Source organism: Melanotaenia boesemani, chromosome 8 (genome assembly GCF_017639745.1).
Source record: "Melanotaenia boesemani isolate fMelBoe1 chromosome 8, fMelBoe1.pri, whole genome shotgun sequence".
NCBI lineage: Eukaryota > Metazoa > Chordata > Actinopteri > Atheriniformes > Melanotaeniidae > Melanotaenia > Melanotaenia boesemani.
The window spans coordinates 20,084,848-20,154,328 of NC_055689.1; the positions used below are offsets into that span (position 1 = coordinate 20,084,848).

Sequence of the window (69,481 nt, forward strand, 5' to 3'; positions counted from 1 at the left end):
CCACACCATATTGCCCTAGATGGGAAGGTTATGTTTTCCTAACCTCGTGTTGCGAAGCACCATACAGTGTGTTAGAATTCACTCTTCAACTCCAGAAATCATCAGTAAGTTATCTGCAGTGAGAAGAGCAGCAGCACAGTGGTAAAGTTTTGACCAACCCAACAATGTGAGTTTCAGTGTAGACAGTAAAGTAAGCACTTCATGCGGTTTTTTGCACTGGTTGTACATAAGACACAGAAGCTTACCGAACAGCTTTCACAGGTATTTTATTGCAGTGGAAAATGATGACACGCTGTGACAACATGCAGAGGATGGATTTTTTTTAAAGAGGTTCACACTTGCAGCAGTTAAACAAAACACCAGTTATCTAAACAAGACATCTGACACTAAAATCAGTTAACTGAGCTGTATTTTTGAGTTATGCTGATGCTCCAGCTCCAAGTGGATTAAGTACTCCAATTGACTTGCTAAATGATGTCAAGCAGTATTGTGCAAATTCCTGTTGAACATACTGATGCAATGCTTGCAGAGCCCAAATATTTATCCATACCCTGGGTGATGGGAGGGACATAATAAAGGGTGCAAACTGACAAATGTGTTGTGTCATTATCAGCGTGACGTGTAGCACAGTGACAGCAGGAAGCAGTGTGAATTATACAGCAGGAGTACATTTAAAAATGTAAGCAGGGCTGGGATTATGCCATAGAATTCCCTGAAACATGGGTGTCAGAAGATATTTCGGTCACAATTACTGTATTTTTTTTTTTATGACTCCTCTTAGAATTTGTAAGTTGTTAACTATCAGAACACCACCGCCTTCCCTAATAAAAAAATAATAATAATAATTAGAATTTTTTCTTTCCTAAATAAATTAATAAATGTTGTTACCTAGGAAAATGTAAGATTTTCTACTGTTTTGATATAATGAAGGATGCAAAAGTAAAAGAGTACAAATATAAAAATATTTAAAATAACATGAAATATTACAAGGATACAGGAATGTAGATGTGGTTTAATTTGTTGTTGTTTAAAATCACCATTTAATCATGTTATATAATGATAAAAGCAATAATAAAAATTAATAATAATTTTCTCTAATGTTAGTTATTGAAAAATAGACTCTATTGTGTCCCTGTCAACATCATAACATTTTGGTCTCATCTTTTAATAAATTAAAGTACTACTGCTTTCATTATGACAGTTTTATTTATACGGATTGTCTGAGACAAGTTAAAGTAAACGTTGAACCCTGGAAGAATCTGGGAAAAAAAAAATAGGTCTCTGAAGTCTTAAACTGTTTTACCTGCGAGAAAACAAAAGGTTATTTTGTCTATTTTCAGAGTTTTTATTTTTAATATAAATGTTAACTAGGGCACAAAGGAAGCTAGCACCGCAGGAAAAAAAATAAAAAAACTGTCTTCTTATCTTTTTTCACACTTCCTCATCAAGCAAAGGTTAATCTTTATGTGTGGCTAAAGGACACAACAGCAAAAATATGCACCATCACTGATTATTAACGAGGAGACAACTGAATTTACAACAAGGCTACCTAATTACTAAAGTTCAAAATGTGACATTGAAAAAGGCAGATTTTGAAAAAAATTCTGGCATTCTTCTGGCTTCCCTGTCATTTTGGATTAGCATGATTTCCGAGCCTGACTCTTCTCAAGCAGAGAAGCAGCTTGTAACCCTGAGCGACAGGAAGCAGTCAGAGTGCAGCCTTTAAGAAAAAAAAGTATAAAATCTTCTGATCTCTAATGTGAAAGCTTTCCTGAATTTGGGACTAGCGGCCATCCTTCACCCAGTAATCAATTTAAAATAGTGAAGCACATCCAGCCCTCTAACCAGCACCTGAATGTTAAAAGTATCTTGGCTTTGACATTTTGAGACCAATTGAGAGAGAGAGAGCAAGAGAGGGAGAGAAAAGGAAACTCTTTTTTTTCTCTTTTTGGTTTATCAGAGCTGATATTAAAAGTAGAAATGTTGCTTTAAAATACCCAAATTGTTTCTTAGACTGCATCTGAAACTAATTCGGTTGTATTTTTCAAACTCCTGCAGTAGTGTCAGCATAAATCAGCATGACTATGCATTTCTGATCACACAGGGCAATGAGGATTTTTTTTTTTTTTTTTTTTCATATGAGAAGAAATACTTTTTTTCCCTTAAAGCTAGGTATTATTGTATTGCTGAATATTGTTGAATAGGATTTGCATGGAAATTGTGCCAACTGCAGAAAAATAGTATGATAAAAGAGAATAAAAAAAACAGGTCTACATCCATATAGACAAAAAAAGAGAAAATAAAATTTGAGAGCACAACTTAATAGAATATTTTTCATGACACAAACTGTTGCTGCAACTCTAAAAGCTGAAGTTTTACTCATTAATCCCAGCATCTCATAATATGATTACTACCTGCCACTGTAGTATTATAATGTGATTACAGTGGCAGGTTTTGGTAATGATCCTTAACTCTCAATACACATGAACATGAGCTGCTCCATATAAAAGTCAGTTCTCACCTTTTTCTCATCTTGTTTTCATTATTATTCATACGCCACATGAGGTTTGGATCTGGTTCTGCAGTCTCTGAATCGGTCCTTCATAAACACATTTACATGTTTTAACGTTTTGCTATGACTTGAGTGCAGCCAAAATATGAGCTTTTGAGGTATGAACTACTTTTTGTTGTATTAGTGGTATTGTTGGTCCTTCTTTAGTTTTATTATTTAAAACAAGAAATAAAAGAAAACAAAACAAGAGATCTTGTGGTAATAGGCAGAAATTAATTGTGATCTGAATGAAATGAAGGTGGGAACAGGCTCAGCTGGGATTAAAAACTTCAGATTTTTTTCATGCTGCTGTTAGGAGTGATTCCTGCACACTTCAGATTAAAGCAATGCAACAGTAATCAGACAGTTTTAATTCCAGATAATGCTGAACATGCACCCATTCATTTGGAGTACAGTTCATTTTTAACCACAGACATCATATGCACACATGCTGACATTTTCACCCTGTGCAGTGTGGGGTTAGGGTTAGGGAAAGTTAATACAAAGATGATGCCAGAGAAATATCATCATCATTATCATCTACAAAAGACAAAGTTTTGAGGAGAGAACAGAGACAGTGCACAAAACAGAAGTAACTCAATAACAGTAAAAAGTGATCATGTTTAAGGTGTTTATTATAATTTTTTAATCAGGAATGCAACTTCTTTTAGCTTTACATTGGATTTTGCAGAGCATCGACAGATAATTGGGCGTTTCAGGAGTTGTGATGCTGGCTGGAAATTCTCTGTTTCTGCTGGTATTACAGAGAAATTAGCTGCACTGCAGGCCTACTTTTCCCCTTATGGAAATGACCTCTATGGTGTAATTTAGGAAGCATGCAGTGAACGGCATAAATGCTCCACCCTCCCTCAAAAACCCTCCAGCAGAAGATTTTTAATACAGACTGAGCAACCCTTCTGCGCTACACTGCAATGAGGTTTCTATTCAGACACTGTCTGTGTTAATAGAGGTTTTCCTTTACTTTCCTTTACACTAAGGAAGATATTTTAGTGGTTTAGCTATAATAATACCAGCTCTGTAAATGTCTTTATTTCAGCTCAAGTGAAATTCCAAGCTACTAGAAATATATGACAACTTGTATTAACTATCATGTCACCTGCTGTCACTTTTCTAATTGGGGTAGGTTTTGATTAAAGAAAGCACAGTAGTGAATAGAAGGAATCGATACAACTCTAAGCGGAGCTTATTATTGTGTGGCTCGGTCTTTAACAGCAGATAGATCCAGCGGGGTGGCTGTTCAGCAAATAACCGTTTCCAGTCCTGATAAAGCCAAAACATCTGATATGTCTTTAGAAACCAATAGAGGCTTTATAACAGAACTTGTATAAAATGCTAGAACCCAAGTCCCCACAGATATATATATATATTTATATATACATATATAATCACTTTTCCTTCGTTTAATTTATTTGCGTCTTTATAATGTTCACAAATGGCAAGAATGCTAAACTGTTCACTCAGCCAGCAGCGATTTAGCAAATGTAAATAAGGCAAGAGGCCAATTTTCGCCACTCTGGCAACATCTCCATCAATCAAACCTTTTATTACCAGGATTAGCTGAAATGGCAAATGTGGGAATAATTTTGTTTTTGGCATTTTTCCACCACGTTTGACTTCTCTGTCTGGTTTCTTAAAGTAAATAAACACATGCTCTGCTTAATTTAACAAAGTATTTAAATTGCAAGATTTAGGTCAAGTTGAACCTGAGAAAAAAACTTCTTTTTTTTTCCTTTAGGTTTTTTCTTTCTTCTTCATTCTTTGCTGGAAATGACTCCAAACACTGGTTTGCAAATACATCCTTTGCACATCATGAGCATCACAGGCCAGTGACTTACAACTTCACAAGGTCTTTTATAACATTTCTTTGATCCTTTTTCTACACAATTTTGTTACTCATTAATGCCTCTGAATTCTCCAACAAATATTAGGATATTTCCAGCTCTAGTATGCTGCCTTTATGTTTGCCCACATTTATTTGCAAACACAAATAAACAAACCATGTAGTTAAAACAGAAGGCTTTCCCGAATTACCATGAGCTTTTATCATTGTGCTTCAGAATCAGTGTCTCTGTATTTTTCCTGTACATATGTGCTCTAAAACATAAAAGCATACATTACATCTGGGCTTTTTCTATTTGAAAATACTTCAAAAAGAATTGAGGCTCACATCACAGCAGCTCTTAGCAAAACCTCCACCAACCAACCAAAGCCCACCTCCTTTGTCTTGTGAACGTAAGACTCTATTGTAAATAGTCTTTACATGAGCCACAGGTATTCTGCAACAGTACTCTCCTCTCCTGGTGGGAGGTTGCACACACATTATCAGCTGTAATCCTCTTATTTCCTTTCTTGCTTTAAAAATTTGTTTATCCCCTCGACCCCATCAGAGGTGGTTGTATTTCTATACATGTTTTCTGGCAGCTGCTGCAAGCTCACACTTCATTTTCTGGGAGTGCCACTGAGCTCAAGGTCCATAGAAACACAAATAACACATTCCGCTGAAAGTAAAAAAATATCTTTTTCCATGTGCTGCTCGTCTGCACCATAGTCTGAATCACAAAAAAAGATCTGACTGACTGAGAATGCTTTGAAGGTTTTAGTCATACCCAAATGTGCTGTTTTTCTTCTCATGCGCCTCGTCAAGGTTTCTCCCCTGTGCGTCTGGATTGTAGATGCCGGGGAAGGGTCTGGTACAAAGAGAATTGCAGATCAACTTCAGCTTGACAATAGATGAGTACAGCTAAGTACAAAGGGCTAAACAGCGTTGCCTGCACCTAAACAGTATGAGGTACATTTCTTTTAACACACAGCATGCAGAGCAAATTGTGCATTTTAAATAATTATTCACAAAAACTGAAACTATTTTTGAAAATAATAGTATCTTGCTGTTTTATAATTGGAACATATCTTTGTTGCATGCAGAAGTCAGACACGGTTTTGAAATTATTAGGAGGCAAATAAATGACGTAAATGATTAAAATGAATCTACAGGCAGTGAATCAGAGGCACGTGGCTGTGGTTTGCAGGACAAAGCAGACAAAGCTTTCCACAATTAAGCGACACCAAGGGTGCTGCTATGATCCCCCTTGCCAAGCATGTGATGGTTCCAGTTTCTTGTAAACAGACAACCCTCTTGCGTTTTTTTCTGTATTGCACAACCGAGAAGCCTCCAATATGGAATGCTTCTGTGTGCCAAAGAACAAACACACACATATACGCAGACACACACACACACACACACACAAAAACAGCGAATAATGGGTTAAGATTAAAGACGGCAAGCAGGAATCGAAGTGCATGGGTGGACTGCTAACAAATAAAAATAAAAAAAACAGTTCTTGACACTGTTATCCTTCATCCTCCTATAGATGATCCCCATGATGATGGCCACAAGCTTAAAATGCCTGTGCGACAGATTTTTTTTTTCCTACAAATCCAGCTGTGTCAGCCTCTGCAACTAAGATGGCATACAGCACATGTACAAGGCAAAATAAATGCTTTGTTTCTCATCTGCCATCCTGAACAGTTCCAGAGGAGTTTTAGTTCTTTTTATTATTTTTGTTTTGTTTAAATCCGAATATATCATAGAAAAGCATCAAATACTTATTATTTACAATAATTTAAATGTCCTAAAAAACTTTATGTTAATGTAAAGTAAATGATAAGTAAATACTACCAACAAACTGAAATGATCCCATGTGTGGATGTGATTAGAACATTACCTTGGTGCACTTGTAACCCTCCCAGCTTCTCCAATCAGGTGCAGGCTGCTTTAATTCTGAGCAGATGTTTCTGTCACTTCAAACCTCACATGTGAAAACCCTGTGAATGAAACAGGGAGCAACAACCAGAATTTAAACAAAACAGAAAATGAGTGCAATATTTCACATTCTTGTACTTTTTTGTGTTAAAATTTAAAGTATTATTAAAGACTTCAGTTAGAGAAATTATGCAGTTAGGTAGTAACCATTACAATTCTTTAAAAAACGTTTTGAAACATCCTTTAAATTATTTTAAAATATTTTTTTAAATCAATTTTTTATTAAATTTTTTTATTTTAAATCATTTTACCCTTTTACCTTTTACCCTTGTTTTGTTAAAACGCTGAAGAAAGTGGTAATAACTTGCAGGAGCACGGGCGTAGGCCCCTGTTGGATGGATTAATATCATGAGAGGGGTCATTCTGCACAAATGGTAGTTTTGCAATTCATGCTTTGAGTGTATTTTAAGGTTTAAAATGTAGTGTAACATATAGTGCACTGAACTAAATATATTTATATATATATATATATATATATATATTACATTCCTTTTACTTTAATATCGTTCTCTGTTGATTCCTACTTTTACTTGAGGGAGAGATCTGACTTCTAAAGCTGTCACATTTTGCTGTAAACTTTTTTAAGGCTGCAGCCTCACAAACACAAAATCAAGTTCACAATACACATCACAAATTCCAGTGTGTAGGATAGGATGTCACATTTAACTCCCTGTCTTTGAGGGAAAAAAAGAAGGAAAAAAAAACTCTGTTTTTGCCTTTGAGATATTCTTTAAGCCACTGCGTAACACACATGTAAGCCATTAACAGTAGATTTTGTAGAAAACTGCAAAAACAGGAAATTTGAATAAGAGATATAAACATTAATATGACATGAAACAGTAATCACATTTCTAATCAATAATAGTGATAATACAAAACCAGTTTAAGCTCAAAATTTCTACTTTTAACAACAGCGGTTACCGCAAATATATAGCTGTGTTTCAGAGCCCCTGTCACAGATGAGATGCTGTAAAGGGAGTCTGATCCATTTCAAGCTGAATGTGCTGAATAAAGTAGTTGCTGTGGAGGGGGGAATTTAGGCCAAAGCAGTATTTCTGTTTACCTCTGTTTACCCTCTGCATGCAGTAGGAGATATTAAAAAAAAAAAAAAAAAAAAAAAACATGTGCAAAAGCTGCAAAATCCTGTTCCACCTTATGAAATCAGTGGTGGGAAATTAGCATTGTTCATGTCTTCTCTGGGCTCTGGATGCGCTGCCATCAACAAAACCAATTCCCTCGTTGCCATGCCTTAATCATTCATATAAACAGTTTTAATCAAATCTGCTAAACTTCAGTGAATTTTTCCCCTTCAGATGCCTCTCATGGCTTCTGTTTTCCATTCTTCAATTTTCCTTTTCTTGTTAGCTGTTTCCTTGCACTTATCTGTTTGTCATTTTACTCTTCCTTTGTTTTTTTAATGCCTTCCCCTACTTTCTTGTCTGTGCAGAAAATGAGTCAACTTGCTTGAATTAATTTCAAAATATTAAAAAGAATAATGAAATGGATTTGTAATCATTTCTTGTTTTTAATCATTATTTTATTTATTTATTTTACTACTCAGCAAAAGACAAAAAAAATTCAAGTAAGAAAATATTCGTTTACTGAAGACATTACCAGAAAAATGAACTGCCTATTTCACAGACATGGATTAAACTAATCCTGGTCTAATACACAGAAAAAGAGAACTTTGGTGTTCTGTCTGTCTATGAAACCAGTCGTTAATCTCATTGAATTTTAAATGCTATACTCTACACACAAAACTGGAGATCACTGAGAGCAAACTACTTAACTAGTAGAACAGGGCAACATTATAAGGGCTTTCATATTGACTTACAAGCATATTTTTCAAGGTATTACATGATGTACAATTCTCATTGACTAATTGTCTTTGAACATGCTTGAATTTACTGCGTATTTGGTTTAAACTTTCAATAAAATTCAATCAAAGACTCCTCCTATGCGATTTTTTTCCCTCATTCACAGCTTTAATTTCCTTAATATATTAATCTATTCCCTTTTATCCATTTCAGATTATATCAGACCTTTTTTGTTTCCCTGCAGTGGTCGCCTATACAGTTAAGTGTCGACGCAGTATGAGTTCCGGTTGAAGACAGAGGATTAATCGTTAAATCATAATGTCCTTGTCTGATACATTTTCTTTTACATTTAGGGCATTTAACTGCCTGCATTGAAGGAGTTACAATGAAAGCATCAACTAGTTGACAAATTGTCATGTCCCTCTCTGGCTCTGATTTCATACTAAGAATGCTTCCAGGCACAATGTCGAATGTTACAGTTGTATTAAATTATTTATTATAACATGATCTCAAATGTATTTTGATCCTTGAATGTAGCTGAGTGTGTGCACATACGTGTGTGTGTGTGTGTGTGTGTGTGTGTGTGTGTGTGTGTGTGTGTGTGTGTGTGTGTGTGCGTGTGTGCGTGTGTGTGTGTGTGTGTGTGTGTGTGTGTGTGTGTGTGTGTGTGTGTGTAAAATATTTAGGTGTACAAGTCCATTAAAATTCTAATCATAAATTACTTCAGCACAAGACATTGCAGTGAATATTACAGCATAAACATGATTGTGATTACCACTGTGCAGGATGCTGGATATGAACAATATTTGCATTGTTTTCATTCGGCAGAGCTAAACCAGTGTTTGTGCGCTCCTCTGTCCTTGACTCAAGTGTTGCCATTCTGCTGCTTGCCTGGTATTCTTTGATGTGAGAACATTGCCCCCTGCTGATTTCCGTTAGTACATTATCATAGGCCTCAATAAACCCACTGAGTGACAGTGGACGTGTGTTTTTATGTGTTCTGTTTGCTCACATGTTTCAACTTCAGATCCATCTCTTTGTGAGTTATATCTGCAGCAACATGTTTATTAAACAGTGAATATGCTGCTAAAAGAAATTATGATTTAACAAATCAAAATAGCTAAAATAAATTTGTGAAAAAATATTTCTGATAAAGTCTGAGCAGTCTTAAATAATAATAATAATAATAATAATAATAATAATAAATTAAATATTTATAAGACAGGAAAATCCTACTAATTAAGTAAGTGAATCTAGACACTGCACCATTAAAGCACCTGAAAAGCGATCTTTAAACTTTGAATTTGTCCCTGTTTCATGAAGTATAAATTACTAAAGCGCAACCATTACAATAGATGATTTGGAGAAAAGGTCCATAAGTATTTTTATTTTAGAATCTAAAAGTAATCTACTATGGTGGTGTAATCACAATTTGATTCCCTACCTTTCCTTAGCCAAACATAAGACCAGAGAATAAATACCTTGTTGCATGTAGTTTTAAATCATTGACAGCAATGAGCACAGAAAACTGGGTGAATTATCATAAAACTTGAGCTTTATTGTAAACTGCATGTTCTCTGATAAGTCATCAAGCAGGATTAATTCAATAATTAAAATAGGTGTCTTTTATATTTAGGGCATTTAACTGACAAAATGAGTCACAATAAAAGCAGCAACTAATCGACAAATATAACTTTTTTACGTTGTACTTTTTTTTTCAAACTACAAGGTTCCATGATATGTATACTAGAAGAGTTATCCAACAAAATAGCTAGAAGATCTCAGATAAATGTTAAAAACGCACGGTGAGGGAAATTGGTATTCAAACAGCAGCCCTGCTTCCAAATGATGATAAACTGCATTCATATGGTCTGCCATGTCAGATAAAAGCTTTCAGTTAGCTGTCAGTTCTATTCACTATTTTCTATTATACCACTACTATTTACACTCCCTCTTAGCACCCAGGCTTCTCTCTGCCCACAACTGTGGGAATCACCACTTGTGAGAATATGAGCAACCCTGCTGTGAAGAAAGTGCCAAACCAAAGTCAGCAACATGGGCTTGTAATGTCTGATGTTTCCTGCCTCGTGGCTGTAGATGTGGGGGAAACAGAGGTTGAAATGTCATCCTTTCAGTCCTCTGACAAGAAACAGAGACTCCAGTGAAGAGATGAAACACTTTAAGTGCTGTAATTTGAAGCTTCATACTAACGTAGTGCCACACAAGCCCCCAGCATGATGCTTGTCCTCTCACCAGGTGCTCTAAGCACAGAAGAGCAGTTATTGAATTTTGCTTTGCTACCTGTATGACACTGTAAGACTCAAAGTAAATGCAATCAAAACAATAGAGCCCCTCCCTCCCTTTTTAAAGTACTTAAATAACAGAGCATGCACATCAGTCTAGCTAAACTGTGATAATATTAGCTTTTCATGTCTGTGGGTGGCACCATGCTATTGCTGTCAATTTATTGCCTTGAGGAATTCTTATTTGAGTATAGTAAGACATCAGCAGTAGGCCTCACCAATAATCAAACCCATACTGAGATTTGAGGAGCATCTCAGGTCCGTTGTGTGTCTATAAATTCATTTAGCAAGGGGTTTTAATTGGTGTCATTATTGTTAGCATTGTACTGTGGTTTTATGGGGGCACAGGCTCATAAAAGAACATATTTCAAAGCCAAGTGCAGACCAGTGGGAGTCTGTTTTCAGTGAAAGGAGCTAAAGGCCAGTCTGCAGAGACCCTGTGTCTTGCTGTGTCAGCCAATAGCTCTCCGGTTCAACTGGATTTATAACAGACTTCACAAAGCATTTCAACCAAGGGAAAAATTAATTACTGATGTCAGTATGCAAACATGCTGCCATCAAGTTGACAAAAGTATTTCCACCCTGTAGATACAGTTTATAAATGTGGTATGTAGACTGAACTGTAGAATGAGAGGCAAGTGGAGATTATTCATTCTGTAATTTATCAAGAAAGTAAAGTTATTGGTTGGCTGTCTTAATGCAAAGATTTCCACTGCATTCAAACATTACATTTTATTTATATATGTATAGAAAAAAACAATATGTCAAATGTTGTGCACTGTTTTCTGACAAAAGAACCTGAACTGTTGAGCAGGTAGAATCCAATGCAAGGTAAACTAGTCATGTTCATGCTGTGTACAATTATGGGTCCCATCTAAATTAACTAAAGATTATGCAGAAGAATGGTGAATACACCCATACTAAAACCTTTCAAAAATGCTTTGCTGTCCTCAACTTCAAGATCACCATACATTTAAAATAAAGGAAAAACAGTGTGCAAATAAGTCTCAGTATTGTATAAACTGTTGTTTTTATTTAAAATCCTAGCATCATTACCTTTTTTAATTTAAAATGTAAATTGTGTATCCAATGGATGCTGATATTTTCTTGTTTGGTCTCATATGCTCTCTTTTTTTCTTCTTCTTCATATTCAAATAAACATCAGAAACGGTCAAATTTATATTTATGAATTATATTTGGCCAACAGATTATTTTTAATTTATTCATCTGTAAGACAAAAACGGCAGAGCAATATTTTCTTTTAAATGATTGACACTTTACTTTGTGGCAATGCATGAGCAGCTGTTCTTCAGTCTTTTCAAATACATTGTGTAATTTAATAGCTATAATTCAGAAGTAACAACTAGCAATAGATGCATACGAGGTGTATTTCAGGGGCGGGCATGGTAACGCTATGTGGAGTGCTACAATGATTTATCTTTGATCTCTTATTAAATGCCACTGGATATGTGTAGGTAGCTCGTATTAAAAAAAACAAAAAAAAACAGGAAGTTGTCGTTTTGTCATTGCACCAATCAGCTATTAGGTTACTTGGACGTCCTGGCCCTGCCCAAATAACTCAAGCAGCAAGACAAATAAATAGAGTCCCACATAATTTGATTGTAATTGAAAGGTTTTGTCGATGTATTTAAGGAATTTGGGGTACCCTTCCCAACTGAAATATTTCGGAGCAGGTAATTTGAAGGCACAGAGAGTGGACGTGAGAACAACGACAGCAGCCACTGTTAGCAGGCATTAGCAAGGTGTCAGATGCTACCATAGTTAGCTTAACAGATGTAATAACCTGGCAGATCGAAGAAAAAGTTATTTCAGAGTAGCTGTTTTGGACTTGTAATATAATGCCGATCAGTTACTAATTTTTGTATGTGTTACGTAGATATAAGCAGACAAAGGCGAATGTGTTTATGTCTGTGTGCTCCAGTGCGTTGTTGTCATTTAAGCTAGCAAGAGGACGGTAGCTTAGTTGCTACACAAACGACAACAAACCACCAAACTGGACAAAACATTGGATTTAGTCGGGTTTAAATCGGGCTCGGCGGGTTCGCTGACCCCTCAAAAGAAAATGAAAAAGAGGAAAGAGTTGAACGCCTTGATCGGACTCGGAGACAGCAAAAGAAAGAAGGCCAAAAAGGGATCTGGTCATCGGCTTCTCCGAACTGAACCGCCCGACTCGGAGTCGGACTCGAGCTCAGAAGATGACGACTTCAACAACCTCAACAGCGGAGCCAACTTTGGAAAGTAAGTCTGTTTAATATCGCGTTGAGTTGTAAAATATAACAAGCGTGCGTTCTACATCCCACTTCTATGTTATTAATTGGTCGCCTTAAGTTGGTGTTTAGATTCCAAAACAAACATGCAGTGGCAGCTTTAAATATCCTTCCATAGATCAACTCTTGCCAGTGATTAATGTTCTATTAGAAAAATAGACTTGAAGAATAGTTAATAGTTTTTATGTTAATATTCAAATATTTGTACTATAAACAAACATGGCTTAATAGACATTACACTCAATGCAATGACGTGTAAAGAGGCATTTCATTTCCAGTAATGTGCTGTCCTTCCTCATTCATTGTTTATCCAAAATGTTGAGCAAAATGATTGGGGGGGTTGTTTACAGGAAATTGATGATTGCCAAGATTTTCTCCGCGGTGTGTAGAGATGAGACAAATGAGAAATTGCACCCTGACACAATTTTGACAAGGAACAAAAAGATGCAAACCAGCACGCACACACACACAGCAAATGCTCCAGGCTGTTTGCTGACACATTCATATACCATCTCACCTGCTTATTCTCTGGAGAATTTACTTGGGGCCTGGGTGCCTGTAGCAGATGTTGCAGACGTTTGCATCCTGACATGCCACACCTCTGGAACATCTCTAACATTGCAGGACTCAGTACAGGTGCAAAAGCAGTTTGATTTGTTTTTGTTTGTTTGTTTTTTTTAATCTGAAGAAATGACCAGGCAAAAGACATACATAAAGTAGTTAGCTGAGTTTGCACATGCATAAAGCTGTCAAATCAAAATCACCTGGAGTGATGATGAAATTAAGTCTTTGCAATTTTTGCTCATGCCACATGCCCCTTTTCTCATACAGTGCAATTGCAAATTCATAATTACAGCACAAAAACAAAAAGGCCGGCTCACGCTTCCCATGAAAAAGAATTGTGGAGCAGGCAACCAGCGAGTTACTCTGTTTTCACTTGCACATGCTTTCCACTGTACATGTTTATTATTTTAAGGGTTTCCATGTCAACAAAAAAAAATTAAAAAGAAAAAAAAGTTTGATTTTCTCATCTAAACAAAGAAAATTTTTAAACACTTTAGGAAATGTTAAGAAATATTGTAGCTATTTTGAAATAATAATTTCACAGTAGTTATATCTTGAACATTCTTTGCACCAACAACATAGACTTGTGTTTAAGAAGACCCACTTTCCTATACATTAACATAAAGAAAATAATTTAAATAAATTTGTTCCTGTTTAATTTAATAAGCTCCCGCTACAGTACAACTAAAGTACATCCCATTTAATTGTTCTGAAGGATCTGTTGATACATTAAAGTGAAAAAAAATCTACTTTTAATTAGGTTTTGCTCTTCAGTATTATGCTGTGTAGCAAAGTCAGGTCATTTTTCCTCAGCTGCCGAGCACAGATTCCTTTTAAAATAGTCATTAAGGCAAATTATACAACATGAGTTTGATATGCTGGTAGTGTGCGGTGGCGCATATTTTGAAGAATGATTCCTTTTAAGTAATCCTCATAATTCCCATGACACGCAGCACTTCTGAAAATATCTTCTTCATTAATAATGAAAGAAGCTCTGCAGTTCTGATATCTTATGTTAGTGCCTTCTTTTCACAGAAGAAGCTACACACAGTGCTGCAATGTGTGCTACCCCTTATTTCTGTTCATCATACTCGCTGCTTGTGTCATGGCCTGTGCTGGACTCATCTGGATGCAGATTGCTCTGAAGGAAGATCTTGACACACTTAAAGAGAAACTGCACAGTAGTAAGTCTCATGAGTCATTACTTACCTGGTGATTGTCATAAACAACACACTGCCCTTTGGACACTTATCCAGTATATATGCCAGCTAAGCAGTCACATGTTCATATATGTTTAATATCATGTTTAACAATATTGTATTGCTTTCGTTGCAGTGGAATCCAGCCAGAAGGTGTCATCAAGTGAAATACCAAAATTAAGCGAGGACCTGAAAAACAAGGAGCAAAAACTTGATGATATTGAGAACGGAGGCAAGGGGTTGAGCAAAATCTGGTCCAACATAACAGAAATCAACCGAAAGGTGAGTTGTCATGTCTGCTCAGAGGTTTGGAACTGTCACTCAGTCATAAAGGAACTACACTTTTTATTACAATGTGTTGGAGAATATGTAGACTTTTAGTGATGTTTCAGTCCGACTGCTTGTTACTCCACACCTGAGAATTCCTGTAGAATAAATGAAACCACACTGATTTGTGATACTCCGAAGAGTAAAGACTAGCAGTCAGCATTGTCTTTATATTCATCCAAACACAAATCATGCATGTTTTAGTTTTCTTTGGTTCTACAAGCAAAGACCTCTTTTAGACCTGCAGCTCTTTAAATTCATTTGGTGATAACTAAAATTTCCTACTTTTTTCTAACAATGTTCAATGACTCAGGTAAACCTAATAACATTTGCTCATCCCTTTGAACACAGTAGTATGAATCTGAGCTGCATACAGCAAACAGTAGTGATGGGTTTTAAAATGCCCTCACTTTGCTTGCAATGCAAAAGATTAAATGACATAATTACAACTGTCCTACACAGTGGTTTCCTTGCTTTTATTTGGCACAGCTCCTAGTGTTTTTTCCACTTAACTTACATTAACAGCACAGCAATCAGAGAAAAGGGAAATAGCGCTTGCACCTAAACAACCTTTTTCATTATCATGAGATAGTTTGAATAAAACAGTGAGACCATTATCATAAGTGACCTATATGTAAATTCCCTCATATGCCACTGATGTAGCCTTCAATATTTTACTTCCCATGTCTGCCATTCACTTAGGACAGAGAGGGGAACTGAATAGATGCACAGCTCTATGGTTGAAAAATAAAAAAGAATGAATTACTTATTTTCAATAATAATATGGTTTTATCACTTGACCCTACTTGGAAACCGTAAGCGTAGCGTAAACACTAGTTAGTGTTACAAACCTAGGTTAAATGGCACCACAAATAGATAAATTAGTTTAAGTTACCACTGAGTATACCCAGTAAAGTATAGTAATGATTGAAAACTATCTTGCTGCTGACCGAATGCTTTGTTTCATGTCACTCTCACAGATCACTTTGCTGGACTCTGCTGTTAACAGTTTGAAGGTTAACTTGAAATCAGCTGCTGATCTAATCAGCCTTCCTACAACTTTTGAAGAGCTTCAGAAGGTAAAGCCCAAAGAAACTGGACTAAACAGATGCCTTGTACCAATCTTAGTAACCGATTTTGCACATGTTTTTGTTTTCCAGAGTGTTGCTACAATTGGCAGCACGTTAACGAGTGTACAACACGATGTAAAGACTATGCAGACTGCTCTTGAAAATCAGAAGAAAGATGATGACTTGAAGAAGACGATGGTAATTTTGTTTTTTGCTGTACAGTTTGAGTGATGATGAATGCATCTGTTGTGAGAGACAGCATAGTCCAAACTTGATATTTTATTTTCAAACTGTATGTTATACATTGTTTTCACAGTAAAAACTCTCAGGCTTTGTTTTTTCATAAATAATTCAGGGCCTCAAACTCTAGGATTTCAGATTAGCAGAACTGTAGGATTTTTTTTCATGAGTCAGAGTTGGAATTCACTGATGCAGCTTGTCATGTTGTGTATACATCTCCTGGTGCACAGCCAACAGTGCAGAAGGCTGCATTGTACATTTGCTTTGCTTGTTATTTATGTATTAATATAAGGAGACTGTTTTGTGCATAAAATGGCTTAATGGCATACTGTGCTAAAGTAAGTTTGTTCAATTAATTGGTGTAACCAGTGTATAATGAACTTTTCCCGCCGTTCCTAAATTTAATGGCTCTATTGCTAATTTGTTAAATTCAGAATTGAGGAAAATCTGCTTACATATGACCAGGATGACTTCGATGATGAAATGTCAGTTGATGTGTCTAATCCAGATGAGAAATTGTGGTGATCATCGCCACAGGCCGATTAATTGGTGTTAGCCCACGCATGCAAGCTTGCTTTGCAATTCTTGTCAGGCTGATGTTGAAAGAGTCATCAGGATAAGAAGGTCCTGTCATTTCTTGGACCAGTGCCTTGGGTTAGCATTCATAATACATGAAACAAGTGCCAATCTATTTTTGGAGCTTAGATGTTTCAGTTTGCAACTAAAACTAGGTCAAATATCTAACAGAACTGCAGAATTTTTTATCTGCTTTATTTTATAAAGGCACATTCTGGTGAAGGACGAAATCACCAGATGATTATATACTTGGTTTTAAACTGTAATCTTGGTCATTTTGTAGTTGATGATGAATTGCTAGCTGTCTGAGATATATATAGTCTTAACAGGTGAATAACTTTGCATACCATTTGCAGTCTCCAAGCGAGATATATATATACATATATATTTGTTTGTGTGTTTGTTTTTGTGCATGTATCTAACACTTTATATCAATCATTATATTTTCATAGGATATAACAGACCTCAGAAGAGCCATGGGAGAGGTAAACAAGACAGAGGAGCAGCACCACACATGGACTGATTATCAGATCCACATCCTCCTTTCTACTGTGGCAGATCTTCATCAAAGAGTGGCCTCACTGGAGAATGGGTCAAAGCACAGTGTGAGTAATATGTATTTTGAGTTGTTGTGTTAAATGTGGAAAGGAATAAAAAATAAATAACAAATCAAATCAATCTTTATTTATATAGCACTTTCACATATCAAGAGGTACCCAAAGTGCTGCACAGATAAAATAACAATACATAAAAACATCAAAACAATAATAAAACAAACAATAAAAGAGAAAAGATAGTAAAAAACCTGGCCTAATGATCGTACTCTCTGGAATTAAAAGCCAATGTAAAAAGATGAGTTTTTAAAAAAGATTTAAAATCATTCAAGGTTCTGGCAGGCCTCACAGAAAAAGGGAGCCCATTCCAGAGTTTAGGGGCGACTGAGGAAAAAGCTCCATCTCCCCGAGTCACGAGTCCTAGGGACTACTAACCTCATATGATAAAAATTAATGCGATTAAAATTCATATTTCTATGGTCATGTTGCGACGAAATGTCCGTTTCCGTAGGCAATTGTTTTTGTTGCTAGAATTGTGAAGAAATGGTACTGTTTGGTACACTGTAGACAGTGCAAGTGGCATAAAATGCACTATCGTGGTTGAGTCAATTTACTGCTATTTCTCTTGCCAGAGATTGTACACAGCTACCATGTGCTGGCCTGTTAGCAAACCCACTCAATGTATGTACATACATTGAAGTGTTCATGCTCAGATTCATCCCTCAGAACTCAATTCCGGCTCCTTTTCTATCCTTAAAGGTGGCAAAATCTTCATGCAAAACTAGAAGCTTTGAAGCAGTTTTCAAAGAGTGACATCCTAGTGTCTGTCCATGTTTACATATAGTCTACATTCAAGTCCAGGGTGTTCAAATGCATATTTGAATGTTAAAATTGAATACCTGATTCTTGATTCCTTCTTTTTTTTATTCTTTGATTCACAGTTGCAGAATAATGATGCAGAGGTCCCACTGGCAATCAGCACTGAACCTCCGGCAAGTGAGATGGTGAAAGAAGCTACAACAACCAAAGCACCACCTGCTGATGTGAAAGGTAGAGTGAATGATAAATCAAATTATCACAGTGGCTTTCTTTGCTCTGTGTTTCATTGTCATTTATTCTCCCATTCCATTTGACAGAGATGTCCACACCACTGACAGAGGCACACACAAGCAGACGACCTCGCTTCTTATCACCAAACCGGTCTAAGCGGAATGCTGTCCCAAAATGTCCAAAGAGGGTGTCCCTGTCTGGAGTCAGTTCCCTGAAAGGTGCCTATTACTGTATCTAACTATTTATTAAAAATGTAGTTGGGCATTTTAGGAAACACACATTATCTTTTTTCAGGAGTAATTGAGGCTGAGCTAAAGAAAAATCTCTGTTTGATGTTTGGTGTCACTTTGATAATGAGACTTAATTCCTCTTAGCCTGACAGTGAGCCATTTAATCCATATTTTTACTGATGTTTTTGCACCAGTTCGGCAAGTCTTGTGTTAATCTCATGTTAATTAAGGAGCTTTAAAGGTCCTGATAGGTGAATATTGTTATGCTTGTGACAGAACCAAGCCAGTTGGGTCCTAGCTTCATGCTAAATTATGCTAACAGGTTGCAGATGGTGGCTTTATATTTACCAGACAAATATGACAATAAAGGACCATTTGTACTAATAACAAAAAGCACAATGACGAGAGGAGTTAGAAGAATCTATTTCTCGGATACCAGAGCTGCATTTTGACGTCAGATTTTAGTCACGATTTTTGTGTAAGTCAGGATTAGTTTGATGATATGCTGAGAGCGCATCAGCAAAAAAAGTATCTTAAGGGACACCATCAATGCCAAGACTGCTTATTGTGTGGAAGACGGTTTAATTGATGCTTTAAGTTTAGGCAAATTGTGTTAATACAGTACTTATTAAGTGGTGGCATATAAATATGTTTGATTTTGAAAGGACAAGTGTTTCTTAAACCATCAGTTAGCTTATAAAAAAATGGTTTCTTCTTGTTGATGCCCCCCCAACTGTGGGCAGGAAAGCAAATTAGGATGTTATGCATAGTTATTAATAAATTCAAAAAATTTTATTTGTTTTCCAGACTTGGAAGAGATCTTCCAGCAGGCAGGTGTTGGACGTGATTCACTCGGACTTACCTACCAACAGCTGGAAAGAGTGTTTGGAACATCAACTCCCAGTGAACAGGCCATGAAGTGCTTTGACAATGACGGGGACCAGAGGTACTCCCTGATGGAGCTGAAAGATGCTGTGGGTTTGTGAGGACACCATCGCTGATATCTATAAACAGTATTGAATACCCTGCAGGGTCTTGGGGCTTCGGGTTCACAACTATTTCTGGAATTGCTGCACTTTTTGTGAACTGAATATTTATCATACTGATTGTGGAAAAAGTGGGGCTTGCATGCCCTCTACGCACTCCCCATCCCCAGGCATTCATTTAGACCTGTCAGTCACAAAGTTTTGCTTCCATTTTAACTGTAATCCATAAGAGTATCTGTATGAAATTCAGCTCTAAACCATGGAAAATTGGTGTGAAATATTCTGAATCTGATTCTTTATCCTTTATCTTTGACATGTTGTGTTCATTGTACTTCTTTTCTCTCTCTCTCTTTGACTACCTGTCTCATCTTGATGCAATGATTTTGTTTTTTGAACAGTTTTAGGCTTTCTGAGTTTTTTTGCAGATGCCCCCACCTGTCTATACAAAAACCAGGTACAACTTACCTAAACCTTATTTATAGGACTGGAGATAGACTTTTATGAATGTTTACAAATGACTACTAGAAACACAGTTTATGTCAGGCTTTAGTTGTGTTTTTAGACATTTTCCTAACTTATCTTAAACAAGTATATGTAAGAGTCAAGACTTTTGTATGTTTTTCTAAGCTAAAAGCTGAAGCTTGATTTCCCTTTGTTCTGTGTTCTTTCTCTTCACCAAGTTGTGATTTGGGTAAACCATCTGTGTATTTTTCTGTAGTTTCTTTGCTTGTTTGTTGCATTATCTTTTTTCTGATGTTTTGCAGATTTGAAGGGCTATGAACACTTATGAGTCACAAAGAATCTTGAAAATAGCTATTCTTACGACATATGTAGCAATAATGAAAAATCATAGATATCGCTTTAGAATTGCAATAGAAAAGGCACACTTGGCTCACAGAATATAACAGGTAGTATAAGATGCACTGACCATCATTCTTTACTTGATTAATTTTATTACATTTTAATGGTCTAATAATGGTGTATTTACATAACAAATGTATTAATTGTGTACATGTAAAGATGTCAACCAGTTATCTTGTGAAAGGGGTTGGATTGTAAATTTAGCTTTAGTCTTATTCAACTTTGTTCTTTAAAAACAATTCAGTTGTGCTTTGCATGTTGCTTTTAATGTAACATGAACACTTTATTTATAAATTTAACATAGTCAACTACTTGTTTTTGCAGGACAATGTTAAATTGAGCTGAAACGTAACAGCTGTGGCCACCATGACTTTTGGGTCCATGCTGCTACTGTACATGAGTGGGGATTTATGAATGTCTTTTTGTTTGAGCACCAATGAATAAAGACAGTTAAAGGTTTGATTTTCTTCTCTCTCTTGTGTATTTAAAATCATGAACTGAGAAGCCTTATATTCCTCTTTCACATGTTTTACTTGAATGCTGCAGTTATGTATAACACACAAATATAAACAAAATGTTATGAAAATCAATTTACAATTCTTGAATTGATGGCATCTTTGTCCAAAATTTCTCTTTAAGTATGATTTTGTAAGAAACCTGACCACAGTAGTCACTCATTGCTCACTTCTACAACTTAAGCCAGGGCCCCTTTAGCCCTCCAGTCCTGGGACAAGAGCCCCAGCAATTCGTCTTCATCCTCCTCTTCTTCATCAATGGTTTCCTCAGTTATCATTTGTTCATTCTTCCTAGGCAGATGCTTGCTTTTCACCACATCTCGCTTGTCTCTCAGTAGTTCAACCCTTTTGTAACATTCAATTTGTTCATCAATTTCGTCAATTTGACGTTCAAGGCGACCTTCTTCATCGTCCTCTGCCACGATGGCCTCTGATTTTGTGTTCACCTGACGTATCTCTTTTTGAAACTCTTCCCACTCCTTGTCCATTTGGTCCTTGGGTGCTTCAACGTTGCGAACTTTGGCATCTCTAACTGGATCGTCGAAGAAACCCTCAGGTAGCGCCTCGGCTGTATTGTCTTTTTTTTCAGCGCTCTTCTCCTGCACATCTGCTTTAAGGATGGATCCTGAATGGGAGATGGCAGGTGTGGATGGGATAGAGCTGTCAAAGAAGTCAGCTGGCAGCCCTACAGCCTCAACTTTCTCAGTAGTGGTATTCTCTTCATCAGCCACCTCAGTAGCTTCATCATCCTCATCGTAAACCCCAGCCAACAAACTCAGCCCTGCAGACTTTTGGGCAGAAATGGTTGCCTTATCGCCAGGTTTGTCGAAGAAATTTCCTGGCACCCCTGACGTACACTGGTCTGTAACCAAAGCTGGTTTAGCCTTTTTTACAATGACGTCCTCGTCCGGTGCTTTCCTCTTCACTGTCTGACTTTCTGGTTCCACTGGCTGACCTTTTGCTCCTTTCAGCTCAGAAACCTTTTCTTTATGCTGTTTCCCAAGAACATGAGCGGGCCACAGAAGTTCCGACTTCACCTGCACATTGCAGAGGAAACAACTGAGATGGCCGAGACTGTTGTACTTTGCAAAAGGAGATTCCACGCGCTTTTTGTCCGTATTTTGTCTTTGCCTCTCCCTCATCAGCCTTCGGAGTTCCTCTTGATTTACAACTTTCTTACCCTTCTTGGAGGTTGCCATTCTTGTTTACGACGAAGCTTGCTAGCCAGCTAGCTAGTTGCTTGCGACGCAGTAGAAATGTGTCTCATAAAGATGACATAGTTGTATTAGCTCGCGTTCAGACTGGAGGTTGAATTACTCTCGCGAGATTTGTAATCAACTAGCGCTAGCAAGAATGTTAGCTCTGCTGGTTTATTGTACCAAATCGTCCGCCCGAATTTTGCTGCAAATAGTAAATCGATATAGTTTAAAACGTGGAATTTGTTTTTAGAAACGACAGAAGAAACAACGATGTAGTCTTCCTTCACTCGTTGTTATCTTAGCTTTATGTTTATTTAGTGTGTATATGTTCTGTTATGTTTAGCATTAATTTGTTTTTATCGCCGCACCCACCACATCTTTTTATTGTGGGCCAGCACGCTAACGTTGCCCGGGCATATTTTGATTTTGAATAGGCCAGCAAGAATTATTTTATTTTAATTAACTGATAATAGATGAAAGAAACAATCGGCGCCAGTATAAAATTTTAAATTTTGTGCATTTCTGCTAATGCTGACTAGCTTCAAAATTACCACCACCGCACTTTTCAGTTTGTAGCCCAGCACGCACGGTAGTCATTATGACAGGTGAGAAGATACGTACCTTGCGGAAAGACCACAACAAAGCAAACAAAAATGAAGAAATAATGGATACCTACGATGAGACCTCCAACGGGACGATTCCTAACGGTACCAGTAACCATTATAAATCGAACAAGGCTTTCCAGAAATCTGTCAAAGCCTCGGCACTGCAACAGCAGCTTAATGCAAATAACATAAACGGTAATACGTCAGTTGTCAACGATAACAACAAAAACCCAATAATCCTGACAAATGAGGATTTGGAGTTCCCTGTTCATGAATGTGTGTTCAAAGGAGACGTACGTCGGCTCTCATCTCTCATCAGGACCCATAGCATCTGCCAAAAAGATGTCCACGGTGAGGTTATTGAGGTTACCTGATTTCTCTTGATTGTTTTAAGTGCTTTACTCCAACCACTGTGTCTGGCTGCATTTGCTAAATTATTGTAAATGTTTGTGGGCTAATGTGTTTCTTTCTCCAGGGAACACACCTCTTCATCTGGCTGTGATGCTGGGCCACAAAGGTAAAGCTAACTAGTAGTAGAAATAACTGCAGAAATAATGTATGAAATCTGTTTTTAACCTTTGGTATGCACACAATTGACAAAATATTATTGTACAGCCTATTAAATGTCAATTTTCATATTTCTATCAGCAGTACAGAAAACTGGGCTTAGCATTAGAACTCTATGGTATTGCATATCTAATTAGTGAGCTTCCCCTCCAATTTAGAATTACCTCCATTTTTCTGCTCTTCTTACCATATCTTATCAGACCTCTGCAGAGTTGGAATTAAATCATCTTCCTGCAACACATTAGTTAAGCTGAGATTGAACTACACGCATCAGTCATCATTCACAAACAGCTCATTTACTACCTCAAAGTCATGCATTAAATTCTTTAAATAGACACATTACATAGAGCTGTCAAATGATTAGAATCTTTATCAGATTAATCACAGCTTACAAATGACTAATCACCATTTGCAACTATGACTGAAATATGCCTAATTTTACTGTATTGTACCAACAGAAAAAGCAAGCCAATTCTTACAAATATTTAAAGGGGTAAAAAGTGAAATCGTTTAAGCACAAAGTTTGCTGTTGCGCGCTGCCTGTAGACCAAAACAAAGTGTGTTATGAGCCACACCTTCTACCGCTTCTCCCCACCCCCTACACACCTCATCTGTGAACAAATGTGCAAAATGCAAACACACTGAGCAAAACAATTTGTGGAGCATGTCAACATAACTTATAATGTTTATGCTGTTGTTTTTCTGTCCAGGAGAACAGCTTGCTCTCAGTCAAATTGTAGCATCTTTTGCTCTCGAAGTGCTCTCCACTTTGAAAATACCAGGCCAATGTTATTCCGGGTTAAGTCACTATCTTTATCTGACAACTTTGCCAATGACCGTAGTTTTTTTTTTTTTTTGTATGTTTGTTTGGTTTTTTTTTTCAAAGGTAATGTTGGATCCTGGTTGTCTGCAGGTGAACATTTTGTTCCCCTCTCCACCATTTCACTTTGAAAATATGAGCTGCCATTGCTCACTTGCTGTAGCTTTTTATAGAGAGGGACGGTCGAGGGCTCCAAGAAGAGACACCTCTAGTTCTTCACATAGCCATTTTTTAATTCCTTCAATCTAGAAATGATGAATTTCTGCTTATTACCCCTTTAATGTTAACTGACCTTTACAATTGTTTTCCTTTTAGTTGTAATAATCGGTTCAATGTTTAATAAAATCTGGATCTTTAATAAAAAGATCTAATTTGGCCCCCCATCAAAACTAGATCTGCTCCTGCATAGCTTAAGTATAAATCCTTTCTACCCCCTGTCAATTACTTTGTTAGAGAAGGGTCCTGCTCTGATTTGTATCTGAGAACCTGTTCATAATTTCTCTCACCACATAGCCCCTAAATAATCACACCTGTGTCTCCAACACCTGCACAGCATCACTGATTTAGAGATGACATCCCCTTGCTTCTTTTTGCACTTTCACTAGATATCTGAACCTGACCTATCTTCATAGATGTGTGCATGGCTGTCTTATGACTAGTAGATTTTACAGCTTCATGTCACTGGCAAAAAAGTAATATGAAATAAAGGCAACTAATATTTAATTTAAATAGGCTGCTGTTGTTATCAATATTTTTCATTCTTCAGCTTCACATGATAGTGACATGGGTCATTGTCAAGAGGCTGATCAGTTTTGCTTACTATTGCTAATGAGTCCAAAACAGTACTTTGGGGGTAAATATGTGCTGGTATAAACTACGAACCACTAGCTTCTCCCTCAGCTGAACGATAAACAAACATAACAAGAAAAATGATACTTGCTCCAGAAAAGCTGATTAGCTGATCACTGACAGCCAGGTGATTCGTGGAACAATAGGAGAGGGAGGAGTAGGAGAGAAGGAGGCAGTGCAGATACGGGAAGGAGTAGAGGAGTGACGACAGCAGCAATATTTGTACAGAACTATGGGAAAAGTTTTGTTGTTTGTTTTAATGCAGGAAGAGTGCGGGCATTGAAGTCTTTCACTGGAAAAAGTGTTGGGAATGAGAGTGTGTTGATTAATAATTAAATGCAATTTAATACATAAATTAGTTACCACTGTTAACAAATTATTTGTTTTACCAGCTTACAAAAAACCACCACAAAGTGCCTCAGAATCTGAATTAATTGTCATATCATGCTTAGTATTATAGGAACAGTCATGGGATTTAGGAAAATCATAGATTTATAGAATATAAAATATTTCTTTAAAACAATAGTAATAGTGGTACCTTATTACTGACTGACTTTTAGTCCTCAGTTGTGGGCCGCCTGTTATATGCTTTTAATGGCTTCTTTCTGACTGGTTAAAGCTTGCTCATGACTGTATCATGTGTTGCTCACAAGTCTATTTTAGGGCAGGGCAATATATTGAGATTTTCAAATATATCGAGACTTTATCAGGCGCAATATAGAAGGAGGGAATATCGTTTATATCGAGATATCTTGTTTTGAGTTAAAATAATCTTTTCTTTTGCATTTTGCATAGCCGTATTTTTGTTATGGTCATTGAAAAGTATTTTTAATTTACTTTGTTTTAGGAGCATTTAATTTAATATAAACATGCTTTAATTTCAGTCAGCTGTTTTAATGCACATGCGCTGCTAAGCCTTAATAAAAGTATATTTAGCACTGAAGGCTGTAAATTAGAACTGTCTCTTTGGTTACTTGACAAAAAAATATATATTGAAATATATATCTCATATCGTGATTCAGGGAAAAAATATCGAGATATAAAATTTGGTTCATATCTCCCAGCCCTAGTCTATTTAACAAACTGTCTGGCACGAATAGATCTTGATTTAGTTACTTACTTTTGTTTCTGACATTGCATGTGTGCGTGTTTGTTTTCCTTTCAGAGTGTGCCCTCCTTCTCCTGGCCCATAATGCACCTGTAAAGATAAAGAATGCACAGGGATGGAGTCCTCTTGCAGAAGCCATCAGCTACGGTGACAGGCAGATGAGTAAGTTATGTCAATCCTGTTTTCCTGAACTTTTCAAATTTGAATGTCTCTATGGTAGTCTCAGTGACAAACATACAGTAATATACTATATCCCATTGACGGGTCCTGTCAAGCTCATATTACATATGTTTCTGCTAAAAAGTTTTGTTCTTTCTCATACCGTAATGCATTTTTAGTTTCCTGTTCCATAGTTTGTTCTTTGTATTATCCTTCCACACTCCCCACCTACATATGTTTTACTGTTATATAGGAAAAAACCTTTAGATTTGATTATCAGGTTTCTGAAAATTTCAAATCATGTTTTTTTTTTTATAAAATGTTAAAGTCAAAGAAGGTAAATGCTGTTGGGGGTCATAGGATATCTGTTGAAAGGACCTTTTTATGAATCATTGAAAACATGGAAACTGCTCTCTGGTCAGCCCAACTCAAAAGCTAAAGGTAGGGATTTTCTCTGAGCATCCAGATGGGCTGGAAAACTGCCTGCGCTACAGCTTATAATATTAGGAAGCCCTGGGCTTACAGTCTGGTCATTACCCAACATAATGATGCGGCTGCTTTAAATTTGATATACAGTCAAACAAGTTATTTGACAAATAGAAGTTGCCATCTAAGGAGGACTCTGGTCCCACTGTAGTTTTGTGTTGATTCTAAATATTTACGGAAGATTAAAAAAAAAAAACAGTCAAGTAAAGAGTTAGAATCCTTACTAATCTGTTTTTATATCTGTCATAAGCTGATGCTTTCAGTTGTTGGCTTTTGGCTTAAAAGATGATGCAACAGTGAATTATCAGCATCTTCAGATTTTGCAGTCTGTGATGGAGGTTTTGAGGCCCTGTCGTTTGACAAAAGACCCTCAACCTTGTTAGTATTCATCTTGGCTATCTTTGCCTGTCGAGGGAGACTGGCTGGGAACAGAGACTGGGACCAGGAGCTTTGCTTTGAGAAGGTCACATTTCTCACATGGGGCAGCAGGGGGGTAGAGAGGGGGGCTGGGTGTGTTTGCATCATCAGTAAGGACATAGAGAATCATGCTTCAATGACACTGCAGGATGTTTAGATTTAGAGCTTATTTTAAATAATATCCACTCCACTGTTGGTAACTCTTAGAAAAAGTGAAAAATAGATTATAATATTTACATTTGTTTGAAAGTGTAACAGCCTTTAACAAAACAATCATCATCAGTCACCGCTAATTTTTGCTTTTACACCTGTGTGCATGGTGTCAGCAGCTTGCTTTCCGGCTGTCAGCACTAACCCTTATAGTCACATCCATTCTCAACCCAGTATTTGCCTGGCTGAGATAACAAGTATACACAAACATGTGCTGGCTTACTGTGCTCCATCTGGTGTCATTAATTGGTCAGTGATGAGTATCTGGTCAGATATGTGCACTCTATGAGCCAGTGGGTTATATGTTCATTACTGTTGGTGCCTGTGCAGTAATATGTGCCTTTTACATTGAAAAAAAATAAACAGTTATTCCTTGTGCTTTTTATTATAATGTGAAAAATCAGCTAATTGTAAAATTGATGTTGCCCTCTGTATATTTCATCATTCTAAACTGTTGGGGAAATAATTTAGATTTGGTTGTGTACATAGACATAAAAGATTTCCCGATCATAACATAAACATGTTTCTTTCTGACATGTTTCTGAATTACCCCAGCCTCATCTAGGCATTTAAATTCTACAGTTTTTGTTATTTATCTGCCTAAAAATATACATTTTTATATAATGAACTTATCTGCAAAAAGTTAAAATCATCCAACAATATCGGCTGTGTTGATGTATGGGTTGGGTTCTAATTGGGAAAGCAAGCTATACACTTTTATAGAGACAAATAACGAGCCAAGTGCCAGCTGAAATAGGATCACATGCCTTAAAACAGTGGATGTACTGAACAGCTTTTCTAAGCTTGTGTATATTTCTGAGGTGATTAATTTCTCTTCTCTTTTGCTAGTCACAGCAATACTGCGGAAGTTGAAGCAGCAGTCAAGGGAGAGTGTGGAGGATAAGAGGCCAAAATTACTGAAAGCCCTCAGGGAGGTGAGGATCACAGCTAGCTTCACTTACACAGATGTCACTGTCACTTCATACTCACGAACCCCTGCTGTAATTCTACATCACTTAACTTTCGGTTTGATGTATCTGGAAAAACTCTCCAGCCATTGATTTGCGCAAAAGATATCAATCTGTTCTTGTGATTGTGTATTACTTAAATACCTAATTAGAAAGCATCACAGTCTTTTGCTTTTTTTCCCTCCTGAATCAGAGGAATCCTTTAATTAAACATGTTTGTATTTGCAGCTTGGTGACTTTTATCTGGAGTTGCACTGGGACTTTCAGAGCTGGGGTAAGATTTCTTGATCTCATAAATATGTTATACCTTGTTATGGCATCGCTTTCCAAAATTGTTTAGTTTATGGTTTATCTGTCTCTTTCTTTTGTTGCTAAAAAACAACAGAAAGTGTTGTTCATTTACAATTTATCAAACTCTTTTATAGTACCGCTGCTTTCACGGATGCTGCCATCTGATGCCTGTAAAATCTACAAGCAGGGCATCAACATTAGGTAAGGTATACCTGTACCTATAAAAAAAAAAGTGAAAGTCAAAAATGGCTAATATTCAGGTCAAGAACTTCTTTTAGATTTAAAGAGTAGGTCTTAACCATTTTCACACACTCACAATCTTCTGTCCTTGATCTTGATTTAGACTTGACACTACTCTCATAGACTTCAATGATATGAAGTGTCAGCGTGGAGATCTGAGCTTCATTTTCAACGGTGATGCTGCACCCTCCCAGTCCTTTGTGGTTCTGGACAATGAAGCAAAAGTGTACCAAAGAATACACCACGAGGTAAGTGAGTGGTCTCACCAGACCTATGTCATTTATTCATTTTGTCACCAGATGTTAGATATGTTAGGTAAAGCCCAACTCGTTATTTTCCATAAGGAGTCAGAGATGGAGACTGAGGAGGAAGTGGACATTCTGATGAGCAGTGATGTCTACTCTGCAACGCTGTCAACCAAGTCCATCACTTTCTCTCGTAGTCAGATTGGCTGGCTCTTCAGAGAGGATAAAACAGTAAGGCTTGCATGAAAGTGTGATTAACATAAAAACATGAATTCATGACAAGTTTGCAGTAGATAAAGTATGAAACTGTTTTAAAGTTGGTCTTTATCGTCCCCTGATAGGATTCAACAAGGATGGCAGGGAGAGTAAAGGAGCGTTGTGTTAAATGCAGTCTGCACAGGCTCATAGTTAAAAGGCAGAAAGAACAGGAGCTCACTGATGGATTCAACAGCTTTATTGTGCAAACTTCAGAGGACACTAATGAGCACTTTAGTGTCAAAACGTTAGTCCTCTGAAGGGACAATAAAGTTATGAATCCATCAGTGATCTCCAGGTCCTTTTACGTTTTTTAAAGTTTATCATGTACTTTACAAACTATTTGATTAAAGCACATAAAATCTTAGTACATGCGGACAGCAGGTTAATAAGTGCAGATCTGTGTCTTTCTAAGAACTGATAAAAGTAGCATTACCTTGTCCACTCACTGGACTCGTAGACATTTTGTGGTGACTATAAAAATATCTTAATTCTGTTCTTCAAAAACACCAGTGGAAACCCAGCCCAATATTGTACCATAGATATTTTATTAGCACCCATCCATCCATTTTCTATATGGCTTTGTCCAATTCAGGGTTGCAGGGAAGCTGGAGCCTATCCCAGTAATTAGCAGGCGAGACACAAGGTACACCCTGGACAGGTCACCAGTCCATCACAGATTTATTAGCAGTGTGTGCATAATTTAGCCATGAACCCTGGAGAAAGTCTGCAAAAACAGCAGATAGTTTGGTCTGAACTTTTTTCTGCAGTATCTTATCAACTCATGCACTTTACAGTGGGAGCTTCTCTTCATGTTACAGTTTCTTACAACTGGATGTGCTCCAGACCAGTATTTAGCCATAGTACACATAAAGCAGAAATGTTCTGTCAGATAACCTTCTATAATCACACATGAGCTTGTTCAGTTATTTGCCAGTTATTTTTATCATAGGGATATAATGGGTGTTTTTTTTTAAGGTATGTATGCCAGTGAGCTTTGTTTTTGTCTGCAGACAGCCAGCAGAGTCTTAAAATTGTTGCTCACCCTCTCGCTGAGTCTTGGCACATTTTAGGAGGTATGTCTGGAAAACATTGTTGTAACATGGGATGACATTGTGACATCTGCTTGTTCTCCTCATAGGAGAGGGTTGGAAACTTCCTGGCTGACTTCTATGCAGTGAACGGCCTGGTGCTAGAGTCGAGGAAACGGCGAGAACATTTAAGTGAAGAGGACATCTTGAGGAACAAAGCCATCATGGAGAGCTTGAGTAAAGGAGGCAGCATCAGTGAGCAGAATTTTGAGGTGAGAAATAAATAATTCAGTGGTGGGTTTCATTTACAAGTAATTAATATTAGCAATCCTTACCATGCTGTTTATGTCACTGATTGGTGGTTTCTGGTCCCCAGCCCATGAGGAGGCAGTCCCTTACAGCTCCTTCCCCCAACACCATTTCTTGGGAAGAGTACATAACTGCAGAGCATGGAAAGTAAGAATCTTGTATTTTCTACAATTTTATCAGCCATAATTAGCTAATTTATTTAGAAGATCTGTGTAACTGCTGAGTTTAATACATCTTTATACATTTGTCTGTGTCACTTCCTACCTTCAGGCCCCCTCATCTTGGCCGAGAGCTTCTGTGTAAGGAAAGCAAAAAAAACTTCAAAGCTACTGTAGCCATGAGCCAAGATTTCCCTCTAGGCATCGAGTCGTAAGTGCATCCTGTTCGCCTTAGATCTCTTTACAAAGCTCTCTGCGCAGGTTGATCTTGGGTGAATACACTTGGGATTTTAGATAAAGGAGCAGAGATTAAATAATTCAGATCATGAAGCACAGTACATGAAAAGGCTTCAACTGTTGAATTGGGGAACCGCAGGTGAAGATAGCAAAATCAACTACTCCATCATGTGAGGACAAATTTTCATTGACTTGGCTCATCCATTTTTTAATCAATCTTTCTTGTCTACTAAACTATATTTCAGTTGTTGTTACTTAGCTTTACCCATTTATATAAACTGGCTTTTGATCCTGTTACATTAGCAAAATTAAATGAATGTATGAATAAATTAATTGTAAAACACACAACTTAAAGATTTAATTGCTTCTGCAACATATATTTGCATGTCCAAATTAGTACGCTATTTTATAGTGTTTTTATTTCAGTGAATAATAAAACTTGGCCTTTTAAACTTTAAGAGTCATCATCCAGATCCCAAAGATGCTTCGTTTACATGCATTAAAAGAAAAGTTCTTTACATTGTGAAGGCTGGAAGTAGGGTAAGGATTTATTATAGGCCATTTTTGCTTGAAACATGACTAAATATTAATTACAGCATTACCTTAATTCTGACTGAACACATTTTTTTCAATTCTCAAACCTCATTTTTGTTTCAATATATCAGCAACACGAATGTAATATTTTTATTCTAATAGTTTATTTTATTTTCAGGTGGTAAAATAACCTTTATGTAGAAGATAAAGGAGATTTGGAAAAATTAAATTTCTAAAGACATATGGAGTAGATGTGTATGTACGATTAAGGCATTATTAAATTGCGTTCTCTTTTACTGAGTGAACTTTAATGAAGACATTAACAATCCATTCTCTATCATAGTTAATGACTTTTTAATGTCAGCTTTTAAATGCAAAAGTTTGCAATAAACATTTCTTTTTTTGTAGCAGCTTACATCATTTCAAGCTGAGTTTACCATCTCCTTCCCTAATTTTATTTAAATCTGGTTTTCACTCCAGCTATATATGTAGACATTTGTCTTACAAAAGAGATGTCATGAAATTGCATCTGGCATATTGGAAGATGGCTGGACCCTTAAGATTTATATCTGTTTGAGCTGTTGCATCAAAATATAAATAATGCATCTGCTCTGCTTGATTCCAACCCAGCAGCTCATCTGTTTCCACAGCAACCCAAACACTGATGAGATGAAATAAAAACTGTAACATTGGTTTATTAATGTTCATTATTGCCTGGGAAGGCTTGTTAATCCATCATGGGACTGACCAAAAGTAAAGCACTTGCCAGAGATGTTATCGGGTAATGTCATATTATCCTTTTGCTGGCCTTTAGTGTTAAAAGAATCTGGTGTTATTTTGTTGTACATTGTAAAGTATTCTAATTTTCACACTGATTACATCTTAAAACACTGGGAAAAACATTGTTAAAGGGAAGTTATTACATCTAGTAGCAGCTGGACTAGAGTCTGAGGTTCACTCCTACGAGTGTGAGCGATGCCAGGCACACAGGATCAAAAGCATTCCCACATCAAAAGAAATCTATCTCAGAACTGTAAGTCTGCCTAACTAATTTCCAAATAGTTGAATATAGAGGCACTTTTCAATTAATGTAATTTTTCTTATTATTTTTATTCTTCTGGTACAGTTTATGAAGGGAAATAATCAAAATAAAAAACAAATACAGACAGCAGCTTAAAGCTAATTTAAGAAACTCAACAGTCAACTGGTTGCATGATGAGAGTGGTGCATCATTTGTTGCTTCATGTTCACTCGTCTATAATCCAACATTTCATTTCCTTTATTTAATACAGGCAAAAAAAAAAAAACCTTAATTCAGTAAATGAAAGGGTATTAAAAAAAAAAGCGGAGAAAGTTGAAAACTTTTTTTTTCAGACATTGGTTCCTTTGAAGCCTTACCAAGAGCCTTCATGCCTTGGAATCTCAAAATTACACTTTTTGTTTGTTTCTGGGAGTTTCCATAAGTTGAGTTACTTAAAAAAATGTAAAAAGAAAGAAAAAAAAAAAAAAGATTGCTCATTCACTTTCCTCTGCCCCCAGGTTACTTAATGTGTTGGAAGTCATAGCCCCATTCAAGCACTTCAACAAACTCAGAGAGTTTGTTCAGATGAAACTTCCACCTGGGTTTCCAGTCAAACTCGGTATGTGTCGATTTACCACTGTGTTTCTTCAAGTAGGTGAACTTCGAGAAGAAGACTGAAAAATAACACGTTTTTCTTGTTTTGTTTTTTGCCCTGCAGACATCCCCGTCTTCCCCACGATCACAGCGACTGTCACCTTTCAGGAATTCCGCTATGATGAATTTGAAGAGTCTATTTTCTTCATCCCCACTGAGTACAAGGAAGATCCCAGTCGCTTTCCAGACCTCTGACCTGTAAACACATCCGACTCAAACAGGAAACAGTCACTAATTGTGAGAGGGCAGATGCAAAACAGAGGACTCTTGTATTATCTTATCGTGTATATAGATAGTCATAAAAAAAGGGAAAGAAAAGGAGGAGGTGGGGTTAACTGATCAGTAACTGTTCACTTTGCTGATGTATCCAAAGCAAATCAGTGCAAGAAGACAGAGCGCCATCTGATATTGGCGGTCATTTTTGTGAAATGAGGGATGGCTTTCATTTTTCTCATTGTTCACAACCCAAGCAGTTAAAGCTGCTGCTCTATGCTGCTGTACTCTACTGTGAAAGCTGTCAGATGACACCGCTTGTACACCTCATCGTCACTATTTTAATATCTCTGTCGTATGTAAATAATAATTGTCTCATCTTCCTTTTACAACAAAATAATCACATATAGCTATATCTGAGCTTACTGTTCCTTTATATATTGCATACTAAATATATATACAGTATATAGATATACATCTATATATATCTATATATTTAGATATATATAGATATATATATTATATCCCAACTCAAAGGAGTAACACTGTAGCAATACATTTCCAGTACATAAGAATGTTTTTAACCAGCTGGGATAAGGTTTAGCATAAAAACACATACAGGTCATTATTAAAGCCTTTTCCCTGTGCAGGACGCTGTCTCCTGTGGTTTCAGGTTCACTTATGTTACCTCTCAGCTGTCTCCATGTTTTGTCGTGATAGTATGAATTCTGTGCTCGGTGTGAGTGAATAATTGTACTGTATTGAGGATCGTTCTGTGTATGTTTGTGTGGGGGAGAACCCAGATGGGATATCAGGTAAACTGTACTTGGTTTAATAATGCACTGATGTTTAAGGCATGCTATGGCTGTGATGGCCTCCTGGATCACATGCATCTTGAAACTGTTCTCTCAGCATTTGTTATATTACTGCAGACAGATTTTTAGATAAACTGAAAATGATAACACTAACAATTTAAAACTATTTTAGTGCTCATTAATGATCTCTGTTATGTGAGTCTGCCTATTTGTTTTTTTAAGTATACTTAATATATGAAACAAAAGATGAAACTAAGCTGTGAAGTTGGATGTTCCAAATGTTCTAGACAGGAAATTTTAGTTGTTGCTGGCTTCAGCTAATATGTACTGCAACCATACCTATTTCACATCCCTTTAAATAAAGCACCAGCATCATGTTTCAAATGATCCTTTGCTTTTATCATTATTTATCATATTTAGTTTTTTCAAGAATAGTATTTTTAAAAATAATAAATATTCCACTTCTCAAACTTTTCCTTTGGATGACAAAATGTTGATAAATTTGTCCCAGTATATCTTTTCATTAAAAAGGAAAAAAAAAAGTAAAGTAAGGCATGTACACACGTGGACAAAATTGTTGGCACCTTTCGGTTAATGAAAGAAAAACTCACAATGGTCACAGAAATAACTTGATTCTAACAAAAGTAATAATAAATAAAAATTCTATGAAATTTAACCAATGAAAGTCAGACATTGCTTTTCAACCATGCTTTAACAGAATTATTTAAAAAAAATAAACCCATGAAACAGGCCTGGACAAAAATGATGGCACCCCTAGAAAAGACTGAAAATAATGTGACCAAAGGGACGTGTTAATCCAAGGTGTGTCCACTAATCAGCATCACAGGTGTCTACAATCTTGTAATCAGTCAGTGGGCCTATATACAGGACTGTCTCAGAAAATTAGAATATTGTGAAAAAGTTCTTTATTTCCTGTAATGCAATTAAAAAACATGAAATGTCATACATTCTGGATTCATTACAAATCAACTGAAATATTGCAAGCCTTTTATTGTTTCAATATCGCTGATTATGGCCTACAGCTTAAGAAAACTCAAAAATCCCATCTCAAAATATTAGAATATTTCCTCAGACCAAGTAAAAAAAAAAAAAAATTATAACAGCAAAACAAAATCAAACACTTGAAAATGTCCATTAATGCACTCAGTACTTGGTTGGGAATCCTTTTGCATGGATTACTGCATCAATGCGGCGTGGCATGGAGGCAATCAGCCTGTGGCATTGCTGAGGTGTTATGGATGCCCAGGATGCTTCAATAGCGGCCTTTAGCCCATTTGCATTGTTGGGTCTGGTGTCTTTCATCTCCTTCTTCACAATACCCCACATATTCTCTATGGGGTTCAGGTCAGGGGAATTGGCAGGCCAATCGAGGACAGTAATGCCATGGTCAGTACACCAGTTACTGGTGGTTTTGGCACTGTGGGCAGGTGCCAGATCATGCTGGAAAATGAAATCATCATCTCCATAGAGCTTTTCAGCAGACGGAAGCATGTAGTGCTCTAAAATCTCTTGGTACACAGCTGCATTTACTCTGGACTTGATGAAACACAGTGGACCAACACCAGCAGCTGACATGGCTCCCCAAACCATCGCTGACTGTGGGAACTTCACACTGGATTTCAAGCAACCTGGATTTTGCGCCTCTCCAGCCTTTCTCCAGACTCTGGTGCCTTGACTCCCAAATGAAATACAAAACTTGCTTTCATCTGAAAAGAGGACTTTGGACCACTCTGCAACTGTCCAGTGCTTCTTTTCCATAGCCCAGGTCAGACCCTTCTTCCGCTGTCTTGAGTTCAGAAGTGGCTTGACCATGGGAATACGGCTATTGTACCCCAGTTCCCTGACACGTCTGTGAACAGTGGCTTTTGATACCTGGACTCCAGCTTCAGTCCACTGTCTTTGAAGCTCCCCCAAATTCTGGAAGCGGCTCTTCTTCACAATGCTGTTAAGGCTGCGGTCATCTCTCTTGGTTGTGCAGCATTTCCTGCCACATTTCCCCCTTCCAACAGACTTTTTGTGAATGTGCTTTGAAACTGCACTCTGTGAACAGCCTGCTCTTTGAGAAATTTCTTTTTGTGTCTTACCCTCCTGATGGAGAGTGTCAATGATGGTCCTCTGGACAGCAGTCAGATCAGCAGTCTTCCCCATACTTGTGATTTAGTTTACTGACCCAAGCTGAGTGTTTTTCAAGGCTCAGGAAACCCTTGCAGGTGTTTCGAGTTAATTAGACGATTCAAGTGATTAGTTGAATAGCCTACTAGTATACTTTTTCATGATATTCTAATATTTTGAGATAGGATATTTGGGTTTTCTTAAGCTGTAGGCCATAATCAGCGATATTGAAACAATAAAAGGCTTGCAATATTTCAGTTGATTTGTAATGAATCCAGAATGTATGACATTTCATGTTTTATAATTGCATTACAGGAATAAAGAACTTTTTCACAATATTCTAATTTTCTGACAGTCCTGTATAGAGCTACAGGTAGTCATTGTGCTGTTGTCAAACTTTACTGCAAAACAATTTTATGTACTTCAAATTAACCCACTGATTTATGATCACACCTACCATATTCTATGAACTAGCTGGATCAGCTGAAAGTTTTTGATATTGCTTATCATCTCATTTTTCTTACAATCACCTTCCCCAGTGTGAGGTAGAGTTAAAAATGAGAAAAAGAAATTCCACTCTTCAAACAGATTTTATTATATAAAAGAAATCATTGATAAAACACTTCCAGATAAGAAGCAAGATGCAACTGTTCTGTGAAGGAGAGGAAAGAGGCCTGAGAGTTACACCTCAACACTAAACAAAAATGAAAAGACAACATGAAGTGACAAAATCTGATAAACAGAAATAGGAGCCAAGCAAGCCTACTTCCAGTTTTAACCAATTGCATCAGTGGTGACAAAGAGCAAAAGAATTCTTAATGACAAAAGAAAAAAAAAAAGGCAAACAATTCTGCACTGTACATTTGCAAAGAGCAGACCTGTCTTCTGTACGATAAACTGAGAATTTTCAAACACTTCACATTTTAAATTTACCCCAATGGGAAGAAACTTTTTTAGCATGTTGACAACCAAAGTGGAGGGATAATGCTGGACAAAGCAGGGCTGATGACTCAGTCGCTGACATCCATGTCTTCTTCGTGATGATCGTCTGCACCGTTAACTTTGGCCTGCTTCAGGAGCCGCGCTGAGCCGTTACCTTCTACCGACTGAGGAGACAAAGCAGAGTCATCTGAGTCCTTCCTGTCTTCCCTCTCCTTCTCGCTGTCATATCCTTGTTCTTCCTCATCATAATCTCTGGTTATCTGTGGCAAGAAACCAATGGGTCATGTGACATTCTAAGGCATACAGCCTGGCTAACATCAGAACAGCAATCCCACAGCTGTCTAAGAATGACAAGTGTGCAGCAAATACAATAACCAACCTTCACGTCTCCCTTCTCTCCATCTGATTTCCTTTCACGCTCCCGTTCTTTGTCTTTGCTTTTCTTTTTCTTGCTGGTGGAGCGCTCGCGTTCTTCACGGCTGCGATCTTTATCACTCCTACGATCCCTGTCCCTCTCCTTTTCTCTCTTCTTTTCTTTCTTGTGTCTGCACAGGAGGGGAAAAGATGTAATATATGTGATATATTTACCTGAGGCAAGTTTTCTTTTTTTTTTTTTTTGTCATTGTGATGTATATTTGAACGAAATTGCAATAAGCCTGTTGGGATAAAACAGGGGTGCCCAAAGTCTGTCCTCGAGGGCCGCTGTCCTGCAGATTTTCTAATATTTCCTGCTTCAACACACCTGACTCAAATGAAATAGATCCAACAGTCTATTAAGTTTTGCACAATGACTCAACAATCTGAATCAGGTGGTTTTGGAGCAGGGACACATCAAAAACCTGCAGGATTGTGGCCCTTGAGGACCAGAGCTGGACGCCCCTGGGATAAAACATAATGACACACCAACCTTCGAGGAGATGGAGATGCAGAGACTTTCCTTTTAGGAGACTTTTTAGGAGATCGGCTGCTGCTGCGACTTTTCCTGTGTCTCCTGTGTAGCAGAATAAAAGAGAAAAAGGAGAAAAATAATGTTACTGCTAACTGGACAGCCACAATATACAAGACCAAATATTACAATAAATCCATCTTAAACAACAGTTTTCAATATGTTTTTATTAAGTGTTATTTTACAGTTGAAGAACTTTTCAACCTGAAGGCCTGAGCTGTACTCACCGACTCGCACTACGCGACCTTCTGGCAGTGCTGTAGCTTTTAGGTGGCGTTTTGGATCTTCTTCTCCCCACATCATCTTTCTTTCTATCTCTAGATCGAAAAAAAAAGTAATGTTTTACAAAAGGGAAAAAAGCACATATCTGACAGGCTGTCCAGCTCAGAAAGCTCAAGGTAGAGTTCCAGCACCGTTAACCCACCTGGATCTGCTTCGAGTGCGCCTGCTTCTGTCTCTGGAATGAGCCCTCCTGCGTGGGCTTCTAGAGCGCTTTCTGTTTCTCGAGCTTGATCTGCGCCTTGATCTACTCCTTGTTCGTCTGCGACTGGAAATTCAGAGCATTTAACATGTTAACACATGGAAAGAGTCTATCCATCTCAGCAGTTCTAGCGATAATATTACCTGTGTCTTGAACGGGATCTGGACCTCCTCCTTCTAGATCTGGACCGAGACCGGGAGTGCTTCTTTTTGCTCTCTTTATCTGCAGAATATCAAAGATGGATTTTTCTTAAGACTTTCAAAAGGTACCATATTACATGTTTAATAAATGTCTTTTGTTAACTTCATGAATACCTGTCAAGATAGAAATCAACATTAACCATTTCTGCTTAAGACACAAAACGTTACAGTTCTGGCCTTGGAAGTCGTGTAAATATTTCTGTACTCACGCCCAGGCTCAATAGCAGCTGAAATGAGCGACTGTGCCTCTCTGACTCTCTTCATGGCCTCCTCGATCTCTTTATTAGATGCATCAGCCTTCAAGCTTGCACTCAGGTTTAAACCAGCAGCCAAGGGATTCAGTCTGAACCAAAAAATATCAGCTTGATTATTTTTGCTGTAAAACACACCAACACCCGCTACAACCAAAAAGCATCTTTGTACAGACTTACTTCGGATCTGTCATCATCTTTAAAAGCTGATCAGCAGCCTGTAAACAGAAGACAAAACAATGGTCATATCAGTAACAACACACTTTTTAAAATATATACATCGTTAATCTCAACTGGCAAATTCTTTCTCTGCAGTTAACCCATTCTAGATAAACTAGGAGCAGTGGACTGCCAGGCCAGATTCAGGGGCCCGGGGAGCAGTTGGGGGTTAAGGGCCCACAGTGATCCACCTTAGTTGCCAACCCAGGGACTTGAACCCAGGTCCTCCATACCCAAGCCCACCTCTTTAACCACTAGACCACATTTATGTACAAAAATTATGTTCCCCAGTTATGCACATTTAAAAATAAATAAACAATTGTATTTAGTGCCACTCGTAAAACTCTTACCTGGGGGTTCATATTGGGTCCAGGGAATCCAAATGCAGCCATTGCATCCATGTTTGGACCACCAAAGGGGTTTGCTCCAAGCTGGAATGAACACATATTTTTTGTTATGGCAACATATTCATTGTCTACATTTCAGAAGTTTGCACACGGTAGTGTCGTGTCTTTAAATGCCAAATGTGATGTATACATTTTCATACTTTCTCAGAACCTTAATCAGCTGCTCATTAAGTGTAATAAGGAGACTATTTGTTCCTCATTGTTAAAAGAAATCCCGGAGGAAACCCTGGTGTTCTGTTAACATACTCGACACATATTTAGCCTGTTGTTCCGTGTGCTATTGGGTAGTTGGATAACTTGCTTTTCCAGATAATGAAAGAAAATACAGTATTTTATGTTGTACTGGAGACTGAAATCTTATATGACACAATTGCACTGAACTTATTTAGAAGTCTTCATATGCTAGCTCAGGCATGTCAAACTGGTCCAGCAAAGGGCCGTGTGGCTGCAGGTTTTTGTTCCAGCCAGCCAAGAGCACACAGTTTGACCAATCAGCTGTCTGAAGACTGAGATCAGTTGATTGAATCAGTCAAATCTGGTGTGCTGCTGCTTGGTTGGAACAAAAACCTGCAGCCACACGGCCCTTTGCTGGACCAGTTTGACATGCCTGTGCTAGCTGATGCAGTATTAACTGTCATGTTTTAAGTTTGTAATGAACAGCAAGTGTGAGGTCTTACAGCTGGATTGGAGATTGGATTCGGTGTTGGCAGAAGGCCTCCTCCGGGCAGAATTCCTGCAACAGCATTTGCTGGGGCCAACAGGGACAAAGCTTTAGCCTCATCTGGAATAGATCCTACAGGAAAATACAAAACAAGCATTAGGAGTGAATGTTTACACATATTCAATTATATACAAAACGTTTTGGAAAAGTCAGGAAAAAGTCTTCTCACTGCATTTCTTGAATTTAGGTTTAAAAAGGAAAAAGGTCACCTTACAGATCAGAGTTCCCTTAATTCAAAATACTCATTGCAGTGACATAACTATTGATGGAATAAATCACACTACTCCAATGAACACTGCCAAGAATTTATCACCTGAATGTGTTTTTTAAGTCATGAACCAAACGTTAGCAAGCACAGCTGCTTCTCCAGTTGGGTGTGCCCTCAATTTTCATTTAGATGTTTACTGAAACAAGCGACTCACGCTGGCGGCTTCGCTACTAAAAGCACACAGAGAAAAATCAAGATACAAACAACAAAGAGAATTTTAGGGATTTGGCAAGAACACTAAACAAGCTATCAGTGTCTACTTACCAAAAACACATTTCAGAGGATTAAGTGGTTATATGCTTAGAGGTAATAAAATTCAGGGTAGGTAGAGTGCTTGCTGTACAGCATTGGCATAAAATCCTTACCTCACACTGCATCAACTAACCACACCCTCACATAGGATATGATTCATATTTGTTACTAGTCCAATTTAAAATCAATAATCTTTAGCTTTAATATACAGTGCTCCCAGATTTTTTTTTTCAACAAAATAACTCAAATTTAACACCTTATAATAATCTCACTTTTAGTCCCAATGCAACTTATTCACAAAATGACATGACCTGTGTATGGACACACAACAGTGACAACATTAAAATACAAGAGCACACTGGAGAGAGAAATTACTGCAGGACACAAAACTGTTGGGATGGTATTTTCAGCAGGGCCTTGTATACAGGACTGGCTGAGCCAGGAAAAAGAACTGTAAAACACAACAACAAAAAGAAGACCACTGTTAAAGAGAATATGGTACCAACATTGTTTCATGTTGGGTGGCATCTTTTTTGTGACAAGAATAAGTTTAATATTCTGGGCATCTACTATGTCAGACATCTTATAATTATTAAAAATTGTTTCCCTTTGTTAAGTACAAACTTGAGTGATACTAATATGAAAACCAGGTTATTTATCTTATTCACCTGGGCGCTAATATTCTGTCCTTTTCCATAGTATTCTGTTACCAGAACAAAATAACTACTTTTAAAATCATTTAGTCACCCTGTGAATGAGAATATTCTTTTCACTGTCAACAAACTCCATGAAAAGACCCAAAAAATAAAACCACACCATTTCTCAGCACTTTTTGCTTAATGTTAATCATGTAAATAGAAAAGTCGTAAAAAATATTTTTATAAAAGTAGAGTTCATTCTCAAAACATCTGAGCAACTTATAATTGTCAACAATTGCTGCTGAAACTGAATAAAAGGTGCATGTGATCGGTAACATTTTTAGTCTCCAGCGCATTTAGTAATTTTTAAGCCATGGAACTTGTTGACATTTAAAAAAATATGTAAACAAATAAAATAGCTGTGAAAGAACAATGGCCAAGCAGGACTCGAGTGTTTAAACACACTGCATCATAGGACCGTTTCAATTATATCCCACATATCTGACCTATAAACTCGAAACTAAATCCCCTAGAAAAAATAAAATATATAAATAAAACAAGAGGGACAGAGAAAGACCAGGCAGAGACAGAATAGAGGACAAAGAGAGGGGTGGGGCTTGAATGCTTGCTGGCCTTTGCAAATGTCTACAATTCCCTGTTGGCAGGCAGAGGACCACTTTCAGCCATCAACGAGGGGGCTGCTTTTGCCTTCTTCACTACAAAAATCACACACACACACACATACACACACACAAATAACAGAGAAAGGTTTAACAGTAGATAGTTCAATATGGGGGGCGAAAATAATGTGCAAAGGGTTAAGTGTTCTTTTACTTTACTTCTTAGCTTTGAGGTTTCTTCAGCACCCACTGCTGTGGAATGTTTAAATCCTTGGGTAAAATAGATTTCTGTATGCTGTTCTTCATACATGCAGTGCACATTGTTATTTTAGTAAATAGCAAAAAATCTAATGGATCAAGATTTTAATCAAAATGAATTTCATTCATACAAATATATAAATATAAATAAAACGGGCTTCCACTCTATACCAAAAATCTGACTGAATTTGTCTGCTTTATTGTCACTGAGGAAATGGCCTAATCAATTTCAATCAAGCAATCTGAAAAGCGCATAAACAGATCAAGGTCAGCTGGAGTGTGAATTTAAAAAAGAAAGTGGGATGGGGGATTAATGGAACCTTTTAATTTGTTTTCAATGTCACAATTCCCGAGTCATGCCATTCAATCAAAAAAGATGCACACATGGGGCATAATAATGAGACAAACCTTCTGCAAAAGGGACCACAATCAGGGCTCTGTCCACAAACACAGTGTTGGTTAGATGCTGAGACACTCCCACAGACTCTGGTTCCTGGAACTTCACAAAGCACACCCGCGAAGTCACCGGCATTGGAGAATCACTGTTAAAAGGAGTTAAAACATGGCATTATGTGTAGCAGAGTTGAAAAAAATAATCTTGACGAAACTACGACTTAAACTAATAGAAAACACATGTATTGAAAACTATTATATATTTTTTATCTAAATAAGTCATTTCTAATTTGCAAGATCATCCAAACAATATTCTGACAGAGTGCTCTACAATGTATTATTTACAGTACAAATAAGTACGAAAAACAATAAAGCAACACTAATATGTAATCTTATTTTTGACATGCTACTGCATGAATTTTTACACTTCTCTGAAAAAATTCACAGTTGCACATACCTACCAATTTTAAGAAAAGTATGAGTGAAATGCAATATTGATACTAGCTAAGGTAGCATTAGCACGGATCGTAAAATAATGGTTAGCTACCATTTTAGTTAGCATGGGCCCATATTTCCGTAAAACAAATGTAGCCTTTTTAGAAGACAAAAAGGCGATCGCTGTTACCACTGGCTTTAACTTAATAAATTAACACCCAGTTTTTAAACTTACTCTGGTGGAAATAACTTAAGTTCTTCGATGGTTCCGAGAAAACCAAACAATGTCCTCATTTGTTCCGACGTTGTGCTCGGCGACACGTTGGTCACCTGGACCACCTTGGTGGTGTAACTCATTTTCAAGACCAATACCGTTACAATACAACAATTAAATCGTCAACTACAAATTAGAAATTACAGTAGTGGCTGCCCACTGTTCATTAGATATATCTGTCCGTAAATAATAAGCTGGATAAGCGTTAGCTTTTGACTATGACGAAAGACGACTACCGAAGCTTGCCGCCATATTGGGTATTTCCCGAACGAAGTGCGCATGCGCACAGTTGACTTGAAACTAGGGTAACAAACAGCAAGGCACTTAACAACACAGCTTTTTTGTTTGTTTGTTATACTTGATTGTGCTCGTGTGTGTTGTTTTGTTTCTTCGGGTTTCTTTTTGTTTTTGTTTTTTTTTCTCGTTTCAACCTAATTTGGTCGTTGGATGTAATAACAACACTGAGCACTGGTTCAGGATGAACGTCGCGGTTATAAGCGTGCAATAATTATATCACCAGCAGATGTCCCCCTTCTTCTCTGGTGACGTAAACAACATAGTCATGATCAACCCAAATAAGGCATATCTCTTTGACCATCACATTTTGTACTTGGTGTTGCCTAATCTCCTCAAGGGCAAAAGTATGATAAGTGGAATAAATATGTCTACTTAAGTATTTTTCTTTCCTTCCTTTTTTAAGTTTTTGCTTAAGGTTTATAACTTTTATGGCTTAAATTAATTTTACTCACTCTCATACGTTTTAAAATAGCTATCGTTTTATTTATTAAATAAATAAATAAGGAACCCACACCTCCAATAAGTATTTAAAACAGCTAAAATTATATTCAGCTGAGTCAACTATAAAATCAAAATAAAGATTATATGTCAGTTATTAAAAACATTAAGGGAAACTGCAGAGCAAAGACTTGCTGATTTCATGTTTAGACTTTATTTGTTATGGGATATTTAAAGTGTGGTATTTGTATACTTAAAATGTGCACTTATGACTTTCATGTATTTTATCTAGAAAAGTATTACATAGTAAATTTACTTTCCTTTCTGTGGAAAAGGAAAGATAATCTAATTTCCACCTTTCCTTTTCTCATGTGCTTCATTTGCATTCCATACAGGCTACGGTATGTTTAGATTGGATTAGAGTTTTCATGGGATGGATCAAATAGATGATATAGACCTGGGGTCCCAAAGCAGTTATGATATCTAAAAACATACAATAATTGTTTTGAATAATTAACACATTCCATTACTTGATACCATATAGCTGAAATGCAAGAAAAAAAGCTTGTAACTACAGTTTTATTGGGATTATTGTATCAAATGTCAGCAACATTGTTGTTGAGAGTATTTGACTTTAATTGCATGTGGGCTATTGTGTATAGCCCACGTCACAATGCTGCCTGTGATGAAAGTCTCCTAATGGTGTTTTTTCCCAGCAGAAACAATGCAGAGCCTGTTTTCAGACTAATTACAACACCTGGATTATATTGGCACAGAGACAAGCAAGTTCAAGCATTTTGAGTTTAGACCAAAGCACAATGAGCCACATTTCTTCTCATTAGTATTATATGTAACAACCATTGTACTATGTCACCTGATTATAGCAGTGGAAATTTACTATTACACTTGTAACATAATCAATATTATTCCCACCTTCTAATAAATTAAAGCATTACTTGGTGTAAAATAAAATACTATTTTGTCTAAAAACCAAGGAAAAAAATTTTAAATTATTATTTTTATACATTTTGTCTGAGTTATTCTTTTTTTTAAGCCCCTTAACCCACATAGAACCAATACTGAAAGCAGCTTTGAGAGTTGATCACACAGATACTCAATTACTCCCATTTTCATTTATGCTTTAAAACAGTTCATCATGTTGTTTTCCATCCTTAGATTTTTTTTTTATCAGTGCTGAAATCTACTTCTTTTAGTAATGAAGAACAGAAGCCTAAACAGTTAATACAGATGAAAGAAATCACATGCACCATTGCAACATTTTTACCAAGCATTGTTCTCTGCAAAACATATTCTCCTCAACAAATCCGGTTTCAGAGGGTCAGCAATTGAGTCATCTGGCAGAGGACTTTGGCACAATGAGATTCTTGTTCATGGTTTGATATGATTGGCCAGGAGAAAGATTTACAGAGAAGCGTAATGAGCGCTATAAGGCCCTGACAAATAAATACCACAAATCCAGTGGGAGATCAGAAGATTTCAGTTCAGAAGTGACCACAGGTTTTCCTAAGAGTTTGCTTTGTGTGTTGCTGCGAGAAGTAAACATGGTCAGCAGGTGAGATTCATCTGATGTGGGTTATGTTGTACTAGCAAGAAAGGCAAGGTTAGCTTTTTATGTGAAAAGTGTGTTATTTCTGTATTTTGACTAGCACACACATGCATTTAATCTGCTGATAGTTTGTCAACTTTATTTCAGCTGCCTGTACCAGTATATATGTTTGTGTCCTAACAGGTTTGAACACCCAGCTGGTGGTTACAGGAAGATTTTTGAGACCTGTGAGGAGTTGGCAGAGCCTCTGCCAGCAACTGTCACAGGTCTGTTTGAATCTCTCACACAAAAACTATTGAGGGTATTTACATGTAACCAGAGACCTTTACTTAGTTTTACTGATGTATATTATATTGTGTTTCCCACCTAATGTTTACTCTCCAGGTAGGATTCCTCCATTTCTGAAGGGAAGTCTTCTCCGTTTGGGACCTGGACTTTTTGAGGTTGGAGATGAACCCTTCTACCACCTCTTTGATGGGCAGGCCCTCATGCATAAATTTGACTTCAAGAATGGCCAGGTCACCTACTACAGGAAGTAAGACTACAAGGACAATACTTCTGTTTTGTCTCATGGGGTTATTTGCATGGTTTACAGTAGGTTACAATCAACCTGCAGAGTTTTAAAAATAATGCTAGCAAGAGATGTTTATGTTAAATTAAATGTGGTTTTACTTCTACTCTATCTACAAACAGCTGCATCAACACCTTTAAATTAAATAATAATAATAAAAAAAAAAAATTTAAAATGCAAGATATTACTTCCTGTGGAGCACTGATGCGTTTCATTCATTCAATCATTTATTAATCAGAGCTTCTTGCTGCATAAACAGGACTGTGTTTAACTATATTATTAACCTTGACACATTCCCTCTACTGTTAACTTTTGGGGATTGAATTCCACAGGATTTAGGATCATTTATCATTTTTAAAATGTTTTTTTGTGTGTGTGTGTCTGTGTGTGTTTCGAGATGAAAATGTTTTCTATCTTTCCTCCATCCAGGTTTGTCAGGACAGATGCATATGTGCGAGCGATTACAGAGAAGCGCGTGGTAATCACTGAGTTTGGCACTTTTGCATACCCAGATCCTTGCAAAAATATTTTCTCCAGGTGGGTTGCACTTGTGAAACTTTCTTTGTTGTTATCTGTAGGATTTATATTAAAAGTGCAAAATGGTGATGCTTTGTATCTACTTTAGGTTTCTCTGGATTATGTCGTTGGTCATTTGTTTATTTTCATATTGATTGACAAAATCTTTTTCTGTGTTTGTAGGTTTTTCTCCTACTTCAAGGGAGTTGAGGTCACAGACAACTGTTTGGTGAATGTCTACCCTATTGGGGAGGATTTCTATGCTGTAACAGAAACTAACTTCATCACTAAAGTGAACACTGATACGTTGGAGACACTGAAAAAGGTAAATCAACATAAAAATGGAGTTTTAAAAGTGAGAAACTGATCTAACCAGTTTAAACTACATCATGTCTCTGGAATAATTGAAGCTTTTATGTATCTATGCAGGTTGACATGTGCAACTTTGTCAACATTAACGGAGTAACAGCCCACCCTCATATTGAGAGAGATGGTACCGTATACAACATTGGAAACTGCATGGGAAAAGGTGCAACACTGGCCTACAACATTGTCAGGATCCCTCCCACACAGAAAGGTTTGAATAAGCACTATATTATATTTACATATCACCCTTACATATTATACTTACATATTAGGATCACCTAATAACATACAGACATTTCAGCCAGTACATCCTCAATCTGGATAAGTAACAGGAACAAATCTCAGAAGGATTTGAGAGTGCTACTCCTCTGTCACCATTTGTGGATAGATCCAGATGTTGCATAAACTTAAATAAAAAGTTTCTTAGAAGTGCTTTGAGTGTGCTCACTCCTAAAGTGACAAGCATCTGCCTGGCTCCCTCTTTTGGGAGCCTAAAGTATTATTCTTATAGCATCATTGTATGCAACTTATAAATTTCAGATGTCAGATTTTTTTATAAGATGACCACAAATGGGTCATGTAGAGTGGTGTACAATATGTTTTAAACAAAGAGACTTAAACTTGAGTACAGCAAAAACTAAATTTACGTGCAATGGTGTTTGCCTCTGCACATAACTTACAACATTGTCTGTATATATCATCATCATCATCATCACTCAAATCATCTTTAAAAAAAAGGCCACATTATTTAATCTTTTGCCTGACCTTAAGTCTCCTATTGGACAGTTTAAACACTGGAAAATTAAGGCATTTATCTTGTTTGGTTCTATGTATTAACACAGCACTCTTGCTGTGTTAATACTTTAACACATACTTTATATGTGCTCCTGATGGAAAAAAAACTCTAGTGGAAAAAGTGGAAAAACAAACATTGCATTGTACAACAGCTCTTGTTAAGCATCATATACATCTTAAAAGAACTGGAACAAGCCAATACTGTCAGATGGTCAGGAATGAGATTACGTCAACAAACCTAAAGCTACTTTAATGGAAACAAAAGGGGATGTGTATTTTAAGGGGTTTAAAGCAATTACAGTAATTCTTTTCATGTATCAACCATTCTGGCTTAGATAAGTCTGATCCCATTGAGAAGTCAAAGGTGGTGGTGCAGTTCCCCAGTGCAGAGAGGTTCAAGCCCTCTTATGTGCATAGGTGAGTGGGTTTTTTTCTTGGGTCAATATGTTATCAATGCTGTTGCATAAAGTCCAAGTTCTATTCTGTCTTTTCTTCTATTTCAGCTTTGGCATGTCAGAGAACTACTTTGTCTTTGTGGAGACTCCTGTGAAAATCAACCTGCTGAAGTTTCTGAGTGCCTGGAGTATCCGAGGTTCCAACTACATGGACTGCTTTGAGTCCAATGAGAGCCAAGGAGTAAGATGTTGGAGTAGATTCATGTCTGTGCTGTATGTTATCATCAGACCTACACCAAAAATGTCATGATGCCAATCTTCTACTTAAATGCAATTTTCACAGACCAATTTCCACATTGCCAAGAAAGAGCCAGGAGAGTACGTTGATCTCAAGTTTAAAGGTGCACCCATTGGCATGTTTCACCACATCAACACCTATGAGGACCAAGGATTCATTGTTGTTGACCTCTGTGCATGGAAAGGGTAACTGAATGGAAATAGTTTAGCACTTTACACCTTCATATCATCTACAGATTTGTTTGATACAGACATATTATCTGTTATTTCTTGCAGTTTTGAGTTTGTTTATAACTATCTCTGGCTGGCCAATCTGAGAGCCAACTGGGAGGAGGTGAAGAAGGCAGCAATGATGGCTCCACAGCCAGAAGTTCGGAGATATGTCATCCCCCTGGATGTCCATAAGGTGAGCCACCTGTTTTTCTTACCAGCGAGACAAAATGTCACCTACAGACCAAAACATGTATTCTTAGTTCTTATCACTACATTGTGGACATGATACAGGAGGAGCAGGGGAAGAATCTTGTGAGCCTGCCATACACTACAGCTACAGCTGTGATGCATTCTGATGGGATGGTCTTTCTGGAGCCTGAGGTGCTGTTCTCTGGACCTCGCCAAGGTGCCAATGCACCCATATAGGACAGAAAGGTTATTGATAGATCCAAGGTTTCTTCACTAAGTGATTCCTACTGTCTTTTTTGTGTTTCGTAGCCTTTGAGTTTCCACAGATTAACTACGAGAGGTATGCAGGGAAGAATTACACATATGCCTACGGCCTGGGTCTCAACCATTTCATACCAGACAGGGTAAGAAAGTAAAACACTGTTTTTCGGATGGGGAATGTATGAAAACAGAAGCATTTGTTGATACATTTTCTAACTCATGCTTAGATCTGCAAGTTGAATGTGAAGACCAAGGAGACCTGGGTATGGCAAGAGCCGGACTCCTACCCCTCAGAGCCTCTGTTTGTGCAGACTCCTGATGGAGTAGATGAGGACGATGGTAAGTCAACAGAAGTTAAAGTACAGGCGCTACAGTGGGAGCTATTATAAGACAAAATATCAGCAATTCAGGGATTTGTATAACCAAATCTGGGTGTTTGTGTTTCCACAGGAGTGCTGCTTACAATCGTAGTGGCTCCTGGTTCCCAGAGACCAGGATACCTCCTCATCCTTAATGCTAAGGACCTGTCTGAGATTGCCAGGGCAGAAGTGGAGTGCAGCATTCCTGTCACCTTTCATGGGATGTACAAACCCTAATGGTCCATTCCAGTTTATCAAGTGACAATACGTATTAAAATGATGAGAAATAAAGATGAAAAACTATAAGTATGCCAAAAAACAAAGGTTTTTTGAGATAATTATTATTTGTTAAGTGCCTTCTGAGCTATATTATAATGGGTTTGTTCACATGGTGTAATATAAACAGCAAAAAATAAATGTTTCACTATCAAAAAGGTCTTCTGTTTGGCATTTTCCTGTTACATAGCATGTACATGAACTATTAACAGCAGAGTAAAATGACAAAGGATTCTTAGTTTAATTTGCATTCATCAACACAGTGCTACAATCCTGCCAGTTCTAGAGCTTCCCACTGTTTATATATATGTATATATATATATATATATATATATATATATATATATATATATATATATATATATATATATATATATATATATATATATATATATAGTTGTAGAATAATTTGCTCTTTTGCTTGATAAACTATGTATCAACTGTTAATATAACAAATGCAACCTGTTCAAATGATCTTTTATCCTAAATTCTTGAGATATTTCAAGAGATTTGATATGTAACCAAACAAAATCTTATTATGGTAGCATTTAAACAAACGAATTCTCTGTGTTTGAATTTAGAGTGTTTCACAGTTGTCTGGATCTAAATAAGAAAAGCATGCAGATCTTGCAGCATTGCAAAGCTGATTATCTGTGATCTGAGGAGAGAACAAAGCAAAAGGGCATGGGTAGCAATAAACTGTTCTTTTTATGTGCGTTAGAATAGATGTGTGGGCTTGATTGCAGTCTGGTCCATAGGTATGAGGGACCATTTAAGACATTATTCAGAATTACCCTCTCAGAGACACACTTGAAATTTAAGTCACTCACGCATTATATTGAAACCTCTTATATGTCATACTGAAATCCTTCACACATTTTAGTAAAACCTCTCATACACTGTACTGAAACTGCTATATCTATACTGAAATTTCCACTCATATATTATACTGAAATGCTGTTATACACTGTACTGAAATCTCCTCTTATATACTATACTAAAATGCTCTCATACTGAAATCATTCACACACAATAGTGAAATTTCTAAAATCACATTTTCACTAGTATGTATGAAAGGAATTCTACTAGTGTGTGTGTGAGCGAGTGAATTTCACTTAAAAAGGAAGTCATTTCAGTTGAAACGGAAGTCACAGCAGAAAAAAAAACAGGAGCGCATTTTCAAAACAAACTGATGAGGAAAAAGTTGGAGAACACCGTAACAAATGTTTTATGAGGTTTATGCTGTGTTAATCGCTGATATATATATATATATATATATATATATATATATAGCAAAATGTGAATTATTGCATGTTTAGCTTAAACATGTAATAATTCAAATTATTTTATTATATTAGTAATATTTATAACATCACAACACATATAATACATTATTCTCATTGTTTAATTTAATGTCTGTAACATCTCCGACCATACTACATGCCACGGGAGTTCTCCCACACCATCGCCATTGTTGTTTACGTTCCTCCACGGGCACACGCTGACACCGCGTGTGACGTCATTCAATCCGTCGTTGCCAGGCTGCAAACACAACATCCAGACGCGTTCGTCCTAATATCTGGGGACTTTAACCATGTCACACTGGACAATACATTGCAGGACTTTTATCAGTTTGTAAACTGCCCCACCAGGCAGAACCGGACAATAGACCTCCTGTATGCAAACACTAAGGATGCATACACCGCCATACCCCTCCCCCCACTGGGAAAGTCCGACCACAACTTGGTCTATCTCCAGTCTCAGTACAAGCCAAAAGTACAGAGGCAGCCTACAACCACCCGCTCCTTCAGGAAGTGGACCCCTGAGGCAGAGGAGGCTCTGAGGGACTGTTTCAACTCCACAGATTGGAATGTACTCATTGAGCCACACAGTGAGGACATTGAGGGGGTTACTCACTGTTTCACAGACTATGTGAACTTCTGCAGGGATACTGTTCTCCCTATTAAGACTGTGCGCTGTTTCCCCAACAACAAGCCCTGGATTACCAGCGACATCAAGGAGGTCCTCAACAGAAAGAAGAGGGCGTTCAAAGATGGAAACAGGGAGGAGATGAAGCAGGTACAGAGGGAGCTCAAGATTCGCCTGCGGGAGGCCAAGGAGTCCTACAGCAGGAAGGTGGAGCAGAAGCTGCAGCAGAACAACATGAGGGAGGTCTGGGAAGGGATGAAGACCATCACAGGCTGCAAGAAGAACCGCAGCACAGCAGAAGGGGACACAGAGAGAGCAAATCAGTTCAACCAGTTCTTCAACAACGCCCCCTCTCTCCCAACCCGCCCACCACCTATCATCATCAGCCAGCAGGAGGACACAGGCAGCGCCACAGCACCCATCACCATCACGGGTCAGCAAGTCAGCAGAGAGATGAAGCGGCTTCGCCCTGGTAAGGCAGCAGGTCCGGACAAGGTGTGCCCGAGATTACTCAAGGCCTGTGCTGCTGAGCTGGGGGATCCCCTCCAGCGGGTCTTCAACATGAGCATCAGTCTGGGGAAAGTTCCAACCCTGTGGAAGACATCCTGTCTCGTCCCAGTCCCCAAGAAGCCACACGCGAGTCAACCAGAAGACTTCAGGCCGGTGGCTCTAACATCACATGTGATGAAGACCCTGGAACGGCTGATGCTCCACCACCTCAGACCCCAGGTTCAACACGCCCAGGACCCCCTGCAGTTTGCCTACCAGGCAAAGGTGGGGGTGGATGACGCCATCCTGTACCTCCTTCACCGGGCACACACTCACTTGGACAGTGGCAGCGGCGCTGTGAGGGTCATGTTCTTCGACTTCTCCAGCGCCTTCAACACCATCCAGCCCACTCTTCTGAGAGACAAGCTGCATAACATGGGAGCGGACTCACATCTGGTCTCCTGGATTGTGGACTACCTCTCAGAGAGACCACAGTACGTTAGGCTGGGTGGCTGCACATCTGACACTGTGGTCAGCAGCACCGGAGCACCACAGGGCACTGTGCTCTCCCCTGTCCTGTTCACAATCTACACATCAGACTTCCAGTATGAGTCTGAGCTCTGCCACATGCAGAAGTACTCAGACGACACTGCCATAGTTGGATGTATTAAGGATGGACAGGAGGAGGAGTACAGGAGTTTGGTGGAAGACTTTGTTGGCTGGTGCAGGGCGAACCACCTGAAGCTGAACACTTCCAAAACCAAGGAGCTGGTGGTGGACTTCAGGAGGAACAGATCAGACCTGAGGCCCGTCTCCATAGAGGGTGTGGAGGTGGAGTCGGTCAGTTCATATAAGTACCTGGGACTGCAGCTTGATGACAGACTGGACTGGTCAGAGACCATCAACGCCATCCACAAGAAAGGACAGAGCCGTCTGTACTTTCTAAGGAGGCTGAGGTCCTTCAACATCTGCAAGAAACTGCTGCTGATGTTCTACCAGACTGTGGTGGCCAGTGTCCTTTTCTATGCTGTGGTGTGTTGGGGAGGCAGCATAAAGAAAAGGGACGCAGCACGGCTGGATAGAGTGATCCGAAGGGCAGGATCTGTGGTGGGCACAGAGCTGGACTCTTTGGTCTCAGTGGCAGAAAAAAGGACCTTGGACAAGATCCTGACCATCCTGGACTCCTCCTCTCACCCTCTGCATAGAACTCTGAGCAGGCAGAGGAGTGTGTTCAGCCCCAGACTACTGTCCCTGACCTGCTCCACCAACAGACTCAAAAACTCTTTCGTACCCCGGGCCATCCGGCTGTACAACATCTCGCTGAGGGCGCAGGGGTCACAACCACAACCATAGTCTGAATAGTTTTTATGGACATGTGCCTTTTTCTCATTTGGAAGCACATTTGCTCTTATCCCATTCTGTTAACACTGTCTCAGCAGTTTTTGCACATCCTGCACTTTTTCACTCATGCACCTTGTTTGGCTACCACCGTCAACATATGTACATACTTGATCACCTGTACAGTATATATGTACATAGACCATAATAATGGTCTTCTTTATCTACCGTTGCCTCTATTTAATTTTAAATTAGTCTAGTTATGCTTAAGTACTAACCCCTAATGTCAAGTACTAACCTTTAATGTATGTATATGCTACTGGATGCTTGAATTTCCCTCGGGATCAATAAAGTATCTATCTATCTATCTATCTATCTATCTTGGACATAAAAGTGACATTTATTTACAATACAAAATAAGTACAAGATTTACAAATATACATTAAGGAATGCAGGTTGTTGAAACCCCCATCCTGGAGGACAGAGATAAAAACAGAGAGATGTGTGAGTTAAACAGCAGAATTTAATTTAACACTGAAAAGGCCTCCAAGTTACAATGATGTACAACTAAATTGCCCAACTTAAGATTTCACTAGACAAATACACAGGGCATAGCAGAGTGAGAGTACGGTGGCTGGGACATGCAAAACAATATTACATGGAGTGAAACACTTTTACATTTTTGTGATACAAATTTACATCCACTGCAACATTTTTACATTGTCACGATTCACATTTACATTATAGAAACCATATTTACATTTACAAAAACAAACGTAGAATGCCCAAACACTTACCATGGGCTAAACAACATTATATTCCAGAAAAACAACTGTACAAAAGGTGAAACTGCAAAGCATTTTAACAAAGTTCTGAATACATTGCTGAAAGACTTTTAAGATAGTTTGTTTTGAGTTAAAGTATCTTTTCTTTTTGCATTTTGCACAACTGTATTTTTATTACAGTCACTCAAAAGTATTTTTCATTCATTTTGTTTTAAGAGCATTTAATTTAATATACAGCTACTTTAATTTCAGACAACTGTTTTAATGCACATGTGCTGCTGAGCCTTAGTAAACTGAAGAACTGAAGGCTGTAAATTAGAACTATCTCTTTGGTTAGATATATATTGTATATTGTGATTCAGGCAAAAAATATCTCAGAGCTCTACTGCCAATGGGAGGTGACATGGGGATTACCTTTTGCTTAGGAGGAGCAGCTTCTGTATACCAAACTCATTCCAGATGTTTGAGCTCCTCACTGCATCTCTCAGGCTGAGCCAGGCCACCCTCCTTCTGCAGAGTTGGTTGTTACAGAAGCTAAAACTTGGAAACAGGCAAATAATAATACACTTCTGCATGATATATTTTACAATGCCACAATGCACAGCAACTACCTGAGGCTTCCTTTTTTATACTAGAGGGAGGTCTAGGCTCAAGGTGTGGTTTACCTGGTAGGAAGTCTATTTCAAGGAAGTTCATGGTTATATATATATATATATATATATATATATATTTTTTTTTTTTTTATTATGTATTTCTGGGGCAGCGTGACTCTCTGGGTAGAGTGGTCATCTTGTAGCCTGAGGGTTGCTGGTTCAATCCTCAGTCTGTCAACCTCATGTCAAGGTGTCCCTGAGCACGACACTGAACCCCAAATTGCTCCTGATTGGTCATGGTTGAGTACCTTGCATGGCAAGTGTGTTAAATGTGTGTGTGAATGGGTGAATGTGATGTATATTGTAAAGCACTTTGGGTAAAAGCACTATATAAATACAGACCAGACCAAAATATATATATATGTATGTGTATTTATATATATGCATATACACGTTAGGTTATCATATTACTGTCAAAGTTGTGAAGGTAAAATGTCTAGGCAGCAAGGATTTACCCATCTTTGCAATTCCAATTTTATTTTTATGCATCACAAAAACTGAAAAAGTCTCATCTAATTCAGGTATTTCTTCACAGCTGATGCAAGCAGAGGAAACAAAACATTAACCATTACCAATATGGCACAGGCTTTTCCTGCATCAGAAGCAGAGAAGCCTGGTTAAACCGTCACGCTTTCCACTCCAGTGCCAGGTTTTAGGATTGCATTAATGAAAGGCTCCATGGAATATTAAGTATTTGGGCTTTCTGTAATCTTCTATTTTGATAATCACGGGGCAACAAATCTGCATCCTTACATGAATTAGTCCACTTCATCGGCTGATGGGAGAATTTTTTTTCTTTCATAATTTGAGGATGACTGCCTGGAAATGAAATAAAAACAACAAAGGTTTTCTCTTCTTTATTGGTTTACAAGAGGGCTTAGCCTTCCAAAAGGTAAAGAACAGAAAAAGAAAAACACAATCATAAGAAATATTCATTTTCAGGATGAACTTTTTCAAATTGAAAACACAGCAAAGGAAAGCTCAGTGGAAACCATTATAACTTGCTTTTAACTGTCTAAACAGGAGAAGTCTCAACAACTGGGACAGAGGTTTGCACAATTTTAAACCAATGAACTAGCCAGCTGAGCAATGAGTGAAAATATCAAGGATTTAACACAAATGTAACAAAAAAATGTGAAATGGAAAAACAATGTAATTGAAAAAATCTCCAGCACAACCACCAAACATACCACAAATTAAAAGGAAAGATTAATTAACTACTGCTACAGAGAACTGAAATAAAACAAAAATATTATCGTGTATGAACAAATGTTGCTTCATTTTAGTTTGATATACTTTCTTTTCTTGCCAGGAGTTACCACAGGAGACTGACAGCAGGAAGATAATGTTTGCCTAAAGTTAGAAAACAAGATGGTGAACACACTGGTACAATTTCATATTAAACAGCATGCACCTAAGGGAAAAAAATCTAATGATGAGGAGACTTCTGATTCTTAAGAAAAGACAGATTATGTGTCTCTACATGATTACTCTTCAACCAACCCTCAACAAAAAATAAAAGTAACGTGTAAAACTACTCCATCCACCTTGAGCAAGCCTCTGTCCCTTTGTATGGAAGAATCTGAAATTAAATGACAAAATAAAGCAGGTTTTCACACTACTAAATCACAGATTTAATTAAATGCACCTTCAGGTTTACCTGTGTGATAAAAGACTACAGACAGCTTGGAAAATACCTATCAGCTATATGACTTTTGCATCTCAGGAAATAAAGGAATGAAGTCTTGATAGTGCAAGGTTATAAGGTACATATATTAATATATTGTTTTAGATAATGTCCTATAAGTAAAGTGCAAATCTCTGTATTGAATGAAAAGTGTGTGCAAGCATATCTAATGTTTAACTGACTGACCCACCTGCCCATGCACAGATGAGCCCTTTATACTGGCTGTTAGATAATTTACACAGTTTTAAACATTCGTGTAACAATTTCTTTTTCCCTTGAATTTAAGGACAGGACAAAGAAAAACATTGTGTTGTTCTGATGTCCATGATGTCAAACACCATATACATTTACTCTCTGGATGATTTATTTAACATCATGTGTGCATATTTATTGTAATCCTGCCCAACTGGAAAACAATAAGGCTCAGTTTCTTCCACACCCATAAGTGTTAATATCAGCCTTGTATTCCCATATCAACAAAGCATAGAACCAGTTTTAAGTTAGAGCATGTTCAGGAGATCAATATGTTTCAATGGCTTTGCTTACTGTAGCCACAGGAAAATTCTAATTTAATACAACAGATGTATAGCAACACCTTTCAGTAGATGGGTCAATAGTCTATTAAAATGACTGTCCTTTTAAATCCTTTTTCATTATCAACTGGGATTAAGGTGAACTGAGGTCATCTGTGGAGAAATCCCACTGAGACCAGCTCAAGTGGAAATGCTAATTCACCAAACAGCTCTCACCCACACAAATCCAATGTACCCACTGTCTGTGGCAATAGTAGACACTGCCTCAGCAAGATAAACGCATAGACACTGCCATGCAGGGTTGTCAGGGAAGTTTGTTACAGACTTGCGTAACTGAGGTTTTAAGGCCAGCTTAATTAGCATCTGACCTGGGGGGAAAGAAGGCCAACATTGGGTTAATGAATTTTGAAATTTTCAAAGTGCAAGACAATAACCAACACATTTTCAGCTCCTCTCACTCAATAAGAGGGTAGCTGTTAGATTTGGGTGCTGGAAGGGATGAGTTTGATCTCTGCATCAGGGGGAGGGAATGAAAAATCAGTTGGTCTCATAGGTGGAGAGCAGGGCAGCATCCACAGGCTCCATGCAGGAGGGGCAGGTGAAAGATCTCATCAGCCAGTCATCTATACAGTCCATGTGGTAGATGTGCATACATGGCAAGAACCGAATGGGGTCCCCATAAACAAAGTCCAGCATACAGATCACGCATCTAAAAAAACGACAAAATAATAATATCATTAAAGGTCTTGTTGCTTCCTATCTCAACTAAATGTATGTCAGCAGTAAGGATCACATCTTGCTTATCACATACACAGACACACACATATATACACACACACACACACATACATACATACATACATACATACACACACACACATATATATATATATATATATATATATATATATATATATATGTGTGTGTGTGTGTGTGTGTGTCTGTGTGTGTATTGGTTAGTGTTCCCCATGCAACCTAGCACGATTTAAATCCATCAAAGAAGATTGCTCACTCTCTTATCTTCTTCTCTGAGCCCTCTTGTCCTCCATCATAAACACCCTTAGGGAGGTGCTGGATGAGGCCAATGCGCTGAGCAATGCGAATCTGCTCCTCCTCTGTCAGCTGGGTGGCCAGACGGGCCTGGCTGGGAGTAGGATGGTACATGGGCATGTGAGCCTGCTCCTGGAAGAAAAGAAAAATAAACAAAACAGATTTCCACCTATATCATTTCACTTTGTCAAAACAATGCGGCCTGACTGGTCAGACTGTAGTTAGAGATAAACGTATATCTATCTATCTATCTATCTATATATATATATATATATATACATATATATGTATATATATCTCAAGGTATTCTCGAAACCATACGTAACCGCAGCTTTTTGGTAGCGAAAACAACAAAAAACACCTTTTGTTTAATCAAATGGAATTTTAAATATGCTAAATTAGGAGGTCACGAACTTGTTATAGAAGTTGTTTCTAAAACACCTCATAATAGCATATTTTCTGGATAACAAAACATTGCATATCGACATTCTGGCCCTTAACTAACAACAATCTCACTGGCCGTGACAACGCTTTTTTTCTTGAATAAATAACCTGGGAGTAGAGAATTAGCTTCTCACCTGGTACGGCGGAGGAGGCTCCAGGTCTGGATCTGTCCCATCACCGAAACTTGCCCTATCTGACTGGGATTCATGGAGCAGTGAGATGTCGTCTGATGTTGGAGACTTGAGACAGTTGCCCATATCTTCTTGTCTCCAGTCCTTTCCTGGCCGACGTTTAGACCGGTGCTGCTAAAGTTGCTTTCGGTGGCTAATGATAGTTTAGTATTTCCAATGTCCAAGAAATTATTTTAGTAACTGTTCATCTATGTGTCACCAAAAGCACACCCAACATTATTATTAAACTCCTACACACATGTTAAATGGTAACCACGGTGTTGCTACTAGTTTCGCATCATAGTTAAACAGACCTCTAACTGAAAAAGAAAACAAAGAACTCCTCTTGCTAACATTAGTTAGCAACCTAGCTAGCTACTATTTCGTTAGCCAAATGGACGACTTCCTCGATAAGTAAAGCTCATTCCTTTGTAAGACTCACAACTTTTATACAATATGTGCTTCAGCATCAACTCTGAATACCACACTAGCTTTACTGAGTTGCACAATGAGGAAACTTTTTCGCCTTTAACTTCGCAAATATCTTTAAAACAATTTGCTTCCTTGCTAGCTATTTCTTCTTCTTTCGCCTTCTTCTCTCACTGGGTGCATTACATTATTATTGACGTATTTCTAAACCTGATTCGAGTTGTATTACTGCCGCCACCTGGTTTGGAATGGAACAACAATAACTACATTACGTTGTTACACAGTACAAACCCACACTCAAATAAATGTGCCGTTTTCTCAAGATTGTTTTAAAATTAAGAGACAAGATTTTTTTTTCCCCCAGTGGACGTTTTTTTCTCTGTAATGTAGTTTCACAATAAAACAGAACGTGTCTAGCTTACCTTCCTCCCAGCAGAAACTTCTTTGAATATCATGTGGCTTAAAGTACACCGGTTGTCATTTCTAAGATTTTACATATTGCTGCTGTCGGGCGCAAACCTCCTATCTCCAAAACTGTCATTTTTCAAAAAATGAAAAGAACTGTATGGTGTTGTAATAACTGGACATAATGTAATCAAACTTGGTATTGTGTTTTACATCATATATCTTTGGTTAAATATTTGTAAAACAACAGACAGACATAAAGGGTGACCAAGAGGACTGATTTATGAAGGAAAACAAAACTCACGAATTTTGGACATAGGAGGTTTTTGCCCGACAGCAACGATATCAGGATATTATGAATAAATAATTACATAAATAGATATAGTAATTCATTAATGAATAAGCATTTCTCACGTCATTTTAACCTGACTGAAGTCTGAACTTTGACTGCACCTTTAGTCCACTCATTGGAAAAGTTAAAACTGTCAAGATTTTTTTTTCCACTTATAAATAATCTTTTTTTTTTATTTTTTTTTTATAGAAGCATGCATTGATAAGCACCACCCAGGTGATACTCACCCTCTTACTTCATAAGAAAGCAATTAAAGTGTACTTAATTTTTCACACACTGCTTTTGGTTTAGTTTTTAACAAGTAAATAAACACAGAGTAGTGTGTCATGTCTTTTTCAATTTGAGGTTGTAGTTATTAAATCTAAGACCTGATAAGGACCGGGAGATTTATTAGAGAAATGAAGACCTGGAAGAGTGAACTTTCTTTTTCATATGATTAAAATAATTGTGTATATTAACTCTCACTGTCCATTCTGTATAACATATTCAATATTTGATTAATTTAATGCTTATTTTAAATATGTTAAGAAAACATCTCAAAACATAACAACAGTATTGATATTTAGAAAGAGCCTATTGGCAGTGTGTGAGCTTGTGCCACATTAAGTTTCTACAGCAGTCAAATAATGAATGTGTTCAGTGTTTATTATTAGATAATAAAGCACACCCATAATTATTTCTCACCCTGTCAGTGTTGTTATCACCAAACTCAAGGTTATTAAACTTAAAGTAAAAGAAAGAAAGGAAGAAAGAAAGAAAGAAAGAAAGAAAGAAAGAAAGAAAGAAAGAAAGAAAGAAAGAAAGAAAGAAAGAAAGAAAGAAAGAAAGAAAGAAAGAAAGAAAGAAAGAAAGAAAGAAAGAAAGAAAACACTTAAAAACTATAGCAACTTCAGGACACCTTTATTAGTATATACAGCTATTGTACACATAAAAACCCACAAAGTATTTGCATTCCTTGAACTTATTATACAAATCTCCATGTTTTTGGTTAAGTGAGTTTCACAGATTTAGCCTACCTCAGGCAAATAAAACAAATACACAAACCTTAATCTGAATATTTCCAAGGACTCTGTTACCATTAAAGCTCATCAGCTTATAATATTTTTTCCTCTCTAAATCTTACAAACAGCATAATTTATCTGTACATTATTAATATGTAATGTAGTATTGTGGATTTTTTTTATATTTACGCAAAACATTTCATGGTGTATTTGCATCTTTTCTACAGTCATCCTCCGCAATGACTCATACAATATTCACAATTATGAAGAAAAGTAAAAAATTAATACATAATTTTGTTTTGAATCAGTTGAAAATGGCTCTCACAGGTACTATGAAAGCCAATGTACTGAAATTGCAGGGAAATTTCTCGTTGAAAGGTTTTAGACAGTTAAGAAAAATAGAAATTAGACTGTTTTAAAAGATATTCAAGAAATCTTAAAAGTCTCAAGTTTGGTGGAGGAATGACTTAATAACATCAGGTGAAATCACAAAAGCATCTTCTCTATGTTATTCTATTGTTGTATCCATACCTCACAAATTATTATGTTCAATACCAAGAAGAAAAATGATGTTGGGAAAATCAGGCAGTTTCTCCCCTGCACATTCATTCATACTGTAAAAAAATCCAGCATTATAAAGTGTCACTTATTAGTATCCACATTGTCTGGTAAAATATTAGATTGCCTCTTCGTGATGGCTTGTTGTGTTGATCTGTTCTGATAAATAGCAATGGTAAGATGATCACAACATATTTACAAAACAAATAATTAAGAAAATGTAGTTACATATTCACACACCCCACAGATAAATACTGTTTAGAGCAACACTTCAGAAAAGAAAATACCAATTGACAGAAATAGCATTATCTGAGCCATTCATTTAATTAATTTTCCGTATTCAGCGACTACTTGAGGCGCATTATTACTCTCTATCATCAAGTAAAAATCAGGAAATAGACTTCAATGATTGTCAGTGTTCTGTGTGAATTAGCAACTACATATTCAGGAAGTATTGGTTTTCATTTTGGGTTTTTATCAAACATCCTGAGGGCTCACAGCCTTGAAGATGCAAAAAGAGTCATATTCAACTTTCACTCTGGACACTGTTGCACAGTGTCCTCTCACACCTCTCTGGGATTTGCCCTTATCCCCCATGCTTTGTCCTCTGTCCCTAGCACCTGTCGTCTTCCTCTGTGTCGCTGAGGGGGTCGCAGCCTGCAGCTGAGGCTGTCTGCACCAGGCGCTTACGAAAATGTCCATTGGGGACTTGCCAGCCGGTTCGCAAGCGAGGACGGGCTGAGCTGATGGTGTTTGAGCGTCCCAGACTGCAGGCTACAGCTGCCTCGAAGGTCAATGTCTCCATGGGACCAGAAGGGTCTGGGCTGTGGTCGTCCTCCTGAGAGGTTAGGAAAGGCTCTGAAGGGTAACGTCGAGGTGGGGAGGCATGTCTGAGTGCCTCGCTTTGCCTCTCTCCTTCGACCACCTCTTGGGTCTCCCATGTGGGTTTTTTCCGCCTAATGGTCTCTGGGCTGCCCTGTTCATCCTCGTCTTCACCCACAGAGGCTTGTGTGCGACACACAAGCGGGGAGTAGGAGATGTGAGGGCGCGTCGGGGTTTGTGATAGAGGTCGCCGGCCGCTGGGCGTGCTGGACTCTGAGGTGGAGGGCACCGGGCTGTCTGAACTGTTGCCCTGGAAACAAGAATAAGCAGAGATGGAGAAAGCCATCACTTAGTGAATGAAAACACATTTTCATAATCTAGGTCCATTCAGCAGCTGTTCTGGGGTTTCTCATAATTTTATCTTTATTAGTTGATTTAAGAAAAAAAAAAACATGCTCAGTTGTCAGGTAATCGGAAAAGAAATAATCAGAAAGCTTGAGAAAAGAGATTGTATAATTATATGACAACTGAGTGACCTACATGTTTTGATAAAGATTATGCAATATAGTAAAAAGCTGTCAAGGATTTGCTAAAGATAACTGATAACTAGCCGGCTTACCGTGAGTCAACATCTAAACATTTACCTGGATTAATCAATACTATTGCTATAAGACAGTATTTTTGCTTTACCTGTGGTTGTCTCCTGCTCCACAGGAAACACATGTTTCTAAACTTCAGAGACAAATATAACATATGCCTGACCTACCTGTTTATCCTGGGGGTGTGCTCTCTCCACACTGGAGGATCGTGATGGCTGTAAGCTTCTTTCCTCCGAATTACAACGTGACGTGTCTGGAGACAGGAGGTGACAGCGCTCCTTAGATCGGCCGCGCTCCCTTTGCTCAGACCGAGAAACTAGAGGACATTCAGGAAAGATGACAACACAAAACCAAAGACCAAATGATGAAATGAAGAGGACAATTTACAAAGATAGCACAAGATAAAAGCATCCCTTTCTAACATGACTAAAATTAATATGACAATTTTTTATTTTTTATTTGTCTTCCCTCACATTGAAAATAAGACCACAAGTTCTTAGGATTAGGTCAGGGGAAGATGCCTGGGTATTTATGAAGTCATATTCACGTTATTTTGACTTTTAGTTAAATGTCTTTTTTGGTGCACATTTTACCTAAGGAAATGAAGCATTATGGCCATGCACCTCTTTTTGAAAGTTGTTAACAAGTCTAGGCAACATCTTTCAGTCAATTCACAGACACAACTCTACTGTAATTCATAATTCAAATACACAGGTTTCATGGTTGGGATATGGAAGACACCCACAGATTGAATAAAATCAGAATACTTGCTAGCCTAATAATTGATCTTGAAGTGTATGAAAAGCTCATGACTATACATTAAACATTTCAAAATGTACAGACACAACCCAGAGTGAAAACAGTAGAACTCACCAGCAGCCTTGTAGCTTTTGTGACGAGGTCGGTACACTCGTTCAGGACTTTTCTCCTCCTGCCATAGTCCATTTACACACTGATCCGCAACTGTGGAGACTGAACGTTTCATGGAGCCACCTGCACCTTCTCCCTGCTTGTGTGTGAAAACACAAACACAAAAACACGTACAAGCACAAATACACAGAAAATATCAAGTTAGATTCAAATGTTTTAAAAACACAATTAAAAGTCGTTTTGCATGCTTTTATCATTGCAAAAGTGAAGTGCATCTTATGAGACTTGGAGGGGTTTTGCGTTGTCTGTCTCCAATTTTAGGGATGAAAGAGATGGACATGACGAAACGAGGCATCAGCATTCAAGGGTCACACGTCATTCTGTCAATGAACTAAACCACAGTCAGGCTCCCACAGTTGCAGATGTCATAGCAAAACTACTGATTTGAACCTCTAAGCAACCCGTGCACATACAGAACACGTCAGTTTGGCCTAAGAGTTCATGCAGCCACTAAAGTCTGCAAGATCCAACCCAGAAGATGAGTGTACCTGCGACTCTACAGCCAGACGGGGCATGGAAGAGGCCCGCACACACAGGCCCCTCCCAAGTGGAAGCTCCAGTGGGGCTTTAATCCCCCAACTGCACTCGCCCACCTATGTGAGTACAGAAACAAGAAAGGAGGGCAAGGAAAGACAGAGCACCAATCAGGCTCATCCCCTCCAGGACTGCCTCTTTATGCGGCGGTCCAGCTCAGTTGAGAGGAAGGCATACAAACCATTTCTTCAATGAGTGTCATCTATCATTGCCATCTCAACCAGAAGCCATTCCAGCCAAAGAACAGATGGATTAATAACTAGCAACAGGAAAACTGACTTCAACGAGGAGAAGAAACAGAGTGAGGTTGGAAAAGTGGAGCACAGAGTGAGGAACAACAAGAATAGACAACAAGCACAACAGCTTGCAGTGAAACATGTCTTTATATTTAAGCTTGTAAATGCATTCAGTCATGCACAATCAAATCTTAACAGCTACACAAACAGAGCAAGACAATATCTGTCCAGGGGCCGAACGCATTCCTCTGCAGACTAACATGAGAGTACCTCAGAAAAGTTTGATATCATTCAACCGGCAGGCAGTGTGGACGAGTGAAACCAGACAGTAAAGACAGCAACAGAGTTTAACAATCTAGCTCTGCTACTTCAATCTCTACAGAACTACAAGGCAGGAGCATAGAGAGCAGCGATGCAGCACTCTGCAAGGCACTGAAAAAACTGAATCAATCAAAACATATTTATAACATGTCTGAGATATCAAAAGCTTAATCCAGAGGGATTTAGAACACGTCAGCCTAAACATTGTTATATCTAAAACACCAATGCTTAAAATCTGCTTTAATAAAATGTATGCATGGTTTTAATGTTTGTCCACCTCACCTGATTCTGCTGCTGACTGGCATCAGTGTCTGAGCTGACGGGCTGCAGAAATAGTTCCTGTGGTGAGATGGGGCTGAGAGCCACAAAGCCTCCTCTGGTCCTGTATGGTGGAAAGAGATCAACAGTTAGCAAACAAGCAGAGATGCACATACGTACACAACAGATATGCAGACTCACAGGGCTGAACCAGCACTGTGGGCCATCATTGGCAGCGGCTGAGTGTTTGACAGAATATCCTCAGGGAGGGTTGAGGCGTCCAGACGTTTAAACATCAAGTTACTCTTCTAAAAGGAGACAAACACACAGAGAAGATCAAATGCAGGTCACATAGATTGTTATCAGCACACAGGCCAAAAGCCATATATTGTAGGGGGTGCATCAGCACACTTTGTGTGGACAACGTGTACATCTGTGGAGGCAACATTACCACTATAAAATGCCGACACACAAAGTTCCGAATACCAGTAGGCCTAGATTTAGCATGACAAGGCCAAAGCACATTCTGCATGTGGTAAACTGGTCTGTCTGTGGTTTAGACCTGTTACCTACTGAAAAATGCAACATAGAATCTCCAAAATAGCTGAGCAGCTAAAATCATAGAATGGGAAAACATTTTATTTCCCAAACTCTCCTTATTTTCCTAACTCTGATCACTGTATAAAAAAGAAATGTCTGTTGCTTTTTTTTTTCAATAAAAAATATAGCTACATAAATCAAACTCCATGAAAAGGATGTGGAAAAAGTTTATATTTGTGTGCTGAGCTGACCTGAGCTTCCAACTGTTGTCTGAGTTTTTTTGCTTTGTTTTGTTTGAAGTAGTCCATGATCATCATTGAAGCGTAGATCTTCCCCACAGTCATGTCAGTATCTGTGAGGGCAGACACACTACATTAGGTGTCACTGCTTGTCTCCCAGCATTATACTGGAAATCTCCCTTTCCTGGTAGAGCCCCACCTTTGTTAATTGGCACCAGTAGATCCAAGGTCTTCTGGGGTAGATAGGGCCAAATGATACTGATCTCCTTCTGCAGTTCAGCATCCAGAGCGATTCTGTCTTCACCACCTGTGACAAAATATCCACATTCAACAGCAAAATGTTTCCTTATTTTTATTTTAGACTATTTTAGACAAAATATGAAATTTAGACACTTTGGCTTGAAAATACAACAAAGGACATATTTTACAATTTACAAATAAGCTGTCCTCTGACCTCGAGCTATTTTGATGTCCAACGCTGTGCGGATGAGTGACATCAGAGTGGAGGTGAAGTGGACGGTCATATCTTCATCTACAGGCATGTTCATCAGCACCAGCCTCTGAGAAAGACGAAAGGTGGCATAAAGAAGGAAGATTCAGCACAAAATATAAACTTCAGTACTGACCAAGACATATTCCTATCATTCACTGTCTCTGTTCATAAGACATAAATGGATTTCAATAGATGGGCAGCCAATACACTCAACAAGCTTTTACAATACATTTAAATATTACATGTTGAATCTAAACTGTGAAATTATTTAGTTTTTAAACAATGTATTAATACAACAAAAGTAGTCTGGTGTATGTCATTGAATTTACTAAATTAATTATGTATTTACTGTTTTACACTTTATTTAAATTTAGCTCATTTGCATTTAGAAAAAAATAAAAAATAAAAATGTTTTCATTACCTTATAGGCAATCTTAGCAGGACATTTTTTACCCAGGCCCAGGGGTGGTGACATGTGTGTCAACATCTCATACATAGCTGTGTAGTGAATGCGCCCACTTCAGGAGAAAAACAGCAGGGGTAGGTAAAGTCACACAGCCAAAAGGAACAAAATGTGGAGCCTTTTCTTTTAAAATTAAATGGCTTTCATATTTTGAATCTCAATGAATATCAGCTCATGTTTAACCAATTCACTGCACAAAAACCTCCAAGCTTTAACATTTTTACAATCTTTGTCTGCCCTCTGCTGGATGAAGATAGAAGGTTAATATGATCAGGCGCACCAACTGAAATGCTAATACATAAAGAAGCTGTTATAGCTCACCAAGCCAGCCGATCATACTCCCCCCAGATTCTAACAAACTCATCCAGGTGATGGGGACCCAGGATTGAGGAGTCTCTTGTCAGGTACTCAAAATTATCCATGATCACAGCCACAAAAAGATTCAGCATCTAACAAGGTACATGAAAAAAGATCTGAGAAGATATGCAGCATGCAAGGCAACTGATAAGCCAAGCTGTTGCTTGAATGTTTTACTTGATCTTAGTTCTGACCAAGAATGAGCTGAAGAAGATGAAGGAGACAAAGTAGCAGTAAGCAAAGTCGGTCCCACAGCCGCCTTCATGGTCTGGAGACAGGGTGAAGGGGGCAATGGAAGAGTCTGGTTCACACTCCTGTCCAGACAGACAGGAGAGCATAATCTCCTGCCAGGATTCCCCCGTAGCACTCCTTATTGTTCAAACACAAGCAAATACCCAGCTGGCATCAAACAGAGATCGCCTTTACTTAAAACCAAGAATTAAACATGTTTAATTAAAAATTGTCTGCATTCATTTTGATCATGGTTTTGTGATTAATCTCACCTGAACAGAAGCATCAGTGCACTGAAAAAGGTCTTAAAATTGTTGTGCTGATTGATGTGACTCTCATCATTGAGCTTGATGTTTCCAAACACCTGCAGATAACAAGCCGTTTTTACCAGAAAGCAGTTAGCTTCTACCTAAGCAGTGGCTAATCTACCCAATAAAACAACGTTTCCACACTGAATATTAATGCAGCATGATCAAATCTTCATCAAAACTACATCAATGATCAAATCCTGTTCATCTGCTCAACTTTGTAATATAACAAATTTGTTACCAGATTTGAAAATACTACACTACCATGTGCCAGCACAAACATGTGGACGTAGTCATAAATCCAAACTTAACCAAAAAGAAAAAAAAAACTTTTAGAGGTAAAAGTTATATATATACAAAATATCTTTTTAATATCAACTCTGGGCATTTTTCCATAATTGTATGTTAAAAATGTTATTCACTTATTACAAACTCATTATTTGTCCAAGAAAGGGTTGCAACAAAAATATACCTGCATTCCTATTATGGCATATATGAAGAAAAGCATGGCAATTAGGAGGCAGACATAAGGGAGAGCCTGTCAAAGAAGACACAGCAAAGACTTCATTAAAACTTGTTCTAATTTGTTTCATGCTCTCAAAAACATCCTTAAAATAACAATAAAAGAAAAAAAAATATTTAAAAATGCTGAACCTTGAATGATTGTACGAATGTCCACAGCAGTATGCGGATGGTGTAGCCCTGTCTCAGCAGCTTAATCAACCTGGCTGTTCGGAAAAGCTTCAGGAAACTCATGTTGATGGTGTTCACCGACTGGCACAGCCGCACGAGTGGTTAGAGAGAGAATGACACAGACAGAGATGGAGAAAGTGGCAGCCAGACGGGAGAGACAGGATGTAAATCACAGATGGCAAAATTCAACACAACATGACTTAAGCAGGCAGGGATCGTAACGCACAAGTAAACTTGTAAAGACAGGGTGCCGAATCTAAAGCTGCCAGCTCTGATCTCTATTTTTGGGTCAC

The 69,481-nt window shown here is 37.9% G+C and overlaps 7 protein-coding genes across 13 annotated transcripts in view; 3 read left to right on the forward strand and 4 right to left on the reverse strand.

Moving 5' to 3' along the window:
* The first annotated feature begins 12,052 nt into the window (after nt 1–12,052).
* On the forward strand, nt 12,053–20,916 carry efcab14 (EF-hand calcium binding domain 14). Of its 2 annotated transcripts, none has more exons than XM_041991952.1 (9): nt 12,053–12,771; nt 14,400–14,548; nt 14,700–14,845; nt 15,871–15,969; nt 16,051–16,158; nt 17,229–17,381; nt 18,272–18,380; nt 18,467–18,598; nt 19,418–20,916. In XM_041991952.1, exons 1-9 carry the CDS (start codon nt 12,596–12,598, stop codon nt 19,594–19,596), a joined length of 1,251 nt encoding a protein of 416 aa, XP_041847886.1. In that variant the 5' UTR covers nt 12,053–12,595; the 3' UTR covers nt 19,597–20,916. The 2 variants fall into 2 exon arrangements, with proteins under 2 accessions (XP_041847886.1, XP_041847887.1); XM_041991953.1 differs by having other exon boundaries at nt 14,403–14,548.
* Nucleotides 20,917–20,969: 53 nt separating this feature from the next.
* On the reverse strand, nt 20,970–22,275 carry znf830 (zinc finger protein 830). The gene has a single exon (XM_041991955.1). The coding sequence runs from the start codon at nt 22,169–22,171 to the stop codon at nt 21,152–21,154; it is 1,020 nt and encodes a 339-aa protein (XP_041847889.1). The 5' UTR covers nt 22,172–22,275; the 3' UTR covers nt 20,970–21,151.
* A 51-nt stretch (nt 22,276–22,326) lies between these two features.
* Nucleotides 22,327–34,750, forward strand: LOC121644184 (ankyrin repeat domain-containing protein 13C-like). Its single transcript, XM_041991951.1, has 13 exons — nt 22,327–23,127; nt 23,252–23,293; nt 26,178–26,282; nt 28,242–28,327; nt 28,589–28,634; nt 28,786–28,852; nt 28,995–29,139; nt 29,236–29,367; nt 30,533–30,694; nt 30,799–30,878; nt 31,002–31,100; nt 33,200–33,300; nt 33,400–34,750. Exons 1-13 carry the CDS (start codon nt 22,770–22,772, stop codon nt 33,528–33,530), a joined length of 1,554 nt encoding a protein of 517 aa, XP_041847885.1. The 5' UTR covers nt 22,327–22,769; the 3' UTR covers nt 33,531–34,750.
* Nucleotides 34,751–37,067: 2,317 nt separating this feature from the next.
* On the reverse strand, nt 37,068–44,061 carry LOC121644251 (serine/arginine-rich splicing factor 11-like). 4 transcript variants are annotated; one of them, XM_041992089.1, is made up of 12 exons: nt 43,763–44,061; nt 43,108–43,241; nt 40,620–40,735; nt 39,886–39,966; nt 39,497–39,534; nt 39,275–39,408; nt 39,009–39,087; nt 38,809–38,931; nt 38,612–38,701; nt 38,346–38,429; nt 37,818–37,983; nt 37,068–37,602 (listed from the first exon to the last, which is right to left on the reverse strand). In XM_041992089.1, exons 1-12 carry the CDS (start codon nt 43,882–43,884, stop codon nt 37,507–37,509), a joined length of 1,263 nt encoding a protein of 420 aa, XP_041848023.1. In that variant the 5' UTR covers nt 43,885–44,061; the 3' UTR covers nt 37,068–37,506. The 4 variants fall into 4 exon arrangements, with proteins under 4 accessions (XP_041848023.1, XP_041848022.1, XP_041848025.1 ...); XM_041992088.1 differs by having other exon boundaries at nt 37,068–37,698; XM_041992091.1 differs by lacking the exon at nt 43,763–44,061 and adding an exon at nt 40,977–41,101 and having other exon boundaries at nt 37,068–37,698.
* Nucleotides 44,062–46,032: 1,971 nt separating this feature from the next.
* On the forward strand, nt 46,033–50,447 carry rpe65a (retinoid isomerohydrolase RPE65 a). Its single transcript, XM_041992087.1, has 14 exons — nt 46,033–46,109; nt 46,287–46,369; nt 46,488–46,638; nt 47,104–47,211; nt 47,374–47,515; nt 47,620–47,767; nt 48,687–48,768; nt 48,855–48,987; nt 49,090–49,229; nt 49,320–49,449; nt 49,548–49,662; nt 49,755–49,849; nt 49,934–50,045; nt 50,157–50,447. Exons 1-14 carry the CDS (start codon nt 46,099–46,101, stop codon nt 50,300–50,302), a joined length of 1,596 nt encoding a protein of 531 aa, XP_041848021.1. The 5' UTR covers nt 46,033–46,098; the 3' UTR covers nt 50,303–50,447.
* A 5,930-nt stretch (nt 50,448–56,377) lies between these two features.
* On the reverse strand, nt 56,378–60,026 carry LOC121644857 (RING finger protein 11-like). Its single transcript, XM_041993100.1, has 3 exons — nt 59,384–60,026; nt 58,768–58,937; nt 56,378–58,464 (listed from the first exon to the last, which is right to left on the reverse strand). The coding sequence occupies exons 1-3, from the start codon at nt 59,504–59,506 to the stop codon at nt 58,293–58,295; spliced, it is 465 nt and encodes a 154-aa protein (XP_041849034.1). The 5' UTR covers nt 59,507–60,026; the 3' UTR covers nt 56,378–58,292.
* Nucleotides 60,027–61,488: 1,462 nt separating this feature from the next.
* LOC121644633 (voltage-dependent R-type calcium channel subunit alpha-1E-like) overlaps nt 61,489–69,481 on the reverse strand; it is a 52,425-nt gene continuing 44,432 nt past the window's right edge. For 2 of the 3 annotated variants that reach the window (XM_041992718.1, XM_041992717.1), the window contains 15 exons: nt 69,150–69,269; nt 68,968–69,033; nt 68,460–68,551; nt 68,151–68,325; nt 67,921–68,048; nt 67,558–67,654; nt 67,098–67,203; nt 66,843–66,950; nt 66,656–66,756; nt 66,066–66,172; nt 65,889–65,988; nt 65,004–65,108; nt 64,459–64,594; nt 63,753–63,901; nt 61,489–63,296 (listed from right to left, as the gene is read on the reverse strand). In XM_041992718.1, coding sequence (XP_041848652.1) covers nt 62,778–63,296; nt 63,753–63,901; nt 64,459–64,594; nt 65,004–65,108; nt 65,889–65,988; nt 66,066–66,172; nt 66,656–66,756; nt 66,843–66,950; nt 67,098–67,203; nt 67,558–67,654; nt 67,921–68,048; nt 68,151–68,325; nt 68,460–68,551; nt 68,968–69,033; nt 69,150–69,269 — 2,109 coding nt within the window. In that variant the 3' untranslated portion in view covers nt 61,489–62,777. The remainder of the gene's footprint in view (nt 63,297–63,752; nt 63,902–64,458; nt 64,595–65,003; nt 65,109–65,888; nt 65,989–66,065; nt 66,173–66,655; nt 66,757–66,842; nt 66,951–67,097; nt 67,204–67,557; nt 67,655–67,920; nt 68,049–68,150; nt 68,326–68,459; nt 68,552–68,967; nt 69,034–69,149; nt 69,270–69,481) is intronic. The other variant, XM_041992719.1, reaches the window with a different exon arrangement.

Excerpts from the sequence above, each read along its gene's own strand:
- LOC121644857 (XM_041993100.1), bottom strand. The coding sequence starts at position 59,506 with ATGGGCAACTGTCTCAAGTCTCCAACATCAGACGACATCTCACTGCTC. Across the intron at positions 58,938-59,383 it reads AGCCTCCTCCGCCGTACCAG|GAGCAGGCTCACATGCCCAT; the intron begins GTGAGAAGCTAA and ends CTTTTCTTCCAG. Across the intron at positions 58,465-58,767 it reads TCAGAGAAGAAGATAAGAGA|ATGCGTGATCTGTATGCTGG; the intron begins GTGAGCAATCTT and ends TCGTTTTTTTAG.
- efcab14 (XM_041991952.1), top strand. The coding sequence starts at position 12,596 with ATGAAAAAGAGGAAAGAGTTGAACGCCTTGATCGGACTCGGAGACAGC. Across the intron at positions 14,846-15,870 it reads TAACAGAAATCAACCGAAAG|ATCACTTTGCTGGACTCTGC; the intron begins GTGAGTTGTCAT and ends TCACTCTCACAG. Across the intron at positions 17,382-18,271 it reads AGAATGGGTCAAAGCACAGT|TTGCAGAATAATGATGCAGA; the intron begins GTGAGTAATATG and ends TTTGATTCACAG.
- LOC121644184 (XM_041991951.1), top strand. The coding sequence starts at position 22,770 with ATGACAGGTGAGAAGATACGTACCTTGCGGAAAGACCACAACAAAGCA. Across the intron at positions 30,879-31,001 it reads ATAACTGCAGAGCATGGAAA|GCCCCCTCATCTTGGCCGAG; the intron begins GTAAGAATCTTG and ends TCCTACCTTCAG. Across the intron at positions 33,301-33,399 it reads TGGGTTTCCAGTCAAACTCG|ACATCCCCGTCTTCCCCACG; the intron begins GTATGTGTCGAT and ends TTTGCCCTGCAG.
- rpe65a (XM_041992087.1), top strand. Across the intron at positions 49,450-49,547 it reads TCCCCCTGGATGTCCATAAG|GAGGAGCAGGGGAAGAATCT; the intron begins GTGAGCCACCTG and ends GACATGATACAG. Across the intron at positions 50,046-50,156 it reads TGGAGTAGATGAGGACGATG|GAGTGCTGCTTACAATCGTA; the intron begins GTAAGTCAACAG and ends GTGTTTCCACAG.
- znf830 (XM_041991955.1), bottom strand. The coding sequence starts at position 22,171 with ATGGCAACCTCCAAGAAGGGTAAGAAAGTTGTAAATCAAGAGGAACTC.
- LOC121644251 (XM_041992088.1), bottom strand. The coding sequence starts at position 43,884 with ATGAGTTACACCACCAAGGTGGTCCAGGTGACCAACGTGTCGCCGAGC. Across the intron at positions 39,967-40,619 it reads ATCCAATCTCCAATCCAGCT|CTTGGAGCAAACCCCTTTGG; the intron begins GTAAGACCTCAC and ends TGTTCATTCCAG. Across the intron at positions 37,984-38,345 it reads GCATCTCCATCTCCTCGAAG|ACACAAGAAAGAAAAGAAGA; the intron begins GTTGGTGTGTCA and ends CCTCCTGTGCAG.